General features: G+C 45.1%; 2 protein-coding genes and 1 pseudogene across 4 annotated transcripts; 2 read left to right on the forward strand and 1 right to left on the reverse strand.

The window, feature by feature from the left end:
- The first annotated feature begins 1,734 nt into the window (after positions 1 to 1,734).
- On the forward strand, positions 1,735 to 3,084 carry LOC143786219 (uncharacterized; annotated as a pseudogene).
- A 15,005-nt stretch (positions 3,085 to 18,089) lies between these two features.
- On the forward strand, positions 18,090 to 22,890 carry LOC143785851 (uncharacterized). Of its 3 annotated transcripts, none has more exons than XR_013218114.1 (6): positions 18,090 to 18,237; positions 19,049 to 19,206; positions 20,390 to 20,514; positions 20,596 to 20,730; positions 21,405 to 21,579; positions 21,981 to 22,890. XR_013218114.1 is itself a non-coding variant. In XM_077274990.1 (6 exons), the coding sequence occupies exons 5-6, from the start codon at positions 21,510 to 21,512 to the stop codon at positions 22,797 to 22,799; spliced, it is 876 nt and encodes a 291-aa protein (XP_077131105.1). In that variant the 5' UTR covers positions 18,090 to 18,237; positions 19,049 to 19,206; positions 20,390 to 20,514; positions 20,596 to 20,730; positions 21,405 to 21,509; the 3' UTR covers positions 22,800 to 22,890. The 3 variants fall into 3 exon arrangements, 2 of the variants coding, with proteins under 2 accessions (XP_077131105.1, XP_077131106.1); XM_077274990.1 differs by having other exon boundaries at positions 21,994 to 22,890; XM_077274991.1 differs by lacking the exon at positions 18,090 to 18,237 and adding an exon at positions 18,269 to 18,522 and having other exon boundaries at positions 21,994 to 22,890.
- A 1,582-nt stretch (positions 22,891 to 24,472) lies between these two features.
- Positions 24,473 to 34,294, reverse strand: LOC143786220 (uncharacterized). The gene is made up of 9 exons (XM_077275506.1): positions 34,241 to 34,294; positions 33,986 to 34,044; positions 31,265 to 31,427; positions 30,132 to 30,315; positions 29,887 to 30,042; positions 25,830 to 25,978; positions 25,294 to 25,370; positions 24,807 to 25,003; positions 24,473 to 24,573 (listed from the first exon to the last, which is right to left on the reverse strand). Exons 1-9 carry the CDS (start codon positions 34,292 to 34,294, stop codon positions 24,473 to 24,475), a joined length of 1,140 nt encoding a protein of 379 aa, XP_077131621.1.
- Between the last annotated feature and the right edge of the window lie 37,795 nt (positions 34,295 to 72,089).

A 72,089-nucleotide genomic window follows, 5' to 3' on the forward strand; every position in this document is an offset into this window, starting at 1 on the left:
AATGTCTGTTTTGGCCATTAGGGTGCCCCTTCCCAACTTCTTGACCCGCCTGATTGCCTTGTCAAAAGAGGTACAGTACATAGTACTGTACTTGGTTCCACGTTGATGTTGTCATTTACTGACCTGCCCCTTGGATATGACAAATGGTGGGTTAGTCTGAATGTATTGGGTTCATTTTTTGGCACGACTCCCAACATGGATACCACTATGTCTTCTGAGGAAAGTGTTCTGAATGGACCTGCCGCCATTCTACCTAAAGATATTTCTTTTTAAAAAATTTTTGTCACGATGTCTGGGTGTTGGTAGGCTGATTTTAGATTTTTACTCCAGCCTTTCTTGATTTTAGAAGGGCATGACATGCCTATATCTGTGTCTCCTCCTCCTTTTACGCCCCCACCTCTTATATTTTCACATGACTATATGTACTTGTGACATTTCCATGTGTTGGTTGTGTCTTCTGAGCAGGTTGTCAGCTTTTGGACATCTTTTAAGGTGTTTTCTATATGTTTTCAATGAGTTTGTATGTGTTTGTGTTTGCCTGCCATTGGTTTCAATGGGGTTCGACGGTGTTCGTCGAACGCTTGATGAACATTCATCGAAGATGCCCCAATTCGACGAACCGAACCGAACTCGAACACTAGGGGGGTGGCTCAACACTAGTCTTGACTAAAATTTGACTGTATATGTTTAACACCATTGCAGGAGGAAACCACACAAGGTCGACAGGTTTTCAGCTACTGACCCCACTAGTCTATCATCGATGACTTTTTCAAGAATGAATGCATGCATAATAAATCTTTACAGCTACATTTTTCACTAATGCAACTAAAGTAAAAAGATAGACCATGGAAGTAGTAGATATAAAATATAATTTTTTTTTAATGAAGCCTGTTTGCAAAATTGCTTTATTAATTCCGTATAGATGTATTCTAGCAATAAATAGTAGTTTAGGAGATGAATAGAGCCTTTAATTAGAATAACAGATCCCGTAATATTTAAGCATTATATTATCTGTTCAACAAGATTGACCCATAATAAACATGGAGACAAAAAGTGAGACCGAAAACTACAGGCCCTGCAACTTTCCATACATCATTGGGGAAATGTATGGTGTGAAGGAAGTTGTCCTCCATAGTCTCTGATGATAACCTTCTCACCCAGCATCCGCTTGGACTCAACAGTGATTGAAACTAATCTGGTTAGCTTCTATTATGAAGGTCAGCAACTTCCTGCACTACAGCTGCTGTCGAACTACAACTCCCAACTTACCTGGACAGCTGCATGACAGCCAGGGAATGCAGGGAGTCATCGTTTTACAATAGCTAACGTGTCAAAAGTTTCAGATTTCTTTTCAGTGATGAGGTATGTCCCAGATTAGCCTGGGGTAAAGCTGTCAATGTTGTTTAACTGGATTTATTATGGGCGTTGGATACTGTGGCACATAAAATGAGCATGCCGTTCATTTTCTCATGAAAATGGCCTAAATCCATGCGGCTCTTAAGGGAAATTACATCATAGACTTTTGCTCCGGCTCCATATGCTCTTTGGGAGGTTAACTTGGATTTTTTTGTTAGTAAATAAGGGGGTTGTCCACAACTAGACCACCATAAATAATAACGCCTGTACTCACCTACTGCACTGGAGGTGTCGTCACTCGCTGTCCCTGGAGCTCACGTGACGCTGGCACCCAATCAGCGCTGGCATTACTGGACCCGACTTCAGACAAATTTGAACATGGGAATGGCGCCAGCACAGGAGGTGAGTATAAGTGTTATTATTTTAGGAGGGCAAAGCTTGGGGTATGAGAAGAAGTTGTCCAAGTAGTGGACAACTTCTTAGAGGTAAGTAAAATTGATTTGAGTACATTTGTTTAGGTATGTATAGATACAAATTTGATTAGATTTTATTGACTACTGTTTTATTTGATACTTTTTTGTGTTACTGGGAAAAAGAAAAGCCATCTTGATTTGTTGATCACTGATACATGCTTTGTTCCCGTTCTGGATGTTTCATATAGAAATTAGCAAAGTGTGAAATAATTTATGGAACTGTTTTCTATTTTCAGTTGAAGAAAGTAGGAAAGATTCAAAAACAAATGTCCTTTTACCTCTCCGTGATGAAGTGGAAGATAAGGAATCACCGATTGACAAAAAAGGAACTGAACATGGACTGGATAGATCTTTTGCATCTTCTGAATGTGGACAATATTTTAAAAGAAGTCTCATCCTTCCAAGCACAAGTGCATTTACAAAGATATAAAGACATTCTCATGTTCAGAATGTGGGAAATGTTTTGCCTATTAATCACTTCTTGCTATACACAAGAGGGTTCACACAGGAGAGAAGCCATTTTCAGAAGGCAGGTCTTAGTATGCATCAGAGAACTCATGCAGGGGTGAAGCAGTTTTCTTGCTCACGGTATGGAAAACTGTTTACTTGTAAATCAAAATTAGTTGATCATTTAAGAACGCACACAGGGGAGAAGCCATTTTCATGCTCAGAATGTGAAAAAAGTTTCACCCGGAAATCATATTTGGATGATCATGTAAGAACTCACACAGGGGAGAAGCCATTTTCATGTTCAGTATGTGGAAAATGTTTTAGCCAGAAAACATCTCTTACTCTACATCAAAGACTTCACACTGGGGAGAAGCCATATTTATGTTCTGAATGCGGTAAAGATTTTAAACATAACCCAGGTTTAGTGGAACATCTGATAAATGAAACACCGGAGAGACCATTTCCGTGCTCAGAATGTGAGAAAAATTTTATTCAGAAATCAAGTCTTTTGGAACATGTAAAAATTCACACAGGGGAGAAACCATATACATGCACAGAATGTGATAACAGTTTTAGGCACAAATCAAGTCTTGTAAAGCATCTCAGAACTCACACAGGGGAGAAGCCATTTTCATGTCTACAATGTAAGAAATCTTTTGCTTATAGAAAAGGTTTGGTCTTACATCAGAGAACTCACACAGGGGTGAAGCCATTTTCTTGCTCAGAATGTGGAAAACGTTTTACCTACAAATGCAATCTCATTAGACATCAGAGAAGACACATGGAAGAGAAACACCTTTAATGTTTGTTAGACATGGACAAATGCTTCGCTAAAATATAGAAAACCATCACCCCATTACTTGCCAAATTCAAATTTTTACAAGAACGGATTTTTCAGAAAAGGGCGTCCCAATATTTATTTAAAAATGACAATGACATGATTTCCTATTTTGAAACCATTCATTTTACAAACACAACACAAAAAATTGGACCTAATTATTAAAATTATAAAATCTTAGTTGCTAGAAGCTAAAGATTAGGCATCCCCAAAAAAGGACATTGGTAGATAATGGGTTAACATCAAGAGATTTTTGTGATGATCTCACTTATGGCTTTTGTGTTTTAGTTTTCCTGAATTATTTACGTAATTGTTGAGCCCTGTGTACACTACTGTACTAAAGCCAAGGAAGACACAGCCGAACTGTTGGATTAATACCTTAAGTACTGTGATCGCTAGCTACCACCACGTCTTAGTGGCTTGATGTGGGAGATAGTTAAGTCTTGCCATGGCTGGCTGATGGTCTAAGAAAGGCAAAGAGTAAGGCCGTTTTCACGCATCCATGAAACATGAACTGTTCTTGCTTCTGAAGACCTCGTCTCACCCCTCAATCTGAGTGACCTGTTTTATATAGATCTATGAAGCAATTAGCTCAGGTCAGGAGACCCAGCTTTGGGTCAAATCTTTTGGATCGAATGTTTCACACATGTGTGAAACTGAACCAAAATGTTGCCTGTCAGTTTAGTAGTGACTGACAATAATACTTTGTCAGACAAGTATATCAAGGCATTTTAGAAGTGATCAAAAGGGAAATAAAGAGTTAAAGAATTAAAAAGTAGTTCACTGTAAATAAAATAAAATATATATTTATCATAGGTAGTTTTATATTTTAAGACTAAAAAAAATTATAGTATCACTGCACAGGTTATTTAAATCACACAGTAAACAACTGAAAAACCCACCTTTTGTAGTTAATCCTGTTTTTTTTCCCCTCATGTTAATATCTCCCTCAACCCCTTCCCAAAAAAATAATGTACCCAAATATGTGTGTAATAAAAATATTATAAGTTCCAAAAAAATTAAACAATGCCGCAAATAGACCAGGACAAAATGGTTGGCACCTTTTTTTAAAGTAAGAAAAACTCCCAATGGTCACTGAAATCATTTGAAACTGACAACAGTAATTTTCTATTGAATTTTAGTAAATAATAATAATTATAAATCAGACTTTGTAGCAGAATTCTGGTCCTACAGGAAAATTGGGCTGTTGACAACATTTTTCATGTTGAACTGGGGTCTCTATATAATAGTGGCTGGAGTGGAAAAAAACATTTTTTTTTGCCTCTGTTGTAAAGATATTAGCAATCAAATATTTGGCAACTAATGAGTTAACTTTAGTTAAACCAAATTTTTTTTTCAGATAGTTTTCAGTGGGGCGTTTACTTCTTTTCCCAGTATGACATTGATCAATCGTATGCAGGCATCATCACGCGTCCTGCGGTTCTATGTTACTACCTGCATATGATTGGTCAGAGTCACACAGGGAGAAGTAACTGCCCCTAGTGAAAACTGTCTGATAACACTCACTTGGATTTGGCTAAAGTTAACTCATTAGGTGCCAAATATTTCATAGCTGGTATCTTCACAACAGAGAGACTAAATAAAAATTATAAAGAAATATGCTCCGCATATTACATGGCTTGTCCAATTCAACATAAAAAACTGATGAAAGGCCTCTTTTCAAGAAAACAAAACTATTAAAAATGCCCTGGAATAAAATTATGGTTCCTCTAGAAAAGATTGAAATTAATTTTACCATGTGGAGAAGTGAAACTACAGAGCGTCCTGTAGTTATCACAAGTGTCTGCAGACTTGTAATCAGTCAGTCGCCTATTTACAGGGTAAAAAGTAGTCACTGTGCTGTTTGTTGTCATGGCGTTTACCACACAGAACATGGGGCAAAGAAAGCTAAGAAGAGAGTGGTCTCAGGAGATTAGGAGAACATTATAGACAAACAAGTCTCAGGTGAAGGCTATATGATGTCTCCTACAGCTGGATGTTCCTGTTACTACAGCTGCACATATCCAGAAGTGTAAGGTCTATGGGGCTGTAGCCGTCTTCCCTGGAGGCAGCCACACGAGGAATAAGGTCACAAATTGAAGAGATGGATAATACAAAGGGGAACCACAAAACCCAGAACTTTGAAAGAGATTAGAGGAGAACTCCAAGTCCAACAGTGTGAGGTCACACCAAGTGGCATGAAAATTCAACTCAGACGCAGTCACCATAACATTTAATTTCACCCCAATGTTTTTTTTAAATATGAGTTTGCTGTATCAAAACATTATCTCCACAAAATACAATAAATTTGGGCTAAAAAATTGTTTGTGCTCAAACCTGGTGGGGAAGGCTTTTTGGTACAATAAATAATGGCGGCTATGTATCTTCCATAGAGCCTGAGTTCACACAATTCTTTCTCAAGAGGAGGCCTGGCACCAACTGTAGTGAACTTGGACATATGGGAGTACCATTTCCATGTAACTGAACGATTGAGCGCATGTTTCTTGGACACATAAAATAAGAACCGACAATGCACTGGTGATAGAGGAAGGAGTGCGTGGAGCAGACTGGTTACGAGGAAGATGATCAAGAGGAGAGGAAGAATATGTGTGTGTGAAATGGCCAGCGCCCCCACTCCCACCTCTTTCCTACTAGGAGGTGCTCCCTGGGTCCATGTGTGACTACCACTGACAGTGTCCCTACCACTTCAACACAGATTGGCATTAAAATTGTCATGCCCATCTCCTCCATATCATTTTCTGACAATAAAGGCTGACTGACTGAACAGCAATCTAGTCTGAACTGGTGCATAACCAAAAAAGTCTTGCATAGCAAATAGATCAATGGCTGCACTCAACTGTACTTAAGCAAGGAAATGTCCAATACATGAAATGTGAATAGCTTAATGGCTTGTGAAATCTATGAAAAAACACATGAGATGCTTAGCACAAGATTTGGCCAAAAAATGTGAGCCCATCCACCAAACATCAAGGTAATCTCAGATCGGATGGGTACCTGACTTGACTGCCTAGTGTGAACACTTACCTATGGCGGGGCATTCACCATGCTGTGATTTTAACTACATCCAAACACAGTTGGTTCTGACCTTCCTATAAATGCAGGCTTTACCATGTAATTAGCCATAGGTAAGTGTTCACACTAGGCAGTCAGGTCAGGTACCCATCTGATCTGAGATTACCTTGATGTTTGGTGGATGGGCTCACATTTTTTGGCCAAATCTTGTGCTAAGCATCTCATGTGTTTTTTCATAGATTTCACAAGCCATTAAGCTATTCACATTTCATGTATCGCACATTTCCTTGCTTAAGTACAGTTGAGTGCAGCCATTGATCTATTTGCTAATAAAGGCTGACTGATCATGTCTTCCAAAATCTCAACTAGAAGAACATTTTTTTGGTGTATTATGTTCCTTAACCTCCAGGGAGCTGTTGGCGTTTGGACTTTGGGGCAGAATAGAAACAGGTGTCATTAACAGATTGGACATTTTGCTCTGCACAACATTAAACGATGTGATGGCTGAGGAGGTAAACTCAGCAGAAACGCTGACTCCAGCTGATGATGTCGCTGTCAGAGGCTACATTATCCTGCTGTGCTTAAGGTGAGCAATAGCACACATACACCATCACATCATTCACGTTCTCCTCGCTAACCTGACTGCCAGAATTTGTAAAAGAGGCCAAATGTGACTAGTGTTTGGTAATACTGAAGGTTTCTAACAGCACTGCCAGTGGTGTGAGAACATCTGCTGTCCTTGATATTGTTATTTTTTCTATCTCCCTGCCATGGCCGTTGCCTATATTTTGTTTAGGTTTAGCAAACATTTTTTTGCGAAAGTATAAGGTTTTATTTGTTTCTAAGCTTTTCGCAATTTTCATGTTTTACAATCTTATTCCCTTAAGCCATAGAGATATGTCACACAAAATAGTTAATAACTAACATTTCCCACATGTCTATTTTACATCTGCATCATTTATGAAACATATTTTTTTGCTGGGAAGTTAGAAGGCGTTGATCAGCGATTTCTCATTTTTCCATCAAAATGTACAAAAGCCCTTTTTCTTGGACCACCTCACATTTTTAATTGAATTTGAGGGGCCTATGTGACAGAAAATGCCCAAAAGTGACACCGTTCTAATAACTGCACCACTCAAAGTGCTCAAAATCATGTTCAAGAAGTTTATTAACCCTGTAGGTGCTTTACAGGAATTAAAGCAATGTAGAAGGAAAAAAATTAACATTTTATTCTTCTTTATAAAATTGTTGGTTTTGACCCAAATTACTTATTTATACAAGGGCAAAAGGAGAAAATGGACCCCAGAATTTGCCAATACCCCATATGTAGTGGAAAACTGCTGTTTGGGTGCACGGCAAAGCTTGGAACGGAAGGAGCACCGTTTAACTTTTTGAACAGAAAATTGGCTGGAATCAAGAGTGTTTTCAGAGCCCCTTATGTGCATAAACTGTGGAAACTCCCGATAAGTCAGCTTATTTTGTAAACTATACCCCTCAAGGAACATATTTAGAGGTGTGAGCACCTTGACCCCAGAGGGGCTTCATATAATTTTCTAATGTTGAGGCTCGAAATTGAAAAAAAATTAACTTATGCCATAAAAGTGTTGGTTTTGCCCCAAATTGTTCATTTTCACAAAAGTAACAGGATAAGATGGACCATACAATTTGTGGTGCAGTTTATTCTGAGCACACTGATACCCAGTATGTGTTAGAAAACTACTGTTTGGGTGCACGCCAGGTCTTGGAAGGAAGGAGCATCAACTGAATTCTGGAGCTCAATTTAGGCTGGAATAGATTGCGGATGCCATGTCACATTTGACGAGCCCCTGACAGGTTAAAACAGCAGAAACCCCACAAGTGATTCCATTTTGGAAACGAACACTCTTGAGGAATTCATCTAGGGGTGTAGTGAGCATTTTTATTCTTCAGCTGATTCACAGAATTGAATAACATTAGGCTGAGTAAATGGAAAGTTAACATTTTTTCCACTAAAATTTTCTTTTGGTACAAGTTTTTAATTTTCAAAAGGAATAATAGGAGAAAATGAATGGTGGAATTTGTTGTGTTACTCGTCCTGAGTACGCCGATACCCCATATGTGGTCAAAAACTACTTTTCCGGCACAATGCAAAGTTCAAGGGGAAGAGGCGCCATATTAGAATTAGATCTTACTAGAATGGTTTGCAGGTGCCATGTCACATTGGCAGAGCCCCTGAGGTGCTAGAACAGCAGAAACCCCAATGAAGTCATTTAAGTTTCCAAACTACACACTTGATGAATGCATCTAGGGGCGCAGTGATCATATTGACACCACATGTGCCTCACAGAATTAAAATAACTTTGGGCAGTGAAGAAAGACTAATTACATTTTTACCACTAAAATGTTGTTTCAGCCCCAAGTTTTAAATTTTTATACGGGCTAATAGTAAGAAATGAACCTGACAGTTTGTTTGACTCCACACATAAGACCTCAGGAGTGGACATGGATGTCAGACATATGTACCATCCTCCAAAACTTTGAGGACTCAACCAAGATGGTGAGCGGCGATGATACAATAATTAGCATCACCATCCCACTTCTCTCTGTTCTGAAATGCTCTCTGCTCACTATCAAAGAAGATGCGTTGCAGTCGGAGATTGATGAGATGGAGCAAGGAACCATACATGGTGAATACACACAGCCCACCCACATCTCATCTCAACGTGGATAGGGTGACAATGAGGAAGAGGAGGAGGCGGAGGAAGAACAGGAGCTACTTTCATGCAATAGATAGTACTACTAGCACAGCTGTCATACCGTCTGTTCAGCATGGATGGCCTGAGGACAGGAAGGAGGAGGACAGAATTTTCAGTCATCCTCTTGGTGAGGACACGGAAGTCTTGCCTGTTAGCAGTCTGGCACACATGGCTGAGTTTATGTTACGTTGCCATTCACGTGACCCTTGCTTTCTCAAAAGTTTGGGTAGCAGTCATTACTGGTTGGTGACACTTGTAGACCCACACTACAAAGAAAACTTTCTATCTCATATTCCAGAGTCAGACAGGTGTACTAAAATGGTGCAGGACCAGAGGGCTCTTGTTGCGGAATTATTTAAAAAATTCCCATCTGAAAACGCTGGCAGCAGACATCACAGTTCGTTGCACAACCAAGGACGACAGGCGAAAGAGACACAACTCTGATCCAGCTCAAGTTCTGGGAGTTTTCTCAGACCCCACATCGTATAGGCCCTGAGGCACGGGGTACTCTCACAAGAAGTGCAAAGTTTTGGAAGATGCTGAGGGAGTACCTTGCTGACCAAACCAAAGTCCTCCGTGATACCTCCATGCCTTATAATTATTGGGTATCCAGGCTGGACACGTGGCATGAACTGGCTATGAATGCCTTGGAGGTCCTGGCCTGCCCTGCCGCTAGCATTTTGTCAGAGTGGGTATTAAGTGCCGCTGGGGGAATTATAACTGATAAGCGCGTCCACCTGCCAACTGAAAATGCTGACAGGCTGACTCTTATAAAAATGAACAAGGGATGGATTGTGCCAGACTTCTGTACACCACTGAGCGATATCAGCCAAACATAACCTCCAATACAGTGTCTTTTTTTGTTAACGCTATTACCATGCACCTCTTTACACCCAAACATGGGTATACAGTACACTTCGTGATTTCAACTTTTTTTCTGTTGTCATTCTCCTTCTCTTCATCCTCATCACCCACCACTAGGGTTGAGCGACTTTTATTTTTATAGGATCGGGTCGGGTTTCACAAAACCCGACTTTCTCAAAAGTCGGGTCGAGTGAAATCGGCCGATCCTATAAAAATGTCGGGGTCAGCCGAAACACGAAACCCAATGCAGTGCAATGGGATACTATGGTTCCCAGAGTCTGAAGGAGAGGAAACTCTCCTTCAGGCCCTGGGATCCATATTAATGTGTAAAATAAAGAATTAAAATAAAAAATATTGATATACTCACCTCTCCGACGCAGCCTGGACCTTACCACTGGTAACCGGCAGCCTTCTTTGTTTAAAATGAGCGCGTTCAGGGCCTTAGATGACGTCACGGCTTGTGATTGGTCGCGGCCGCCCATGTAAACGCCAAGCGACCAATCACAAGCCGTGACGTAATTCTCAGGTCCTAAATTCCTAGAATTAGGAATTTAGGACCTGAAAATTATGTCACGGCTTGTGATTGGTCGCGTGGCGGTCACATGGGCGGCCGCGACCAATCACAAGCCGTGACGTCATCTAAGGCCCTGAACGCGCTCATTTTAAGCAAAGAAGGCTGCTGGTTACCAGCTGTAAGGTCCAGGCTGCGTCGGAGAGGTGAGTATATCAATATTTTTTATTTTAATTCTTTATTTTACACTTAAATGTGGATTCCGATACCGATTTCCGATATCGCAAACATATCGGAACTCGGTATCGGAGTTCCGATACCAGATTCAGAAGATCGCCGACCTCATGGCCGACCCCACACAGGGGTCGGGTCGGGTTTCATGAAACCCGACTTTGCCAAAAGTCGGCGACTTCGGAAAATGGCTGACCCGTTTCGCTCAACCCTACCCACCACCACTATATCACCATGGTGATCGTAGTCTGTGATGGAACAGCCACGTTATTGTGTTAAAGGGTGTTTTTGATGCCCATAAAAAAAATGTTTACAGTTTTTCTTTTCTTTTTTCATTGGATTGTTATGTACTTTTTTGGCTGTGCACCCGGAGTGCCCTTGCATGGATGAGTGGGTAGTTATACTGGAGCAGCTTTACAAGGCCCACCGTAAGATGATCGCATAAGGCAGCAGTGTGGGCACTATACTTTTTCTCATTGGACATTGTGTTAAAGGGTGTTTATGATGCCCGTAAAAAATATATTTACACAGCATGTTGATGTGTACCCCCCAGGGGCACATTTTTTTTTTATGAAGCCCTCCTCCACGTTTCATCCTAGGGGGATTGGGGTGCATGCAAATTTGGAGCAGGTCTGGCATTCACTGCATAGCCAAACAGTATGAGAGACCCAGTTCCTAATAATGGGAACTGTAGGGGTTTGTTACGCTGCTTCAACAATGCAATTCTCCACTTTTGGGTCTTCATCCTCAACTCTGCAATTCTCCAATGCAGGTTCTTCAGGCTTAACACTGCAATTCACTGCATAGTCAAACAGTATGGGAGTACCAGCTTCCTAATAATGGGAACTTTGGTGTCATGTGGCCATCCACTGCGTCGGTTCAAAGGGTTATTGGGGTGTAACTTTGGGGCAGGGCAGGCCTTGCATTCAATGCATAGGCGAACATTATGGGAGTAGCAAATTAAGAAAAATGGGAACTTTGGTTTCATGTGGCCTTCCAGGACGTCAGTTTTTTGGGTTATTGGGGTGCATCTAAATTTGGAGCAGGCTTTGCATTCACTTCATGGGCAAATTGTACGGGACTAGAGAAATCATAATAATGGGAACTTTGGTTTCATGTGGCCATGCACCACGTCTCTTCAAATTGTTTTGGTGGTTCGTGTAACTTTGGTGCAGGCCAGACCTTGGATTAAATGCATTGGCAAACAGAATGGGAGACCCACTTCCTAATAATGTGAACTTTGTTGGTTGTCAGCTTCAACAATGCAATTCTCCACTGCTAGTTCTTCAGCCTCAACACTGACATTCTCCAATGCAGGTTCTTCAGGCTCAACACTGCAATTCACTGCATAGGCAAACAGCATGAGAGTACCAACTTTCTAATAATGGGAACGTTGGTTTCATGGGGCCTTCCAGGACGTCTGTTTTTTGGGATACTGGGGTGCGTCCCAATTTGGAGCAGGCCTTGCATTCAATTCATGGGCAAACTCTAGGAAAGTAAAAAAATCTAATAATGGGAACTTTGGTTTCATGTGGCCATCCACCATGTCTCTTCAAACTGTTTTTGGGGTGCGATAAACTTTGGGGCAGACCAGGCCTTGCATTCAATGCATGGGCAAACAGTATGGCAGTACCAAATAAATAAGAATGGGAACTTTGGTTTCATGTGGCCTTCCAGGATGTCTGTTCAATGGGTTATTGAGGTGCGCCTAAATTTGAGTCATGCCTTGCATTCAATGCGCAGTCAATAATAGTACAGGATACACACTGTTTAATAATGGGAACAACAAAGCCCAGCCAGCTGATGGCTCTCTAAGAATAGGGAGGACACACTGCTGTCCCTTTAAGAAGATTAAAGTCCGCCTAATGGCCCTCCTCCTTTAACAGTCTCACCTTCATAACTGAAACGGGATGTGTCTGATGATGTGTCAAACACCACATGGCCAGCTAAGGTTACATAGTTACATAGTTATTAAGGTTGAATGAAGACTTTAAGTCCATCTAGTCCAACCCATAGCCTAACCTAACATGCTCTAACATGTTGATCCAGAGGAAGAATCCGCGTCTGTTATTATGCTTAAACCTTTTTTCCTCCAGACGTAGAGGATGCCCCCTTGTCCCTGTCTCAGGTCTGTGATTAAAAAGATCATCAGAAAGGTCTTTGTACTGTCCCCTCATATATTTATACATTAACATAAGATCACCCCTTAGTCTTCGTTTTTCCAAACTAAATAGCCCCAAGTGTAATAACCTATCTTGGTATTGCAGACCCCCCAGTCCTCTAATAACCGTGGTCGCTCTTCTCTGCACCCGCTCCAGTTCAGCTATGTCTTTCTTATACACCGGAGACCAGAACTGTGCACAGTATTCTAAGTGTGGTCGCACTAGTGACTTGTATAGAGGTAAAATTATGTTCTCCTCATGAGCATCTATGCCTCTTTTAATGCATCCCATTATTTTATTTGCCTTTGTAGCAGCTGCCTGACACTGGCCACTGAATATGAGTTTGTCATCCACCCATATACCCAGGTCTTTTTCATTGACTGTTTTGCCCAGAGTTTTAGAATTAAGCACATAGTTATACATCTTATTACTTCTACCCAAGTGCATGACCTTACATTTATCCCCATTAAAGCTCATTTGCCATTTATCATCCCAAGCTTCTAGTTTACATAAATCATCCTGTAATATAAAATTGTCCTCCCCTGTATTGATTACCCTGCAGAGTTTAGTGTCATCTGCGAATATTGAAATTCTACTCTGAATGCCCCCTACAAGGTCATTAATAAATATGTTAAAAAGAGGGCCCAATACTGACCCCTGTGGTACTCCACTGCTAACCGCGGCCCAGTCCGAGTGTGCTCCATTAATAACCACCCTTTGTTTCCTATCCCTGAGCCAGCTCTCAACCCACTTACACATATTTTCCCCTATCCCCATTACTCTCATTTTATGTAACAACCTTTTGTGTGGCACCGTATCAAAAGCTTTAGAAAAGTCCATATACACTACATCCACTGGGTTCCCTTGGTCCAGTCCGGAACTTACCTCTTCATAGAAGCTGATCAGATTAGTCTGACAGGAACGGTCCCTAGTAAACCCGTGCTGATACTGGGTCATGAGGCTATTCCTCTTCAGATACTCCAGTATAGCATCCCTTAGGCCATGTTCACACTTTGCGGTTTTTACCGCGGAACCGCCGCGATTTTGATGCTGCGGTTCCGCAGCAGTTTCCATAGCGTTTACATTAACATGCAAACCCTATGGAAACCGCAAACCGCAGTGCACATGCTGCAGGAAAAACCGCGCAGAAACGTAGCAGTTTACAACCCGCAGCATGTCACTTCTTTGTGCAGAATCGCTGCGATTCTGCACCCATAGGAAAGGATTGAACCGCTTACTTCCCGCATGGGGCTGTGCCCACGTTGCGGGAAGTAAGCGGATAATGTGCAGGTGGTACCCAGGGTGGAGGAGAGCAGACTCTCCTCCAGGCCCTGGGAACCATATTTGGGTGTAAAAAAAAGAATTAAAATAAAAAATAATGCTATACTCACCTCTCAGCGCTGCCCGCGGCGTCCGGTCTGGGTTGATGTGCGAACAGGACCTGCGGTGACGTCGCGGTCACATGACCATGATGACGCCGTGGTCACATGACCGTGACGTCACGAAGGGTCCTTCTCGGCACAGCATCTTTGGAAGCGGACCGCCGAGTGCAGCGCCGAGGAGATCGGGACGTCAGAGAGGGTGAGTATAGCCAATTTTTTTATTTTAACATTATACTATTGATGCTGCATATTGCTGCACATGCAGCATCAATAGTATAGGCGGAAACCCGCAGCGGAAACCGCGGAACAAACCGCGATAAATCTGCAGGGATAACCGCAGCGGGTTTGCCCTGCAGATTTATCAATTCCGCTGTGGGAGAACCCGCAGAGCACACCGCAAAGTGTGCACATAGCCTTAGAATGCGCTCCAGGATTTTACCCACAGTAGAGGTGAAGCTTACTGGCCTATAATTTCCGAGTTCAGTTTTTGTCCCCTTTTTGAATATTGGCACCGCATTTGCTATACGCCAGTCCTGTGGTATAGACCCTGTTATTGTGGAGTCTTTAAAGATTAAAAATAATGGTCTATCAATGACTGTACTTAGTTCCTGCAGTACTCAGGGGTGGATCCCATCCGGGCCCGGAGATTTGTCCATTTTAGTGATTTTTAGACGCCGCCGTACTTCCTGCTGGGTTAAGCAGGTGACATTTAATGGGGAATTTTTGTTATCACTGATCATATTGTCGCTATGGGATTTTTTTGTGTTAATACTGATGAAAAAAGTCATTTAGCATATTGGCTTTTTCCTCATCCTCATCCACCATTTCCCCCAGACTATTTTTAAGGGGGCCAACACTTTCATTTTTTAGTTTCTTACTATTTATGTAGTTAAAGAATATTTTGGGATTATTTTTACTCTCTCTGGCAATGAGTCTCTCTGTCTCAATCTTTGCTGCCTTGATTTGCTTTTTACAGAATTTATTTAATTTTCTGTATTTATTTAATGCCTCCTCACTACCTACTTCCTTTAATTCTCTAAATGCTTTCTTTTTGTCCCTTATTGCGCCCCTTACAGCTCTATTTAGCCATATTGGTTTCCTCCTATTTCTAGTATGTTTATTCCCATACGGTATATACTGTGCACAGGTCCTATCCAGGATGCTAATAAACGTCTCCCATTTTCTTTGTGTATTTTTATGTCTCAGGATTAGTGTTGAGCGATACCGTCCGATACTTGAAAGTATCGGTATCGGAAAGTATCGGCCGATACCGGCAAAGTATCGGATCTCACCTATTCCGATACCCATGCAAGTCAATGGGACACCAAGTATCGGACAGTATCCTGATGGTTCCCAGGGTCTGAAGGAGAGGAAACTCTCCTTCAGGCCCTGGGATCCATATTACTGTGTAAAATAAACAATTAAAATAAAAAATATTGATATACTCACCTGTCCGGAGGCCCCTGGACATCACCGCTGGTAACCGGCAGCCTTCTTTGCTTAAAATGAGCGCGTTCAGCACCTTCCATGACGTCACGGCTTCTGGTTGGTCGTGTGCCGCTCATGTGACCACCAGGCGACCAATCACAAGCCGTGACATCATTCTCAGGTCCTAAATTCTTAGGAATTTTTATCCATATTGTCTATGGAGACAATAACATTTCCCAGTGAATGCAAAAATGAAAAATTCATCAAAAACGCTGCGTGTGAACATAGCTCAAGTGGTGGAGGAACATTTTTGTTTTGGGTTATTTATTTTGCCTAATATACAAGTCGTTACCCTGGAAAGGATGTACCTCAACATATTTCCCAGGAAAATCCATTTTGGTTTCATTTTTGTATGTTTTAATGTGCGCCTGTAAAAGTGGCGTAATACTCTGACAACATTGTTCAGAACAGTGACCTGGGAGTCAGAAATGCTTCTAGGGGTCTTCCCCATTATGTTCCCGTGTAATTTGAGAACTGTTCCCATAGATTTCTGATTCCCGGAAAAAACCTCCGGGGGGAGGGGGGGTGTCACGGCAAAAAACCTCAGGTTTCCTAGGCTTATATTGGGCTCGTTGCTCATGTTGAGCACCCAAGCATTCCAATCTGCTCGACCCGAGCAACAAGCACCCGAGCATTTTCTGCTCGCTCATCAGTAGTCCTAATATTTCCGGTACCTGAAAAAAACGGTACCGGAGATGTCAGTGACATATACATTTATTACAGTAATGTAATGGTAAACCCACATGTAAGGGTAAACCTCAAACCCTACAGAATCCCCGAACCACACCAGGAGATAATCTGCAAGGAGGTGAAGAGAATGCTGGACCCCGGGGTGATAGAGGAATCAAGAAGTGGCTGGTCAAGTCCTCGTCCTCGTATCGAAGCCCAATGGCGAGTAGCGATTTTGTAATGACTACTGCAGGCTCAATGAGGTGTCCAGTGTTGACGCGTACCCAATGTCCGGCATGGACGAACTCAAATGGGATGTTATATACCTGGTAACGAGAATCAGGCAGTGTCTCTTGGGAGAAGCAGGAACTCCAACTGTGCGGGTCAACTGCAGGGAAAGGACTCATATGGACTGTGTTTTCTTTGTTTTACCTTTATGCCAGCAAGGCTCGGTTTATTTTGCTGAACCCACCAAGGTTTATGCTATCCACAATAAACCAGCAGGTGATCGTCTACCAGAATGTTTCCTCTGTCTACCTGGGAAAGCAGCTGAGCGTGTCAACCCCTCACAACATGTACAGAAAGCTGCACACACACTGTACTAATTGTATATGTCACTGACATCTATCTATTCTATGTGTGTTATAAATATATTTTTATATCTTTATTTTTATATAGCGCTCACATATTCCGCAGCGCTTTACAGGTTTGCACACATTATCGTCACTGTCCCTGTTACAGTCTGTTACAATCTAAATTCCCTATCAGTATGTCTTTGGAATGTGGGAGGAAACTGGAGTACCCGGAGGAAACCCATGCAAACACGGAGAGAACATACAAACTCTTTGCAGATGTTGTCCTTAGTGGGGCTTGAACCCAGGACTCCAGCGCTGCAAGGCTGCTGTGCTATCCACTGCGCCACCGCGCTGTGTGTATAACCCATATATCTGTATCTATGTGTGTAATCCATCTCTTCTAGACTGTCGGGTCCCAGTGTCATTTTAGAGTACGTGGCTGCTGAATTACCGGCTTTTCTTCTATCTATATAATATTTATACATATATCTGTGTGTGTCACTGACATCTATATATCTATGTGTATACTGTATATCTATTCTAACCTGTCACTCTATGATTTTACTGTATGCAGCACATGAATTGCCGGCTTTTTATCTATCTATCTATTTATCATCTACTTTAAAATACTTTAGTGGCAACACAATTATTACCGATCACGAATCCGAATGTGCCACATTTGTGCCGAATTTGTGTTTGTCGATCGTTTTACAAACATATTAGCACATGTCCTGTCATCACTTCTATCATGGAAATGCCCCTTTGACTAACGTTATCATCCATCCAATAGACTGTATGAGGACATGAGGTCCTGGTGATGGTCGGCCTGGAATCACATGATCACACAAATCCCAGAACACTGCCCCCTATCAGTGGAAATGTGAGAAAATCCAATAATGACACCAAATGCTTGAAGACTTTATCCTGAGCATCAGATTATATAGTTCAATGTATCTTTATAGAGAGAATGAGAAGATAAAAGAAACTGTCAGAAAAGAGTAAATGTGTTATAATGTCATATGATGAGAATTGGAAATGGGAAAAGCTCAGCCAAACCTCTGTAACCACCGGCTGTAATCTAACACCTGGAAATTGCCAGGATGTTATTTCATTCATCCCTATTTCTGCCTCCATCATTATCAGCTGCTTTATAAGAGGCCGATAGTGAGAGAAAAAGTATTGGTTATTCCGCTGCATTGTGACATCATCTCTTACCTTATATGGAAGCGGGCAGTGATGTCACACAGGTGAGTGATGATGTCACAATAGAGCGGAACCTTAAAAACCCTCGGTTCCATCTCACTGGCTCAGACTTGGTATATGTCTGTCTCCTGACAACACTGTACCTAGATCTTCTCCTTGTGAGATTAGCGCTTTACTTGCGATTTACTTGTGGAATAGCGAAACTGTATTAGAGGATACTTCTGGATTTTCCTGAAGATCACTGACTGAGGACTTCTACATCTGGAGGTAAATCTGTTTTGTGTTGTTATTTATGAAACTATTATTATTTATTGTTATAGCGCCATTTTTTCCATGGCGTTTTACATGTGAGGCGGGGTATACATAATAAAAACAAGTACAATAGTCTTGAACAATACAAGTCACAACTGGTACAGGAGGAGTGAGGACCCTGCCCGCGAGGGCTCACAATCTACAAGGGATGGGTGAGAATACAGTAGGCGAGGATAGAGCTGGTCATGCAGCGGTTTGGTCGATCGGTGGTTACTGCAGGTTGTAGGCTTGTCGGAAGAGGTGGGTCTTCAGGTTCTAACTAGAAGCTTTCTTCTCATTATTTTTTCATGTATTCTTGAATTTTGTATGAAAACACTTTTTGCGTTTGTTGCCATTTTCTGACACCCGTAGCGGTTTCTTTTTTCGTGATTTGGGGTTGGGTGAAGGATTATTTTTTGCACCCTGAGCTGTCGTTTTTACTGATACCATGATGGGGAACATGCGATGTTTTGATGAGTAACTCGTCCGGCACAAATCACGGCACAATACAACAGAAAAAACATTTTCATGAATATTTTTATTTACAATTCATGAAACAAATCCAGTCCTCAGTGGCCGGATATAAGAGTAGGAATGGCCGCGAGAAAACCAGGGAGCAAATATCAGTGTCCAGCAATTTACAGGGGGAGGAGGGGAGATTTCCTTTATTAATAAATAGTAGTAATAATAATGGCAGCCAGCGCTCTACCTGTATGGGGCAGGGCGGGCTGCACCAGGGATTATAGCACTGTGTAATATGGCTCCAATGTTATCTTCTCCCCTTCAGATCTCCCTCCTGACTCTGTCTGGTCCAGGACCACAGAGGGGACGTCAGCTCCTGGCTGTCTGGTCCAGGACCACAGAGGGGACATCAGTCACCACCTACATAAGCTGAGAAGAGAACATCAGCGTGCACAGGACCCCGCAGAGCCGGACATCTGTAGAGTGAGTATAATGGCTGCCGCCAGGGTCCATCTTCTTACACTAATTAGATAAGTGGAGGAGGCCGGACCACGGCTGTCAGCACCGACCACTGAGTTAGGCCAGAATTGCACCTGACAACCTCCCGCATTTAACCACTATCATTCGGCTACTTGTTGGCTGATTGTCGGGTGTCTGGTGCCATTAAGGCAGTTCTTACTGCTGGAAAATACTGACCAAATACTGAGCATGTGAACATGGCCTAAAGCTGAAAATTATTTGGTTTAGATCTGAAATAAAACTTGTGTCAGAGTATAATGTAGCCCCCCCCTCATAAAATATGTAGCTCCCCTCATAAAATATAATGCAGCCCCCTCATAGAGTATAATGCATCCCCTCCCATAGAGTATAATGTAGCCCCCTTAAATAAAATAATGTAGCCCCCTCGTAGAATATAATGCAGCCCTCAAATAGAATAATGCAGCCCCCTCATAGAGTAAAATGCAGCCCCTTCATAGGGTATAATGCAGTCCCCTTAAAGAATATAATGTAGCCCCCTCAAATACTATATTGCAGCCCCCCATAGAGTAAAATGCTGCCCCTTCATAGGGTATAATGCAAACTCCCATAGAATATAATGTAGCCCCCTCATATAATATAATGCAGCCCCTCCATAGAATATAATGTAGCCTCTCCATAGAATATAATACAGCCCCACAGTCCTACAGTCTTATGGCCACCAGTACTAACTGATATATATATATATATATATATATATATATATATATATATATATATCCCACAATCCTCACCTCTCCTCCTCATTCCCCCGCGGTTCCAGACTCTGCTCCAGTCTCAGCAGCTGCACTGCCATCTGCCCGGCACACAGTATGAGGTGACGTCATCACGCACCGGCTGTGGCAGAGGCAGAGGGCAATAATGGAGCAGGGAGTATCATCTGATGCCCTCTCCTCTATTATTGCACCTATGATGCCGATACAGTTGAATGCGGCACATGCTGGGGGCAGCAGCGGTGGAGCAGCAGGCGACAGGAGGAAGGAGACGACTGCTGCGGCTAAAGCCTGTGCCCGCTGCTAAAGAGAAATTAATATTCACTGCTCCCCACGCCCATGGCCAGTCCGACCTGGGCTCTACACACAGAACTGAGGAATAAAATGGTAAAACTCATCTGTTCCTTATACTACAGGTGGAATAATTCTCTACTGCTGGAAGGTTCTCAAAGTTTTACTTGTTGAGCGTTGAAAACTCCAAGTGTAAACTTTGTTCTGGATTAGGAATCTTATTTCCATCGGGAATTCACCAGATATTACTGTAAGTATTCTGAGGTCATAACAAACATTTCCTGCCTAAAAATAAAAGAATAAAATCTGACCGATCTATTGTTCCTTTTAGGGTTGATAAACGACTACAGAGCTGAAATCTTGACAAGAAGATCCCTGTCGATTACTAAGATCCCAGCTGAATTCTGTAGCACTACTAGTGACATCACATTTCTTGGATTTACAAGAAGAGTAAAGTAGTTAGAAGGTAACGATACTTTTCTGTAACATTTAAGTCTAAGTTGCAATGTGTGAACATGATGTGAGGAATAGCGCCATTTCCGGCCATTATATGGCTTGTATGGTATTTTGTATTGTTCTACAATTTTCACCCTACAGTCACTATCTCTAATTTGCATTTGTCTTTGAATCAGTGTCTCCCGCAAAAAAAGTATTTTACCTCTTACCTTAGGTAGCACAGAGCCATGGAGGAAATTATATATCAGTACTGAGCATTGTAGCTGTGAATCCAGCTCTGGTATAAGCTAATGTACCTGCTAGAATCCTGCAGGACAATGATTCTGTGCTTCCTCCTGGCAGTGCTCCTCCTCTGCCTCCTAACTTGTGAAATCTCTGTGCAGAGCAAGACGGATTACAGGAGGTTATTCAGAGTTAATGAGCTCAGGAGACGGGAAAGTGGAGGAATTGACCCATAAGAATAGATTAAAGACGATTTCTCTGATATCATATGTTACAAAGTTTCTTATAATCACTTATACTAGTGATTTATACAATTTGTTGCCGGGCAGTTCCCATGTAAACACTTTCTCGATGTTTTGCGGCTTCATCTTCTCGTCCTTCCATACTACTTATGGTCACTACTTTTTGGCTTTTGCTGTTTATTGTCCTATAACTTTTTTCCATTTGTGGATTATTCTGCAGGACTTCTCGCACACTGAGTGACTTCTGCGTGTTGCTCTGCGCTGTGAGATCTGCGACTATTGTGCGCCGGAAGAGCACGTTACTGAACACTTTTGAGGAGAAACCATGAGTTCTCGGGAATTGAGGCAGCTGATCATGGACAACATTGCATGGATGAACCGGCCAGAAAACCGAAGTAAGTGAACCTTTACAATGTAAGGGGTGTGTGTGGGGGGATTATACCGGGGTCTTTTTGTCGTCACCCCAGTAACAACAGGTTCCACTCTCTAGTTCTTTCCATAAGAGGAGTTAGAAATATTTCTGCCTGTATACTGGGGACAATGTTAGACGGGGAACTAAACTAATAACTCTGGGTATTGTAGTAGTGACGATCGGTGGGGTCCGGACCCTCAGACCAGCACACATCGCTCACAACAGGGGTCAACGTGCTTAGATTATTCTTGGGTGTGTGCAGAGCGGTGTCCCGGCCCAGTAAAAATTTATAGAGAAATAATAGAAAGATAATAGATAGATAATAGATGATAGACACATTTGTACCTGTCATTTATGATATTTTCTGTCATTATAATACATGAGTTTTTCCCTTCAGATCAGAGCCCTGTGATCGGAAGACTCAGGTCGTCTCAGACAAGAGGAGGAAGGATTGAAGATGACAGAGATTATTTACCTTCTCCAGAGAGAAGAAGAAGAGTTAGAGACCCATCCAGGCGCTCAGTACGAGAGGAGACCAGACACAGGAGCCGTTCGCCACATAGGCCGCTACCTGACCGTCCCATCTCTCCTGAGCCTTTACCACCGACCACGCGCCCTGACAATCTCAGGCCTGCGGAGGCTTTACCACCGACCACGCTCCCTGACAATCTCAGGCCTGCGGAAGCTTTACCACCGACCACGCTCCCTGACAATCTCAGGCCTGCGGAGGCTTTACCACCGACCACGCTCCCTGACCGTCACAGTTCTGCTGATGCGTCACTACCGAGCAGCAGCAATAACAGGAGTGGTGGAAATGAAGCGGCAACCACCTCCGGGGCCGATCCTCAGCCAAATTTTATTCCACCATCCGTGGGCACAGATGCTGAGAATCAGGCCGGATTAGATTCAGTTGAGGATACAACCCCACCGCAGGCTGCACCCCTGCGGAGGAGAGGACGGCGGAGAGGAATGACAAGGATACGGCAAATAGAACGCCTTCCTACCAGGAGCGCCACAGGCCAGGAGGAGATTCCTTCTTGTGCCATATGCCTAGGTGATTATGAAGTAGGTGAGCAGCTTATTGTGCTGCCCTGCCGACATCTTTTTCATCAGAGCTGCATTACACCATGGCTCCGCCAAAACCGCTACTGTCCTTACTGCCGCCAAAACTGTTTCCAACAGAACAGACAGAGAAGAGCATAAATCCCAACATGTGCTCGTGTATCCATCCCCAATATATATTTATTTCCTTTATTAATGATTTTTACTAAATAAAATGTATATGTTTTTTATACTTATGAAGTCAGCACTCCATTTTTTCAGTTTTCTATGTTACCAGGAGTTTCTTCGTGTACGGCCATATTGATACATTTATAGAGGAACAGTCACACGATGCAACTACTTTTTACCTATTTATGCATCATTTCCGGAATTTTCTAAACTACATCAGTGATATGTCCGCCACTGCATTACAGAATCCATTTAGCTCTAGTGGTCCCCATACTTGCCATTATCCGTTCTGCAATTTCTGGGGCAACACCTCTATTAAATCTGTGGACAGTTTGCTCCAATTACAAAACAAGCACTAAATCTATTGTACTACTTCTAATCTGATTTACTATGCTGCACGTGAGTGTCCATATATATGGGGCTGCATTACACTATAGAGGCTGCCTATGGGGGTGCATTATATTAGGGGCTGCATTACACTATAGAGGCTGCCTATGGGGGTGCATTATATTAGGGGCTGCATTATACTATAGAGGCTGCCTATGGGGGTGCATTATATTAGGGGCTGCATTACACTATAGAGGCTGCCTATGGGGGTGCATTATATTAGGGGCTGCATTATACTATAGAGGCTGCGTTATACTATAGAGGCTGCCTATGGGGGAGCATTATATTACATTATACTAGGGGGTGCATTATATTATAGAAGCTGCCTTTGGAGGTGCATTATATTAGGGGCTGAATTATACTATAGAGGCTGCCTGTGGCGGTGCATTATATTATAGAGGCTGCCTATGGGATGCATTATACTATAAAGGCTGCGTTTGGGGCTGCATTATACTATAAAGGCTGCCTGTGGGGGTGCATTATACTATAGAGGCTGCCTATGGGCCTACATTATACTATAGAGGCTGCCTATGGGGGGGGGCATTATATTAGGGGCTGCCTTACACTATAGAGTCTGCATTATACTATAGAGTCTGCCTATGGGGGATGCATTATACTACTGAGTCGGCCTATGGGGGTGCATTATACTATAGAGTCTGCCTATAGAGGCTGCCTATGGCGGGTGCATTATGCTATAGAGGGTGCCTATGGGGGTGCATTATATTAGGGGCTGCATTATACTATAGTCTCCTTATGGGAGGTACATTATACTATAGAGTCTGCCTACGGGGGGTGCATTATACTATGGAGTCTGACTACGGGGGGTGCATTACACTTTAGAGTCTGCCTATGGCGGGTGCATTATGCTATAGAGGCTGCCTATGAGGTTGCATTATACTATAGAAGCTGCCTATGGGGGTGAATTATATTAGGAGCTGAATTATATTATAGAATTGTTATCAATAAAAGATCCAAAAATAATTATGTGCTTAAACATTGGGCTTATTAGCCACATCAGCGCCACCAGTCCTTCCTATTTCTTATATTGTAATCAGCCCCTAATCGCCCGGACCCCCAAAGATCCCGAGATTCTCCGTCAGAACAGAGCTATGGGGGAAGCCATGAATTACGTCCTATGACTGATGTGTGAACACCCGGACAGTACGGGGGGCCGGGGAGGTGACGTGCTGTGGATGGAGACCCCTTTAGGAGCTTGTCACATTGGGGGTGTTAGAGCCCTAGGGGTCTCTGGAGACGTCCTACCTTCTTCGGGCCTCCTCCATTTTCAGTCGGCAATTAGGGGTCTCGTGTTCCTTCTTTGATGGGTGGAGTCTCGTCATGGGGGTCTCGGGACAAGATCCTGCGGGAGCAGCCAGAAAATGGAGGGTTACGGTAACGTAAATGATCGGGCAGACCCCTGTATAAAAGCCGGGAGGTGGGAGCTGTGATGGGGTCACTGCAGCGGGAAAACAGAAGTTTGCAAAAATGTCTGAATTTAAAGGGGCCGTTCCCTTCTGATCTAATGTGCCAGAAAGGTGTTGTGGGGGTCCCACTGATCCCCCAGATGTCAGTCCTCCACAGGCGGATACTTACCGGAGGACACCGGGCTGTCCCCCTGCTGGCTGCCACGGTCCCCACATGGCGGGATGGAGGGGCTCGGAACGGCAGTAATTGGAGGGCGGCGTTTTCGGGACTTGGCTGCAGACAGCAGAAGCATGCGCGCGGAGCGGCTCATGGAGGCCGGGGGAGGGGAGGCCACGCTCTGCAGCTTGTCTCGCAGCTTCTGACTCCTACAGGTACAGACACGACATGAGGGGGCAGAGGATTAAATCCCAGGACCCCCAGAAATAACAGCTCGCAGGTGGCTGAGATTAATCAGAGCTCAGACCAAAGGTGCAGTAACCGCCCTCTCCAGCAAAGCAACGAACCTGAGATCAATGAGTCCGGCTGTACAACACTGTAGAAGAGCTGCAGTGTAAAGAATGGTGGAGGGACAGAGCACCAGAAGGGACGCTGCTGACTGCACCCACAGACCGCGAGATCCCAGGAGCGGGTGAGAATGCGCCCAGCGGGTACGTACCGGGCCTCGGGGTCCTGAGCGTCCAGGGTGGGCTGCTCTCCGGAGTGTAGGGGAGAGACTGGACAGGAGCGGCCGCCCTGTAAGGGAAAAAGAGCAGTGATGGGTAACAGACGGCCTGGAGCTCGACTAACGGCAGCGCTGCCGAGAGCACAACGGAGGGTGGCCGCTGCCGAGAGCACAACGGAGGGTGGCCGCTGCCGAGAGCACAACGGAGGGGGGCCGCTGCCGAGAGCACAACGGAGGGGGGCCGCTGCCGAGAGCACAGCGGAGGGGGGCCGCCGCCGAGAGCACAACGGAGGGGGGCCGCTGCCGAGAGCACAACGGAGGGGGGCCGCTGCTGAGAGCACAACGGAGGGGGACGGAGGATCTACAGTCCCCTGCAGTGGATTCAGTCTCCTCCTACGGAGGGAGATCCATCATCCGGGGTCAGATGTGTCAGCCCCTCTGGAAACAAAAGGCATGCTGGGAGATGTAGTTCCATGATGTCATTAATGAGGGAAGTAGCCGGGTCGTCCTTCCTACACCACACGACGTACCCCAGAGCCTTCGAGCCGCTCCTCATCCTCTTCATCCGGGGTGGAGAGGACGCGGATGAACGACAGACCGAACTGCTCCTGCTTGTTGAAGGGCTGCGTGCAGGTGACACGGTCCCACTTCTCCAGGGCGGCTCCTGCGAGGAAGTCTCCTGCCGAGGGGAGTCTGCTCTACAGAAAAACCTGCAGTCCCCCCAGAGCAGCACACACTCCAGTCACCTCCGGAGCTGCATCCACAGAAATTATTCATATACTCCAGCCACCACCAGAGCTGCATCCACAGAAAATATTCATATACTCCAGTCACCAGAGCTGCATCCACAGATAATATTCATATACTCCAGCCACCTCCGGAGCTGCATCCACAGAAAATATTCATATACTCCAGCCACCTCCAGGGCTGCATCCACAGATAATATTCATATACTCCAGCCACCTCCAGAGCTGCATCCACTGAAAATATGCATATACTCCAGCCACCTCCAGAGCTGCAGTCTGTAAATTCACACATTATGCTCCACTCACATCTACAGTGGCATGTAACCGTTTATCCCCTGCTGGTCAGAATCACTGTTATTGTGAACAGTGAAGAGAGCTGAAGATGAAATGATCTGTAAAAGGCCTAAAGTTACAGATGTCGCCTCTCCTTGGTGTTTTAGGCAATAAAAATATATATTTTTTTCATCGTTTACATTTTAAAAATTACAAAAAGGAAAATGAGCAGATGAAAAAGTTTGTGCACCCTGCATGGTTAGTACAAGTATCAGCCTGTAAACGCTTTCTGTATCCAGACACGAGTCTTTCAGTTCTTGTGTGAGGGATTTTCCTCCGTTCTTCCTTGTAGAATTCCTCCAGTTCTGTGAGATTCCTGGGGCGTTTTGCTTCCTCTGCTATTTTGAGGTTTCGCCACAGATTTTCAATGATGCTGAGATCAGGGGACTGTGAGGGCCATTGTAAAACCTTCAGTTTGCCCCTTTTCAGGTCTATTGTGGATTGTGACGTGTGTTTAGGACCATTCTCCATATGTAGCAGCCATCCTCTTCCTCTTTTCACCTTCAGCTTTTTTACAGATGTTTTTTTCAAGAATTTGTTGAAATTTCATTGAATCCATTCTTCACTCTACCCTTGAAATTTTCCCCAAGCTATTGGCTGCAACACAGTGCAAAGAATGATCCTCCCCCATGCTTAATGGTTGGCGAGATGTTATTTTCCTGACATTCTGTGCCCTTTTTTCTCCACCTTTTATCATTGTGGCCACAGAGTTCTATTTTATCCTCATCGGTCCACAGGACTTGTTTCCAAAATGCATCAGGCTTGTTTAGATGTTCTTTGCAGACTTCTAAAGCTGAATTCCATTGATTGGATGCAGGAGAGGTTTTCCCCTGATGACTCTTCCATGAAGGTCATATTTGTGCAGGTGTCTCTGAACAGTAGAACAATGTACCACAACTCCAGAGTCTGCTCAATCTTTCTGAAGGTCTTTTGCAGCCAAGTGGGAGTTCTGATTTGCTTCTCTACCAATCCTATGAGCAGCTCTTGATGAAATTTTCCTTGGTCTTCCAGACCTTATCTTGACCTCCACTGTTTCTGGTAACTGCCATTTTTTAACTACATTACTAAATGAGGAAAAGGCAACATGGAAACGCTTTTCTATCTTCTTATAGCCTTCTCCTGCTTTGTGGGCTCCACCATTTTCCTTTTCAGAATGCTAGGCAGCCGCTTAGAAGAATTCAAAGCTGCTGTTTTTTGGTTAGAGGAGGCTGGGTTTTTATAAAGCTGGGAAATTTCCATCATCGGCCTTTCCTAACAATTATAGTGAAGAAGCCATAACCTTAACAGGCTAATTAAGGTCTGAAACCTGGGTCAAAGTTATCTGAGCACACATATATCCAAGGGTGCACAAACCTTGGCATCAGCCAGTTGTCCTTTAAGTAATTTTGAAAATCTAAAAGATGAAATTACTGTATATACTCGAGTATAAGCCGAGATTTTCAGCCCACTTTTTTTGGCTGAAAGTAACCCTCTCGGCTTATACTCGAGTCATACCCAAGGGTCGGCAGGGGAGGGGGAGCGGAGCTTTGTAATAATACTGCTCCTGGCACGGTCCCTGCACGTTTTTTTCCCCCCCGACAGCTTGTTTCTGTAGTGAGCGGTCACATGGTACCGCTCACTACAGTAATGAATATGGACCCGACTCCACTCCCATAGGGGTGGAGCCGCATATTCATTACTGTAATGAGGGGTACCATGTGAAAGCTCACTACAGGAAGAAGCTGCCGGGGTACAGACGTGCAGGGACCGCGCCAGGAGCAGGTGATATAACGCAGTGCGCTATATTCACCTGCTCCCCGTTCCACCGTCAGCGCCGCTGCCTCCTCTACACTGACACTCAGGTCAGAGGGTGCGGTGACGCAATTAGTGCGCGCCGCCCTCTGCCTGAACATCAGTGCACAGGATGGGGAAGACACAGCGGCGGTCGGCGGTGGAATGGGGAGCAGGTGAATATAGCAAGTGCCGAGGGCCTGAGAGGTGAGTATGCGATTTTTTTATTCTTTTAATCGCAGCAACAGCATATGGGGCAAATGTCTGTATGGAGCATCTTATGGGGCCATAATCCACATTTGTGCAGCATTGTATGGGGCATATTTTAATATGGAGCATCTTATGGGGCCATCATGAACTGTATGGAGCATTATATGGGGCTCCTGATTTAATATGGACATTCAAAAACACTTAACCTACTGATGTCTCAATTAATTTTACTTTTATTGGTATCTATTTTTATTTTTGACATTTACCAGTAGCTGCTGCATTTCACATCCCAGGCTTATACTCGAGTCAATAAGTTTTCCCAGTGTTGGCTTATACTCAAGTACATACGAGATATAGATAGATAGATAGAATTTTCCTTCTCACCCCAAATGGGGGTGGTCTTTGTTGTCCTTCCTCATTCTCGAGTCCTCCTGGGAGTTTGAGGGTTCTGCGCAGGATCTTAGCTGTTCCCAGCATTGCGCTTTTCTGGACAGAGCTCAGATGTTGCTCCTGGGATCTGTTGCAGCCATCCTTCCTCTTAGGGGTCACTGCTCCACGTGCTACGATCACCACTGGAATCACTGTTGCCTCCACACCTTCTCCAGTTCTCCTCTGAGGCCCTGGTGTTTCTCCAGCTTCTCATATTCCTTCTTTCTGATGTTGCTGCCTCATCTATTATCATTGCTGTCCTCTGCTCCTTGTCTACTATCACGTCTGGTTGGTTAGCCAACACCTGCTTATCCATCTGGATCTTTAGATCCCACAGGATTTTAGCCCCTTCATTCTCCACCATTTCTCTGGGGTCTCCCACCTGGACTTAGCCCATACGCTGTGCAGATGTTCCTGTATACAGTTCCCGCTCCTTGGTTGTGGCGTTCGGTAGACGCTGTTCCTGCATTTCGCATCCTGCCATTGTGTGTTGGACGATTTCTGAGGTTTCTTTGCATAGTCTGCACCATGGGTCTTGTCTTGTAGATTCCGGCTTCTATGGATCTGGTCCTTGGTGCTCGCTCTTTTGCCGCTATGATCAGTGCCTCTGTCTCGGAGTCCAGCTTTCTCCAGCCATTGGTAGGATTTCTCCATGTCAGCCGCCTCCATTATCTGTCGATGGTACGTCCCATGCAGCGGCTTGTCTTGCCATGGTGCTTCATGGTCCTGCTCCTTCCAGATCTGTTGCTGCCTTAGGCTCTCTCAGCATCTCATCGTTTGGAGCCATTCTCCTGCTGTATTCCTGGATACTCCTGGTTTCATCCGTGATGGTGGCTTGGATGCTTATCAGGCCTCGACCACCCTCCTTTCTGCTGGCGTACAATCTTTGGGTGTTAGACTTAGGGTGGAGACCTCCATGCATTGTGAGGAGCTCTCGTGTCTTTTGGCCAGCACTGTTCACAATAACAGTAATTTTGACCAGGGGTGCACAAACTTTTACATGTTGCTGTACTACAGTCACACCTAAAGCTGCAATAAATAAAAAATTACATTTTCTGCACCAGCCACATCTAGAGCTGTTGTCACCATTTTCCTTTACCCTCTTTGAACATCCGGACCCCTCTGTGGTTCTTCATCAGTCTGGCGTCTGCCGGTGGCATCAGCGTGGTCGTGGGGAGGAGAGTGGTGAACCCCTTATCCAGAGTCCAGATGGAACGTCCCACGTCGATCTGTAGGAAGGCCGAACCACTGTTTCCTGTTCACGGGGGCGGACACAACACATGAGAGCAGAGACACCCAGTCACACACAAGCTGGAACACCAAGATCTGCTCCAACTGCGGCACCTATATCAATGTAGCCGATGTGACAGGCTCGATCCAACTGTAACTCCACCCGGAGCTGCCGGCTGCGGTCCCGGGGACAGCTGAGCCACGCTGGGTGAGGTTGTCTATCAGGAGATTCTCCACCGGATGTTTTGGGCCTTGCAACAGGTGGAAAGAGAAGTGTGTAACCTGCACGTCGAGGCTCCTGCAATACAAATAGGAGAGCAGAACGTCGGGGCCACGTGAAGACCGAAACTGGGATCATAAACACAAAAGAAATGCTGTCACAGCAGGCAGTAAAGCGAGCGGGTAATCCGCCTGCAGTGTATGTGCCGCCATCTAGTGGCCAAAGGTAACACACACAAGAAGATGGAAATATTAGGGGGGTTTTGCTCAATTAAAAAACAAAAAAATAAATGAAGCAACAAGTGAGTTGTGTGAGCCCGAGAGACCGAGGTTTAGCCCTAAAAATAAGAATTGTAGAATAAACAAATCATGGACACGTCGGGCGCGGCCTCAGGAGCTGCAGAGGTCAGCTGTGCTACACTGCCGGCATCCGCCTGTACCAGGAGCAGCTCCCGGCCCACTGACATTAGGGCGACCACAATCCCGGCGGGGGAGACAGCGCGCCATGTTGTGCTCACAGTCACTACGGGCAGCCGTACACTGGGGGGGGGGGGAGGGCGGCGACCGCACTCTGGGGGGGGGGGGGCAGGGACCGCACTCTGGGGGGGGGGGGGCAGGGACCGCACTCTGGGGGGGGGGGCAGGGACCGCACTCTGGGGGGGGGGGGCAGGGACCGCACTCTGGGGGGGGGGGCAGGGACCGCACTCTGGGGGGGGGGGGCAGGGACCGCACTCTGGGGGGGGGCAGGGACCGCACTCTGGGGGGGGGGCAGCGACCGTGCACTCTGGGGGGGGGGGGCAGGGACCGCACTCTGGGGGGGGGCAGGGACCGCGCACTCTGGGGGGGGGGGCAGGGACCGCACTCTGGGGGGGGGGCAGGGACCGCACTCTGGGGGGGGGGCAGGGACCGCACTCTGGGGGGGGGGGGCAGGGACCGCGCACTCGGCGCCATGATGCAGAACACGGTCCGGCTGATTGTACAATGAATTGGTCTCCAGCAAAGTAACGCACAGAAAACGCCATTCACACCTCGGTATTCGGTAACAAGGTGAACCGGCCTGGGTGTACCAACATGGCAGCGTCTACACTGGAGTTGATTTCTTGAGGGGGAGGAGTGATTCCTTGGATCTTGACATCACCGGAAAGGGCGGAGCCTCCTTCAGTCCAATGAAGATCCGATAACAGGAAGCTGCTGGTGGAGAAGAAGAGAAGTGAGGAGAGGACCGAGGGGCTGCAGCACGGAGCCGTGTGAGGAGAGGACCGAGGGGCCGCAGCATGGAGCCGTGTGAGCAGAGGACCGAGGGGCCGCAGCATGGAGCCGTGTGAGGAGAGGACCGAGGAGCTGCAGCATGGAGCCATGTGAGGAGAGGACCGAGGAGCTGCAGCATGGAGCCGTGTGAGGAGAGGACCGAGGGGCTGCAGCATGGAGCAGTGTGAGGAGAGGACCGAGGGGCTGCAGCACGGAGCCGTGTGAGGAGAGGACCGAGGGGCTGCAGCATGGAGCCGTGTGAGGAGAGGACCGAGGAGCTGCAGCATGGAGCCGTGTGAGGAGAGGACCGAGGGGCTGCAGCACGGAGCCGTGTGAGGAGAGGACCGAGGGGCCGCAGCATGGAGCCGTGTGAGCAGAGGACCGAGGGGCCGCAGCATGGAGCCGTGTGAGGAGAGGACCGAGGAGCTGCAGCATGGAGCCATGTGAGGAGAGGACCGAGGAGCTGCAGCATGGAGCCGTGTGAGGAGAGGACCGAGGGGCTGCAGCATGGAGCAGTGTGAGGAGAGGACCGAGGGGCTGCAGCACGGAGCCGTGTGAGGAGAGGACCGAGGGGCTGCAGCATGGAGCCGTGTGAGGAGAGGACCGAGGAGCTGCAGCATGGAGCCGTGTGAGGAGAGGACCGAGGGGCCGCAGCATGGAGCCGTGTGAGGAGAGGACCGAGGGGCTGCAGCATGGAGCCGTGTGAGGAGAGGACCGAGGGGCTGCAGCACGGAGCCAGTGTGAGGAGAGGACCGAGGGGCTGCGGCATGGAGCCGTGTGAGGAGAGGACCGAGGGGCCGCAGCACGGAGCCAGTGTGAGGAGAGGACCGAGGGGCTGCAGCATGGAGTCGTGTGAGGAGAGGACCGAGGGGCTGCAGCATGGAGCCGTGTGAGGAGAGGACCGAGGGGCTGCGGCATGGAGCCGTGTGAGGAGAGGACCGAGGGGCCGCAGCACGGAGCCAGTGTGAGGAGAGGACCGAGGGGCTGCAGCATGGAGTCGTGTGAGGAGAGGACCGAGGGGCTGCAGCATGGAGCCGTGTGAGGAGAGGACCGAGGAGCTGCAGCATGGAGCCCTGTGAGGAGAGGACCGAGGGGCTGCAGCATGGAGTCGTGTAAAGAGAGGACCGAGGAGCTGCAGCATGGAGCCGTGTGAGGAGAGGACCTGCAGCATGGAGCCGTGTGAGGAGAGGACCGAGGGGCTGCAGCATGGAGCCGTGTGAGGAGAGGACCGAGGGGCTGCGGCATGGAGCCGTGTGAGGAGAGGACCGAGGGGCCGCAGCACGGAGCCAGTGTGAGGAGAGGACCGAGGGGCTGCAGCATGGAGTCGTGTGAGGAGAGGACCGAGGGGCTGCAGCATGGAGCCGTGTGAGGAGAGGACCGAGGAGCTGCAGCATGGAGCCCTGTGAGGAGAGGACTGAGGGGCTGCAGCATGGAGTCGTGTGAAGAGAGGACCGAGGAGCTGCAGCATGGAGCCGTGTGAGGAGAGGACCGAGGGGCTGCAGCATGGAGCCGTGTGAGGAGAGGACCGAGGGGCTGCAGCATGGAGCCCTGTGAGGAGAGGACCGAGGGGCTGCAGCATGGAGCCGTGTGAGGAGAGGACCGAGGAGCTGCAGCATGGAGCCGTGTGAGGAGAGGACCGAGGGGCCGCAGCACGGAGCCGTGTGAGGAGAGGACCGAGGGGCCGCAGCACGGAGCCGTGTGAGGAGAGGATCGAGGAGCTGCAGCATGGAGCCGTGTGAGGAGAGGACCGAGGAGCCACAGCACGGAGCCGTGTGAGGAGAGGACCGAGGGGCCGCAGCATGGAGCCGTGTGAGGAGAGGACCGAGGGGCCGCAGCATGGAGCCGTGTGAGGAGAGGACCGAGGGGCCGCAGCATGGAGCCGTGTGAGGAGAGGACCGAGGAGCCGCAGCACGGAGCCGTGTGAGGAGAGGACCGAGGGGCTGCAGCACGGAGCCGTGTGAGGAGAGGACCGAGGGGCTGCAGCATGGAGCCGTGTGAGGAGAGGACCGAGGGGCTGCAGCATGGAGCCGTGTGAGGAGAGGACCGAGGGGCTGCAGCATGGAGCCGTGTGAGGAGAGGACCGAGGGGCTGCAGCATGGAGCCGTGTGAGGAGAGGACCGAGGGGCTGCAGCATGGAGCCGAGTGAGGAGAAAACCGAAGGGCTGCACCGTGGACCCTTGTACAAGGGAATTGGGATCAGGACTCGGTGTGATGCGCTGAGGATGTAATGTGGAAAGGGGTTGGTGTCAATTGAGCAAAAGGAAGATGATGAGGGGCTGTGGGGAATGGAAGGATGATGAGGGGCCGTGTGTGGGGGGATGATGAGGGGCTGTGGGGAATGGAAGGATGATGAGGGGCCGTGTGTGGGGGATGATGAGGGGCTGTGTTGGGGATGGGAGGATGATGAGGGGTTGTGGGGGGGATCATACATACTGGTTTGCTGTAAAGTGAATGGGGTGATGTAACTCCCGTGTACACAGAATAGAAAAAAAACAGCTTACCGGAGCTCAGAAGCAGAGTCCCTGGGACCAAATGTAAATAAAATCTGAAGAAAGTCCAGCTGATAGGAAATGAAACAATTTAGTGGAAAAGAGATGAAAAATGAAAATGTGTTAATTTGCAGAGAGCATAGCAACACGAGGCCATGTGTGTCTGAAATGCGCGTTTCTATGCTGTCTCTGCAATTTAGCACGTTTTCATTTTTTATCTCTATTCCAATAAATGTAGCAATTTCCAAGAAGCTGGATTTTCTTTACATTTGTAATTCTCCTGTGTTGGGAGGTGGGGATGTCGCTCTCGTGAGGCTGCATGTTGGGGGCTGTGTTGGGGAAGCCGTCACTCCTGTGCTTTTTGTTACATATCGCTAACGTGGCTTAGGCTACTTTCACATTTCCGTCTTCTGGGCTCCGTCGCAATCCGTCGTTATGGGCAAAAAACGGATCCTGCAAATGTGCTTGCAGGATGCGTTTTTGTGCCCATAGACTTGTATTAGCAACGGATGGGCACACGTCGCATCAGTCATGCGACAGATCCGTCGTGTTTTGGCGGACGCGATGCACAAAAAAAGTTCAGTGTAACATTTTTTTGTGCGATTTGTCTGCCATTTCTGACCGCGCAAGCGTGGCTGGAACTCTGCCCCCTCCTCCCCGCTCATCACAATGGGCAGCGAATGCCCACGTTGTGCTAAATTTAGCACAACGTCCGACAGTTTGCGACGGCCCCGTACCGACGGAAGTGTGAAAGTAGCCTTAGTTGTACATATTGGTTTGTAAAGTTTATTGTTAGACTTGTATGTATAAATATATGTATATTTTTCTCCTTTTGTTAAGACTTATTTATTTGTTTTTAATAAAACTGTTTGAGAACTATGGGTTGAATTTTTATTTCTAAAGCTCGGGGTCTGTTCACACATTGCAATTTGTTGGGGAAACAATCTGCAGCAAAGTCCTCACCAGTAGACCTGCACTAAATAATTCAGATCTCACTGACAATTTATTTCCGGTCCTCAGCAGCATTTAGCATATTCTGACTAGAAGAGGCAATTTTTACCCCCACATTTGGGAGGAAAATTGGGGTGTGTTTTATAGTCTGAATATAGCTTGTGGGGGGGGGGGGCACAGTTGTGGAGCAGGGTCACAGGGGCAGGGTCACCGCTGCAGGAAACCAGTAGCAGAAGTGGAGTGAGGCTGAAGGACCTCAGCCAAGATCCCAATCTGTGCACGCAGCCGTTTTCCTGAAGCCCGACCATTTCTTCCAGCCCAGGACTTGCAGCGCTGGGACGCCCTCTCCTCCCACCCAGGGCCTGCACCACCGCCGCCGGTTTTATGCAGCACGGACCCTGCCTCCTGTCACCCCAATCCACTGCTCCCTATGTTGGCTATTGTCAATACGGACTGTAATATCCAAATGTTATCAATTTTTTTTTTCCTCACCAAAATTTGGGGTGCTTCTTACAGTTCAAAAATACAGTAAAAAAAACCCATGAAGATCGCTTATGTATCCAATTTCTTAGTTCCTAGCGATGTTTCTCGGTGTACGTCGGCCTCCTGTGGCCACTTACCATTCTCTGTCACCCATACAGCCTGGTCCGTTTTAGGTCCTATAGGACAACACTATATAATGGATGTTTATAAAAGGGCCATCAGTCTCTGAGGGTCTGACTGCGGGTGCCCCCACTGCTCCATAGCACAGACTCTGGCAGAGGTCACATTACATATGTTACAGAGGGGTAAAAATACTCCCCTTAATAATTTTGAAGAGTATTTTTAGCCAAGAAGGACATAATTTGCAGTAACACAAATCTATGTACATAGTGTTAGGTGCTGGGATTCTTCCTCTGCACAGGATAGATCCCAGGCCTTGTCTTCCTCTGTGGTCTCCCATTCAGTTCCAACTGCAGTGGATGCTGCTCAGCAAAGACGTCGGTCTTGCTCAGACTCAGTCTGTGAGCATGGTTACTGCTGACTCTCTAGGGTCAGCTATGGTAACCAATAATAGACTGCAGCGAGAAATCACTCCTGGGACTAAGTCCAAGATTCGCTCTTCTGGGCATGCCCGTGAGGCGACTCCTCATTGGTGGTCGGCTGTCACATGCTCAGGTCCTGGTCTAGCTCTGGATTGTCCTGTGAGCAAGGTCCTCTCTGATTAAATCTATAAAAAAATATTTGGCGCGCCTCTCGGTGCGCTAAGATCATTTATGTTCTGTGAGAGTGTGGAACCTAACGGTAGTGTGACTTGTTTGCATGTGCACAGGGCAGGCCTAGAGCCTTTAGAATTCCGGCACCTCCGGAGAGGAGATTTTTTTGTGTGAGTTCAGTGCTGGCGTTTAGCCTTTAGAAGTCCAGCTTCTCTGGAGAGGAGTTCCATGTGTGCACGTGCTGTGTCTGAGTCCACTACCAGTTCCCTTGCCTCAGTGAGATAGGAAGCTCCTGTGAAGTCAATGGGGTTCACGTTTAGCGTCTAATCACAGCTCTGCTGCAGAGCATCTTTCCATTGCTGTGTGCGATTGGCACAGCCACATGCTACTCTACTGAGTGACATTAACTCAGTGCGAGTCTGTTACGCTCGCTGCTAGTCCCGCCATTGTCCTCTGAGCTCCATCTGCACGGTGGACCGCGGGTGGCGAACGCACTTTATTATTATAATTTATTTAGTGTGTTCCGCCCACCCTAACACATAGTACACATCAGACCTGGGCATAGTGCAGCACTCTGGAGCTCCGGCCCTCTGGCTGTTCCTGTCTGGCACGTGGACTGAGAAAATTGCGGCCCACGGGCTGCACCATTTCTCAGCGACCAAGCTTGCTCCAGAAATTCTAGGCTATAGATTTTGCAGGACTACTTTGCAAGTGGCATTTGCGGGTGACATTTGCAAGCCCCTAAGGTGCCAACAGCAGAAACAAACAAAAGGGACCCAATTTTAACTATTTCGCCCCAAAGCCTGCTTTTACCTCCCTGACCAGGCTAATTTTTACAATTCTGACCACTGTCACTTTAGGTCATGACGCTGGAACGTTTAAATGGATCCCACTGATTCTGAGATTCTTTTCTCGTGACATATTGTACTTCATGATAGTGGTAACATTTCTCTGATATGACTTGCCTTTATTTGAGAAAATTTAGCAGTTTTCAAATTTTTAAGTTTTATGTCCTTAAACCCTTTACCCCCAAGGGTGGTTTGCACGTTAATGACCGGGCCAATTTTTACAATTCTGACCACTGTCCCTTTATGAGGTTATAACCCTGGAACGCTTCAACGGATCCCAGTGATTCTGCCATTGTTTTCTCGTGACATATTTTACTTCATGATAGTGGTAACATTTCTTTGATATTACCTGCGTTTATTTGTGAAAAAAATGGAAATTTGGCGAATATTTCGCAATTTTCCAACTTTTAATTTTTATGCAATTAAATTACAGAGATGTCACACAAAATACTTAAGTAACATTTCCCACATTTCTACATCAGCACAATTTTGGAACCAAAATTTTTTTTTTTGTTAGGGAGTTATAAGGGTTAAAAGTTGACCAGCAATTTCTCATTTTTACAACACCATTTTTTTTTTACGGACCACGTTTCATTTGAAGTCATTTTTAGGGGTCTATGTGATAGAAAATAACCAAGTGTGACACCATTCTAAAATCTGAACCCCTCAAGGTGCTCAAAACTACATTCAAGAAGATTATTAACCCTTCAGGTGTTTCACAGGAATTTATGGAATGTTTAAATAAAAATGAACATTGAACTTTTTTTCACAAAAAATTAATTTCAGCTCCAATTTGTTTTATTTTACCAAGGGTAACAGGAGAAAATGGACCCCAAAAGTTGTTGTACAATTTGTCCTGAGTACGCCGATAACCCATATGTAGGGGTAAACCACTGTTTGGGAGCATGGCAGAGCTCGGAAGCGAAGGGGCACCATTTGACTTTTTAATGCAAAATTGACTGGAATTGAGATGGGACGCCATGTTGCGTTTGGAGAGCCCCTGATGTGCCTAAACATTGACACCCCCCACAAGTGACACCATTTTGGAAAGTAGACCCCCTAAGGAACTTATCTAGATGTGTGGTGAGCACTTTGACCCATTAAGTGATTCACAGAAGTTTACAATGCAGAGCCGTAAAAATAAAAAAATCATGTTTTTTCACAAAAATGATCTTTTCGCCCCCAATTTTTTACTTACCCAGGGGTAAGAGAAGAAATTGGACCTCAAAAGTTGTACAATTTGTCCTGAGCACGCTGATACCCCATATGTGGGGGTAAACCACTGTTCGGGTGCAAGGGAGAGCTCGGAAGGGAAGGAGCGCCATTTGACTTTTCAGTGCAAAATTGACTGGAATTGAGATGGGACGCCATGTTGCGTTTGGAGAGCCACTGATGTGCCTAAACATTGAAACCTCCCACAAGTGACACCATTTTGGAAAGTAGACCCCCTAAGGAACTTATCTGGATGTGTGGTGAGCACTTTGACCCACCATGTGCTTCACAGAAGTTTATAATGTAGAGCTGTAAAAATTAAAATAAGTTTTCCCACAAAAATTATTTTTTAGCCCCCAGTTTTGTATGTTCCCAAGGGTAACAGTTGAAATTGGACCCCAAAATTTGTTGTCCAATTTGTTCTGAGTATGCTGATACACCCAATATGTGAGGGGGGGACCACCGTTTGGGCGCATGGCAGAGCTCGAAAGGGAAGGAGCGCCATTTGGAATGCAGACTTAGATGGATTGGTCTGCAGGCGTCACGTTGCATTTGCAGAGCCCCTGATATAACTTAACAGTAGAAACCCCCCACAAGTGACCCCATATTGGAAACTAGACCCCCAAGGAACTTATCTAGATGTGTTGTGAGAACTTTGAACCCCCAAGTGTTTCACTACAGTTTATAACGCAGAGCCGTGAAAATAAAAAATATTTTTTTTTTCCTCAAATTATTTTTTGGCCCCCAGTTTTGTAGTTTCCCAAGGGTAACAGGAGAAATTGGACCCCAAAAGTTGTCCAATGTGTCCTGAGTACACTGATACCCCATATGTTGGGGTAAACCCCTGTTTGGGCACACGAGAGAGCTCGGAAGGGAAGGAGCACTGTTATACTTTTTCAACGCAGAATTGGCTGGAATTGAGATCGGACGCCATGTCGCATTTGGAGAGCCCCTGATGTGCCTGAACAGTGGAAACTCCCCAATTCTACCTGAAACCCTAATCCAAACACACCCCTAACCCTAATCCCAACGGTAACCCTAACCACACCCCTAACCCTGACACACCCCTAACTCTAATCCCAACCGTAAACGTAATCCTAACCCTAACTTTAGCCCCAACCCTAACCCTAACTTTAGCCCCAACCCTAACTGTAGCCCCAACCCTAACTCTAGCCCTAACCCTAATGGGAAAATAAATACATTTTTTTCATTTTTCCCTAACTAAGGGGGTGATGAAGGGGGGTTTGATTTACTTTTATAGCGTTTTTTTTTTAGCAGATTTTTATGATTGACAGCCGTCGCACACTAAAAGACGCTTTTTATTGAAAAAAATATTTTTTGCGTTACCACATTTTGAGAGCTATAATTTTTCCATATTTTGGTCCACAGAGTCATGTGAGGTCTTGTTTTTTGTGGGACGAGTTGATGTTTTTATTGGTAACATTTTTGGGCATGTGACATTTTTTGATCGCTTTTTATTCCAATTTTTGTGAGGCAGATTTACCAAAAAACGGCTATTCATGAATTTATTTATTTTTTTTTCTTTTGGGGGGGGGCGTTTATACCGTTCCGCGTTTGGTAAAATTGATAAAGCAGTTTTATTCTTCAGGTCAGTACGATTACAGCGATATCTCATTTATATCATTTTTTTATGTTTTGGCGTTTTTTTACGATGAAAACTATTTTATAGAAAAAATAATTATTTTTGCATCGCTTCATTCTTTGGACTATAACTTTTTTACTTTTTCACTGATGATGCTGTATGGCGGCTCATTTTTTGCAGGACAAGATGACGTTTTCAGCGGTACCATGGTTATTTATATCCGTCTTTTTGATCGCGTGCTATTCCACTTGTTCGGCGGTATGATAATAAAGCGGGTTAACTAGTGGGACAGTTTTATAGGTGGGGTCGTTATGGGCGATACGAAATATGTGTACTTTTATTGTTTGTTTTTTTTATTTAGATAAAGGAATGTATTTATTGGAACAATATTTTTTTTATTATTTATTTAGGAATTATTTTTTTTTTCACGTGTAATTTTTTTTTTTTTTTACTTTGCCCCAGGGGGGGGACATCACTGTAAAGTGTCAGATCGCTGATCTGACACTTTGCTGTGCACTGTGTCAGATCAGCGATCTGACATGCACAGCAGGGAGGCTTCCCGGCGCCTGCTCTGAGGAGGCGCTGTGAAGCCACCTCCCTTCAGGACCCGGATGCAGCCCCGCGGCCATTTTGGATCCGGGCCTGCAGGGAGGAGGAGGTAAGAGACCCTTGCAGCAACGTGATCACATCGCGTTGCTCCGAGGGTCTCAGGGAAGCACGTAGGGAGCCCCCTCCCTGCGCGATGCTTCCCTATACCGCCGGAACACTGCGATCATGTTTGATCGCAGTGTGCCGGGGGTTAATGTGCCGGGGGCAGTCCGTGACCGCTCCTGGCACATAGTGCCGGATGTCAGCTGCTATAGTCAGCTGACACTCGGCCGTGCTCCCCCCGGGAACGCGGCCGATCGCTCTGGACGTACTATTCCGTCCTTGGGAAGTAGGGTCCACCCCACATGGGCGGAATAGTACGTCCAATGGTAGAAAGGGGTTAAGGCCGGGAGTACACATACGCGAGATATGTCCGACTCTCGCAGGTGAAAACCCAGCTCTGGCGCAGGCACTCCGTAGCGGAGCATGCAGCTCCATGTTTTGCTGTGCGGCTGCATGCTCCGCTCCGGAGTGCCAGCGCCAGAGCTGGATTTTCAACTGCGAGACTCAGACTTAGCTCGCGTATGTGTGATCCCAGCCTAAATCAGAGTCATAATGCACAAAATAGTTAATAAATAACATTTTCCACATGCCTACTTTACATCAGCACAATTTTTGAAACATTGTTTTGTTAGGAAGTTAAAAGGGTTAACAGTTGACCAGCGATTTTTCATTTTTACAACAATATTTGCAAATCCATTATTTTTAGGGACCACCTCACATTTGAAGTGACTTTGAGGGGCCTATGTGACAGAAAATACCAAAAAGTGACACCATTCTAACCACTACACCCATCACGGCAGTCAAAACCACATTCAAGAAGTTTATTAACCCTTCAGGTGCTTCACAGGAATTTTTGGATTGTGGAAGGAAAATATAAACATTTAATTTTATTTCACAAAAATCTACCTAATTTTTTTACTTTCGCAAGTTAAACAAGAGAAAATGGACCATATAATTTGTTGTGCAATTTGTCCTGAGCATGCCGATACCCATATGTGGGGGAAATCTACTGTTTGGGCGCACAGCAGAGCTTGGAAGGGAAGGAGCGCCGTTTCACTTTTTGAATGTAAAATTTGCTGGCATAATTTGCAGACACCATGTCACGTTTGGAGAGCCACTAATATGCTTAACCCCTTCACCCCTGGAGCTTTTTTCATTTTCGTTTTTCGCTCCCCTCCTTCCCAGAGCCATAACTTTTTTATTTTTCTGTCAATATGGCCATGTGAGGGCTTATTTTTATCTTTTGAACGATACCATTGGTTTTACCATGCCGTGTAATAGAAAACTGGAAAAAAATTCCAAGTGCGATGAAATTGCAAAAAAAGTGCAATCTCACACTTGTATTTTGTTTGGCTTTTTTGCTAGGTTCACCAAATGCTAAAACTAATGTGCCATTATGATTCTCCAGGTCATTACGAGTTCATAGACACCAAACATGTCTAGGTTCTCTTTTATCTAAGTGGTTAAAAAAAATTGCGCCATTTTCCGATACTCGTAGCGTTTCCAATTTTTGTGACCTGGGGTCGGGTGAGGGCTTATTTTTTGCGTGCCGAACTGGCGTTTTTAGTAATACCATTTTGGTGCAGATGCGTTCTTTTGATCGCCCGTTATTGCATTTTAATTCAATGTTGCAACAACCAAAATAATTTAATTTTGGCGTTTTGATTTTTTTACTCGCTACGCCATTTAGCGATCAGGTTAATCCTATGTTTTTATTGATAGATCGGGCGATTTTAAACGTGGCAATACCAGATATGTGTATGTTTGATTTTTTTTTTTTATTTTATTTTGATTGAGGCGAAATGGGGGTGATTTGAACTTTTATATATTTTTTATTTTTTTAATATTTTTAAACACTTTTTTTTAAAATTTTGGCATGCTTCAATAGCCTCCATAGGAGCCTAGAAGCATGCACTACACGATCGCCTCTGCTACATAGAGGTGAAGCACAGATCACCTCTATGTAGCAGAAATGCAGGGTTGCTTTGAACGCCGACCACAGGGTGGCACTCAAAGCAATCTGCCTTCAACAACCATAGAGGTCTCAAGGAGACTTCTCGTTGTTATAGCAATGCAGCGATGACCTCCGATTATGTGACGGGGGTCAGCGCTGCGACTATTTCCAGCCGCGCGGCCGGGAGCGCTAGTGAAATGCCGCTGTCAGCATTTGACGGCGGCATTTAACTAGTTAATGAGCGCGGGCGGATCGCGATTCCGCTCGCGCTCATTGCGCGCACATGTCAGCTGTACAAAACAGCTGACATGTCGCGGCTTTGAGGTGGGCTCCCCACCGGAGCCCACCTCAAAGCGGGGGTTCTGCCAGCTGACGTACTATTCCGTCAGCTGGCAGAAAGGGGTTAAACAGTGGAAATCACCAACAAGTGACACTATTTTGGAAACTAGACCCCTTAGGGAACTTATCTAGACGTGTATTGAGAACCTTGAACCCACAGGTGCTTCACAGAAGTTTGTAACGTAGAGCCGTGAAAATAAAAAAAATCACATTTTTCCCAGATAAATCTTTTTTACCCAACTGTTTTGGTGCACGGCAGGGCTTGGAAGGGAAGGAGCCATGTGACTTTTTGAGTGTAAAATTGTCTGGAATAATTAGACACCATGTCGCGTTTGGAGAGCACCTGATGTGCGTAAACAGTGGAAACCTCCCAGAAGTGACTTCATTTTGGAAACTAGACCCCTTTGGGAACTGATGTAGATGTATATTGAACACCTTGAACCCCCAGGTGCTTCACAGAAGTTTATAATGTTAAGCCGAGAAAATGAAAAAAAATCAAATTTTTCCCACAAAAATCTTTTTGACCTCCAAATTTTGAATTTTCTCAAGGGTAACAGGAGAAAATGGACCACAAAATTTGTTGTGCAACTTCTCCTGAGTTTACCGATATCCCATATGTCCTCAAAAACTACTTTTGAGCCACAGTTCACAGCTCAGAAGGAAAGAAATGCTATATTATAGTGCAGATTTTGCTGCACTTGTTTGAGGGTGACATGTTACATTGGCAGAGCCCCTGTGGTGCCAACACGGCAGACCTCTCAATGAATTCATCTAGGGGCGCAGTGATCACATTGACACCACAGGTGTGTCACAGACTTTTATACCATTGTTTAGTGAAGAAAAAATCATTTACATCTTTACCAAGATTGTGTGTTTGCCCCAAGTTTTACATTTTCATCCTGGGAAATGGGTAAAAATGGCCCCAAAATTTGTCCCACAATTTCTACTGAACATGGTAATACCCCATATGTGGCTGCACAATACTACTTAGCCATACGGAGAGACTCGGGAGGGACAGAGCGCTATTTGCCTCCTGGAACTCCTACAATAGTTTGCGGATTCCATATACAGAGCCCCTTAGTGATAGAAAAGCAGAATCCCTCCTCAAGTGACCCCATTTTGAAAATTATAACCCATTGGGAATTTATCTACAGATATAGTGATGATTTTCATTTCATGGGTGTTTTCCAGAAAGAAGCAGCAGTGGATGTTGCTGAGTGAAAATTGCAAACTGCCGATGTAGTGACCAATATAATCCCCCAAAAGAAAGACTGCAATAAAAGACAATATTTAAAAAATTTTTTTACTTCATTGAAAATAATACCAAATATTAAAAAATTATTAATATTATTATACAGCTGATCATAGGAGCACATAGAATAATATTGCAAAGCAAGCACAACAATTAATAATACATATACCAATACACCATGCGAAAAGATGTGTATAAAGAATGTGGATAATACTCAGAAAACAATGTGAAAAAAAACAAAATATCATACACTATAAATTATATTTATATTTTAATGTCTAGTGTATAAACCTGAATAAGTGACAAACCAAACCACACTACGTAAATAATAATAATTGATGAATGTTGTCAAAAAAGTGCAACACTGCTAATACTAAAGGTTGTAATGGGTGTGTCCCAATAAAAAAGTGCAACAGTGCTAATACTAAAGGTCGTAATGGGTGTGTCCTAAAAAAAGTGCAACAGTGCTAATACTAAAGGTCGTAATGGGTGTGTCCTAATAAAAAAGTGCAACAATGCTAATACTAAAGGTTGTAATGGGTGTGTCCCAATAAAAAAGTGCAACAGTGCTAATACTAAAGGTCGTAATGGGTGTGTCCCAATAAAAAAGTGCAACAATGCTAATACTAAAGGTCGTAATGGATGTGTCCCAATATAAAAGTGCAATGGTGCTGATACTAAAGGTAATGGGTGTGTCCTAATAAAAAAGTGCAACAGTGCTAATACTAAAGGTCGTAATGGGTGTGTCCCAAATAAAAAAGTGCAATGGTGCTAATACTAAAGGTCGTAATGGGTGTGTCCCAAATAAAAAAGTGCAACGGTGCTAATACTAAAGGTCGTAATGGGTGTGTCCCAATAAAAAAGTGCAATGGTGCTAATACTAAAGGTCGTAATGGGTGTGTCCCAATAAAAAAGTGCAACAATGCTAATACTAAAGGTCGTAATGGATGTGTCCCAATATAAAAGTGCAATGGTGCTAATACTAAAGGTCGTAATGGGTGTGTCCCAATAAAAAAGTGCAATGGTGCTGATACTAAAGGTCGTAATGGGTGTGTCCCAATAAAAAAGTGCAATGGTGCTAATACTAAAGGTCGTAATGGATGTGTCCCAATATAAAAGTGCAATGGTGCTAATACTAAAGGTCGTAATGGGTGTGTCCCAATAAAAAAGTGCAATGGTGCTGATACTAAAGGTCGTAATGGGTGTGTCCCAATAAAAAAGTGCAACAATGCTAATACTAAAGGTTGTAATGGGTGTGTCCCAATAAAAAAGTGCAACAGTGCTAATACTAAAGGTCGTAATGGGTGTGTCCCAATAAAAAAGTGCAACAATGCTAATACTAAAGGTCGTAATGGATGTGTCCCAATATAAAAGTGCAATGGTGCTGATACTAAAGGTAATGGGTGTGTCCTAATAAAAAAGTGCAACAGTGCTAATACTAAAGGTCGTAATGGGTGTGTCCCAAATAAAAAAGTGCAATGGTGCTAATACTAAAGGTCGTAATGGGTGTGTCCCAAATAAAAAAGTGCAACGGTGCTAATACTAAAGGTCGTAATGGGTGTGTCCCAATAAAAAAGTGCAATGGTGCTGATACTAAAGGTCGTAATGGGTGTGTCCCAATAAAAAAGTGCAATGGTGCTAATACTAAAGGTCGTAATGGATGTGTCCCAATATAAAAGTGCAATGGTGCTAATACTAAAGGTCGTAATGGGTGTGTCCCAATAAAAAAGTGCAATGGTGCTGATACTAAAGGTCGTAATGGGTGTGTCCCAATAAAAAAGTGCAATGGTGCTAATACTAAAGGTCGTAATGGGTGTGTCCTAATAAAAAAGTGCAACAGTGCTAATACTAAAGGTCGTAATGGGTGTGTCCTAATAAAAAAGTGCAACAGTGCTAATACTAAAGGTCGTAATGGGTGTGTCCCAATATAAAAGTGCACTGGTGCTAATACTAAAGATTATACTGAGTATATCCCAGATAAGAATCGCTTTACAAAGGCAGTAATCTAGAACACTACCATGCAAGAAGTAATGTAAAGTGCTGCAGTGCCAAGAGAATAAATACACATTTCGATAGCAGGTGAATGTACAAATAAATGAAGGGCTCCTCATACCGATCGTGCTCCTGGTCACCGCGTGTTTCAGCACTTGCCTTCTTCCGGGGGCGTATACAAAGTAACAGGGAGGCATGCAGATTTATACAGCAGTGGGCCAATCAGAACTAAGTAATGCACGCAGAGCGATGTAAGAGAACCACCAATCACATGCACCCGGCGTCACCCTGACAACACACAACAAGGCCCGTAACCCCGCCCACATGAATCATGTGAACGGCCGAGAGTGCGTCGCCAAGGAGATAGACGCCAGAGTGAATGCAAACAGCGACAGGGAAAGCCGCGCAAGCGCACCACCACCTGCATGAAACTTAGGTATAACACACATAAAAGACGCATAGAATAAACTGAGAATCAATGCGCCGCCACCTGCATAGAATTGGAATATAACTCAGATGGCGCCAGATCAATGAATAGAGCAATTTATATGAATCTGTTATAAGAATAAATAAACAATTGGACAAAAATAAGATAAATAATAATAAATAAATAATAAACAAATATGTAAAAATGGAAAATAAAAAATTACGAAAAATAAAAATATATAAATAATGAATGAAAAATAGTAATGATAATTATGAATTATGGTAATTAATAATATATGAATAGATATATTAAATAATAAATAGTAAATAAATAATAGATAATACAAAAAATAATACTGAAATGAAGAAAAGTAAATAAATAAATAAAAAAAAAAATATATATAAAAATAATAAATAAATGAAAAAATAAATAATAATAAATTATTATAAATTACCAGTAATCACAATTACATCCAGGAATTATACAAATACTTCTTATTTCATATGTGTCAAAGTATATCAAAAAGTGTCCATCAAAGTAAAATCCATCAAAATAAATCCATTCAACACAATAAAAAAGAGCAAAGAATCCGCACCACTGCAGTAAAGGTTCACTGCATCTCACACTCAAACCAGCCACGTGCCGTAAACGCCCCAAGAGGATCGGGTGCTCAATCTGAAAAAAGTGTGCAAAAAAATTCCAATGAAATAAGAAAACTGAGAGCACTCACCGTCCTAAAAATCAGTCCTTTATTGAAACGGAAGACTCTTCAGCAGGGGAGAATGTGAATAGTGACAGACGACGGCCGTTTCGCGCTACTGCGCTTCCACAGGTCCTACCTGATTTTTAGGATGGTGAGTGCTCTGTTTTCTTATTTCATTGAAATCCATTCAACAGATCCATCCATTGATATTCAGAATCTTCTTAGTATTCTTTCAACTGAAGTTGGTCCCAGAGTGAAGAATACAACAGCCCAATATGCTAAAAAATAAATAAAATAAATCAATATGTGATATATTATAAAATCTAAAATATGCATACATCATAACAATAAAAAACTATTTTTTTACATTTGATGATCAGAGAAATGGTGAATAACTTAAAGTCTCATTGAGACCCAGAGGTTGCAGTGTATGGAGAGTCCAAATCCACCTAGTTTCTTTTGAGCGAGTCTGCAGCTAATATTGCCACCATGTAGATCTGTAATAATTCTATCAATACCAATTACCCGGGGGCCAGTTGTATCACAGTCATGATAGATCTTAAAATGTCAGGTTCTGTTTTATTTTTCTTATGTCTTTAATGTGGGATTCTTGCAGGAAAGTTCTGGTGAAACGACAAAGGGATTTGTAAAACCCACGTCAGTGTCAGTGACCGGTAAGATCGGCGTATAAATCTTATTTCACTCATTGGAGGGTCACAAAAATGACTTCTTTGCAACCATTTTTATTAACGTTCCTTCTCTTTTCCAAGAATATTTAGGTGAAGGGCCTTGTAGAGGGGTGTGATCTGTAAAACCGGGTGTGGCATGAAAAAGGGTTTATATCATGGGACCTTTCCGTGTGTTAAAAAAAGCGTTCGCCAATCTTAAGTTCGACACGAACGTAGCACATTCAGATTCGTGTTCAATTTTCCAAGAATTTTACCTCAAAGTTGGCAAAATTCGGCCACGGATCGGTAAAATGATCGCACTTCTACTAATGCTTTTGATTTCACTTGTCTAGGATAGTGATGAAGATAAGTGGGGGGACAGGGAGATGTGTTTTATGAGGGGAAGGAGTGTATCTAAGTCAGAGGAGCTGCTGAGTGTAATTTTTTTTAAATAACTTAATATGTGTACACTCCGGCAGTCAAAGGGCCCAGAAACCATCCACAATGTCATGACACGAGGGCTTCTGTGATTAGAAACCGAAGTCACGTTTCCCTCCATATACAAAGCTGACATGTTGTTTTGCCGGGGCCATTTTCTTAGTGTAACAGCGAAGAGAGGCCGCTCTTGCTGCTGCGGAAAGTGAACTTGCCATTAAGTTAGACAGGATCATCTCCTGCTTGAAATCGATCTTCCAGCATCTAACTAGTTTTTGCTAATAGTTTTGTGGAGGCAGGAGTCCACATTTCGTATGTAAAATTGTTTGGGCAAAAACTGTGTTGTAGTCAGTAATCAGGAGTCCCCATTGGCTAATCAAAATTGTTAGGCCTAATATTGGGGTTCAGCAAGGAGGCCCTATTTGCTAATCAAAATCGTTAGGGCTAATAGTATTGTTCAATCACAGTATCTAAGAAAATAAATAGTGATTGTTCATTTAGTGACAGGTGACTGACGGATGTGAGCCTAAGGTTGCTAAACAGCAGGGTACTAGAGGGGAAGGCTACATACAAAATGAGTGGGAAAAAGCGCGGTCCTGATGGAAGGGGAATGGGCTTGGTATTCGACGTGTACGTGGGTTAGGTGTTATTGTTAATGAAAGCTCAACTGAACAAACACTGTCTCGTCCTATCCAAAGACAACTGACAATATCTGTTACCTGAAGGTCTACTTGAGTCCCTTTCCAGTGGATTGCAAGCGCTGCATCAATTCGCCTCTCCTCCTCTTCCTCCACCTTAGCATCACACACAGTACAATCCTCATAGATTGCACCCAAATCACCCTTGTTTCACAAAATTCCAATCACCCCATTGACTGTGGGGAACCACAGATGGGCCGTACTGAAGAGCTGTCACACATTTTATTCCTTAAGCATCACAGATCTGCTCCATAGATTCACAGAATCCAGAGGAGGAAAGCCTCTGCACCAATGCTCTGCTCACAATATTTTCCTGTTGGATCCGGGACAGACAAACTAGAGTCCGAGCAGAATCCAGACTTTTCTCTTTAGATCAGAGCCACGTGGTTGGAAGACTCAGGTTTTCTCAGATAGGAGGAGGAAGGAGAGAAATGGTGAGGAGGCGGCTTACAGAAATATGACAGAGATTCTGTACCTCCTCCAGAGAGAAGAAGAGCTAGAGATCCATCCAGGAGTTCGGTACCAAAGGAGACCAGATACAGGAGCCGTTCACCACATAAGCCGCTTTCTGACCATCCTAGCTCTGCTGAGTCTTCACAACCGAGCATGTTTCCTGACCGCCCTAGCTCTGCTGAGTCTTCACAACAGAGCATGCTCACTGACCATCCTAGCTCTGCTGAGTCTTCACAACCGAGCATGCTCACTGACCATCCTAGCTCTGCTGAGTCTTCACAACCGAGCATGCTCACTGACCGTCCCAGCTCTGCTGAGTCTTCACAACCGAGCATGCTCACTGACCGTCCCAGCTCTGCTGAGTCTTCACAACCGAGCATGCTCACTGACCATCCTAGCTCTGCTGAGTCTTCACAACCGAGCATGCTCACTGACCGTCCTAGCTCTGCTGAGTCTTCACAACCGAGCATGCTCACTGACCGTCCTAGCTCTGCTGAGTCTTCACAACCGAGCATGCTCACTGACCGTCCCAGCTCTTCTGAGGCTTCTAGATAATAGATAGATAATATAGATAGATAATAGATAGATTATAGATAGATAATAGATAGATACATTTCTACCTGTCATTTATGACATTTTCTGACATTCTAATACAACTTTTCTCTTTAGATCAGAGCCCTGTGGTCGGATAACTCAGGTCTTCCCAGACAGGAGGAGGAGGGATGGAAATAGAGAGGAGGCGGCTTACAGAAGATGACAGAAATTTTGTACCTTCTCCAGAGAGAAGAAGAGCTAGAGATCCATCCAGGAGCTCAGGTTGCACTCTTGCAGAAAAGAAAATGGCAGAGAGGAATGAGAAGGATATGGCAAATCCAACGCCTTCCTACCAGGAGCGCCACAGGCCAGGAGGAGATTCCTTCTTGTGTCATCTGTGATAGATAGATAATAGATAGATAATAATTAATAGATATATAGATAGATACTAGATAATAGATAGATAATAGATAAAAGATAGATAATATAGATAGATTTATAGATAGATACATATATACTAGATAGATAGATAATAGATAATAGATTGATAGTTAGATAATAGATAGGTAATAGATGGTAGACAGATAATAGATAGATAGATAATAGATTATAGATAATAGATAGATAGATAGATAGATAGATAGATAGATAGATAGATAGATAGATAGATAGATAGATAGATTTCTACCTGTCATTTATGACATTTTCTGTGGCTCCGCGAAAATCGCATCTGTCCTCTCTGCCGCCAAAACTGTTTCCAACACAACAGACAGAGAAGAGCCTAAATCCCAACATGTGCTCGTGTCCATCCCCATCTTGTAAAGAGGACACTAACAACTATTATTCCTTTTCTTACAACATAAAAACCTTCTGTAAATCAAACCTTCTACTCACTGATCTGGGAACTGATATGGCAGCCATCCAACTCCTGGCGGACATACCTGCCTTGGAAGCGGCTCCAGCACCAATCCGCTATGTACCGTAAGGCTACGAAGGAGACCTTGGGTACCTACACAGGGCTCTGACCACCACCCAGCATTAACATGGCCTACTACACCTGAGCGCGAACCTTAGGAACCGAAAACTTCCTCTGATATCAGATCCAGAATATGAAGTGTGAGAAAAGGAAATCAGATGAATCTGATTGGAACGTATAAATAAAAAACGATTAAGAAATATATGAGAATTCCATTATTTATTGGTGTCGTAGGATTGAGGACTGAGGTTGAATGGCACAAAATGAGAGGCATCAGCACTATGCCAGCGGGATGGAGGTAATGACTGACGACTTGTAGCTTCGTTTATAAATACATAATTGGGGTTATGGCCTCATACACATTAGATAAAAGTCATCCAAACCCGGCTCTGTCATAGAGAACACAGGAATGTTCCTGTATATGGGTCAGGGATCGGATCCATCGTGAATCCAGCAGCTATATAATGTGTAAGGCCAAGTTCAGCAGCGCAGCTACCAGGGGGCAGAGGGGGCCATCGCCCCAGGTCCCACGCTCTGAGGGGGCCCACCCGGAACTACACTACTGGAACTGTATCGGTGTGCACATCGCGCCGATACAGTTACATTCTGCAGCAGTGCAGGGAGAATTGATCTCACTGCTCTGCCGCCCGGCCACAATGGGGCCCCTGAGCAGGTGGGGGGCCCTGTGCCAGCAGTGGGCCCCCCGCACATCATCGCAGGGCCAGCTGTATCAGCTGGATGCCGATACAGCTGACCGCAGTAATAAGAGAGGGAGCTTTACGCTCCCTCTCCCATTATCCCTCTGTCAGCATCTAATGTCACTGACCCCGACATTGACAGTGGTTGCAATGATGCCAGTACTCGGCGCCTGCAGTCAAAAATGAGCGGGAGCAGCGCAGGAACCAGGAGGAAGAGAGGTGAGTATTTTGTTTATGGGGCTACATTACACTACAGAGGGTGGCTATGGGGGTGTATTATACTACAGAGGGTGGATAAGGGGGTGCATTATATTATAGAGGATGCCTATGGGGGTGCATGACACTATAGAGGCTGCCTATGGGGGAGCATTATGCTACAGAGGCTGCCTATGGGGGTACATTATGCTATAGAGGCTGCCTATGGGGGTGCATTACATTATAGAGTCTGCCTATAGGGGTGCATTAGATTATAGAGGATGCCTCTGGGGAGTACATTACACTTCAGAGGCTGCCTATGGGGGTGCATTATGCTATAGAGGCTGCCTATGGGGGTGCACAGGAATGAACGTATGTGGCAGCTGTGACCCAGAGTCAGGCTACGGCTCAGAATCAACTCCAGAGATTAGAGGATAAGTCTCAGACAGAACTGCCAGAACAGGAGGACCATACTGTGGTCCCAGAACCTCCTCACATGGCAGACCCAACAAGGTCCCTGATAACCGACACTGAAGACTCAGCTTCAGACCAGGGCCTGGCAGTCACACTAGGCCAGAGCCTGCAAACTGACAGTCAGAGCCTCCAGTAGGCCCTGAGGACACATGTCAGTCTGCAGAAGCTCTGATGTCTTGCAGACCGACCCCCTACTGCTTCTGACAAAGAGAGAGTATACTGGGACCAGGGCAGACTGTATAAAGAGACACTCCCCACGGATACTACAGAATCTTGGGACTGTGAAAAGCGACTGGTCGTTCCTTATCTATTCAGAGAACAGAATTGCTCATAAAATTCCTCTGGCCGGACACTTTGTAATACAAAAGGTTAAAGCTCAACTGACACAAGACTAAAGCCCCCGTCTCACTAAGCGAGATCGCTAGCGAGATCGCTGCTGAGTCACAAGTTTTGTGACGCAACAGCGACCTCAGTAGCGATCTTGCTATGTGTGACACGCAGCAGCGACCAGGCCCCTGCTGTGAGATCGCTGGTCGTGTCGGAATGGCCTGGACCTTTTTTTGATCGTTGAGGTCCCGCTGGGTAGCACACATCGCTGTGTTTGACACCTTACCAACGACCTCGTTGACGACTCAGACACTGAATCGTCATAATAGCTCCCATGTGACATCGTTGTACAGGTCGCTACAGGTCGCTGGTGAGATGTCAAACAGTGAGATCGCAGCAGCGATCGTTGGGAAGATCTCACTGTTTGACATCTCACCAGCGACCACATAGTGACGCAGCAACGATCCCTGACAGGTCGTATCATTGTCGGGATCGCTTTAGCGTCGCTAAGTGAGACGGGGCCTTAAAGCTCAACTGACACATAACTTCTATTGTCCCAAGATGGGTACAGATATTGCCAATTACTGTCGGTCATATGTAGTTTGTCAGAGAGTTGGAAAGTTCGGGAATATACAGAAAGCTCCATTGATACCACTGCCAGTGATAGATGAGCCTTTCCAGCGAGTGGCTGTGGATATCATAGGGCCACTTGCCATCCCTAGCAGCTCTGGCAAAATGTTCATTATCACAGTGGTGGACTATGCTACACGATACCTGGAAGCTGTGGCACTGTCCTCCATCCGAGCAGACAAAGTGGTGGATGTTTTACTGACTGTTTTCTCTTGTGTGGGGTTCCCCAAGGAAATGTCAACCGATCAGGGAACCCAATTCATGTGCAGTCTGATGGATAGCCTCTACGAGAAAACACAAGTGCAGCATTTTGTGGCCAGCGCATATCATCCCCAAACCAACGGACTCTGCGAGCTTTTTAATGGAACATTAAAACAAATGCTGAAAATGCTGGTGGAGACTGAAGGGAGAGAAAGGGAGCGGTACCTCCCCATCTGCTTTTTATGTACAGAGAGGTACCCCAGGGGTCTACAGGATTTCCCCCCTTTGAACTGGTTTATGGGAGGGTAAGGGGGCCACTTGATTTGTTTAAGGACTGTTGGGAGGGTGACCCCAAAACTACAGGAGTCTCAGTGGTTGAATATATACTGCGACTCAGAGAAAGAATGCAAAAACTGAGCAACCTAGCCCATGAGGACGTGACCCAGGCCCAAATCAACCAGAAGGTCTGGTATGACCGCAATGCCAGACTGAGGGCCTACGAGGAGGGGCAGAAGGTTTGGGTATTGGTCCCTATGTTGTGTTCGTGACACCACCTGTGGTATTCGGTCAGTAGGGACCGACACTGCTTAAATGGGTCCTCTGGGGTGATGTTATGGCAGCAAAGATGGGGTAACTTCCCACAGGTGAAGTAGGTCCCCAGGGCTCCCGGTGTATAGATGGAACATGGTGAGAGGTGCAATAAAGAACGAGGACACAGGTTTGCAGTCTCTTTACCTGGTTTACTGAAGCTTCAGGCAACCGCAGTCCAGGGCACCAGATCACAGGTACAGGCAGGGTCCGGCCAGCTTGGAAGGGAATCCAGAGTCCCCTTTACCTGGTGGAGATAAAAGCCTTCTTCAAAGCGTGGTGGTGTTGTAGTCCCTTACTGCCTATGGCTTCTGATAAGGTCCTCGCAGTTCCTCTCTGTCCCCCATGAAGGTTAGGACACAAACCCGTATGACAGGTGGCTCGAGCCTATTTACAGGGTCTCTATCATGACCCGGGCTCTATATGCCACTGTGCCTCCTGAGTATAATGGTAAATTAAAGTCCAGCTGTCCTGCCAGTTTCCGCTATGCCTCTTAGAGACTGACACAGCCTCGGTCTACCAGCTACCAGAATTCTACGCTCAGCCAGGGAGGTAGCCAAATCACTACTCTGCTCCACTGGTATCAATCTCCTGTGCTTTACTCTCCGACACACTTTCTACAAGCTGTCCTTTCCTTCTCTGTTCTCTTTTTCCAGGAGCTGTAGCGACTCTGGCTACACGGACCCTTCAGTCTTGCTGACACTTACTGTCCGACTGCTCTCTTCCTGTCCTCCTGACAGACTGTTCTCTAACTTCCCCTCCAGCCAGAATATATCAGGGAAGTTCCCCTCAATCCATGTTCATAGCTCCTCCATCTGGCCTGGAGTACGAACATGTTGTGTGTGATTACCTGACAAAAGAGATCTTTCATCGCTTCCAAGCGTGACATCACTCTCCCCGTGAGGAAAGCAATGCCACTGTGACGACCAGGACCATGGGGTGTCACATACACTGTACATAAGTGGCTAAATGATGTTAATTATGTGGTGACCCTAGATGAACATGCAAAGCGTCAGAAAGTATTTCATGTAAATATGTTGAAGGCTCATCATGACAGGGAGACCTGTGTCTTACCTGTCTGTAGCCAGGCTGAAGAATGGGAGGCTGATCTGTTACTAGATCTGGGGGCTGGGACTTAGCACATGGAGTCCCTGGAGTCAGCAGAGTTTAACCCTGAGCTATCCCACAGTCAGAGGTCTGAGCTGATGGGGGTGCTTAGTGAGTTCCCAGAAGTCTTCAAAGGGGAGCCTGGGAGGATGCACTTAGCAACTCACCATGTGGACACTGGTACTAATCCCCCAGTACAGCAGTCTGCATACCCGGTGTCAGCAGAGGTGAAGGCACACATGAGGGAACAGGTAGAGGAGATGCTAAACCTTGAGGTAATACAAAAATCCCAGAGTGCCTGGGCCTCGCCTGTGGTCCTTGTCCCGAAAAAGGACCGTACTACCCGGTTCTGTGTAGAATACAGGAAATTAAATCTATTGACTACATGTGAGGTTTACCCCATGTTGAGGATAGACGAGCTGTTAGAGCAGCTAGCTAAGGCATCGTACCTCACCATCATGGACCTAAGTAGGGGATATTGGCAGATACTTCTGACCAGAGAAGCTCAGGAGAGGCCTGCCTTTATAACGCCATTCGGGCTGTTTGAGTTTCTGGTGATGCCATTTGGTATGAAAAATGCCCCTGCCACCTTCCAGAGGTTGCTTAATCACTTACTGGAACTGGAAGGATTTGAGGGCTTTGCCGTTGCTAATCTCGATGATATAGCCATTTTTTTAGTAATTCTTGGGAGGAACACCTCGTACATCTTTCCCAGGTGTTGCAAAGGATTAACGCAGCTGTTAAGCCACGGAAGTGTCAGGTAGCCAGGTTCCTCGGACATCGGGTGGGGGGAGGGCTGCTAAAACCTGATCCAGGGAAGGTAGAAGCCATTACAGCCTGGACCACCCCACGAACCGAGAAGCAGATACTGTCCTTCCTGGGTATGGCTGGCTACTATAAGAGGTTTGTACCAAGCTACAGTGCAAGCAAGGTGAGGAGCACCCAATTCTCTACCTAAGCAGGAAACTCCTGCCAAGAGAAATGGCTTATGCCACCATTGAAAAGGAATGTTTACCAATTGTGTGGGCTCTGCTGAAACTGCAACCATACCTCAAATTCACTGTGATAACATCATAACCTATGGAGTTGGCTCAAAAGAGTAGTTGGGGACAATGGGAAATTGCTTAGATGGAGCCTAATATTCCAGCAATATGATTTTACCATCCAACATAAGAAAGGGATCGATCACGGCAATGCTGATGTCTTATCTCACCAAGGTGGGGGGGGGAACCAGATATGCTCTCGGGAGCTGACCTGTAAGTCAACTCCATGCATGTTCATAAAGAGGGAGGTGTAGTGAAATATGTATATGTGTGGCTGGCAGTTAATTAACATCTGTCTTGAAGATTGCAGGTCTCACCAAGGTGATAATATATGCTATCCTGAGAAAAGGCAGTTTTCTGTTCTCAGACCACAGAGGGCCTTCTTGGGAAGACACAGAATTGGAAACATTTAACACCTCTGATGCCTCAAAGGCAGATGCCAAATGGGACCTAGTGCAGCATGACAATTTCTATTTACTATGAGAAAGAATGGTACACAAAGAGTGTTCAGAGGAAAATAATGTATTCATTAGAAAATAGCCAGTATCCAGCCAAAAACCAAATATTAGAATAGTGACCTGGGAGGCTGGTCTAGAAATCTGACATCCAAGTTAACTCTATAAATTAGGCCTGTACATAGAAAGATGTTCACAGTGAGGGACAGCCAAGCTGGTGTGATCCGTTCCATATTTCACCTCCCTCAGGGGCAGAATACCAGACTGCAAAGTTCCATATTTCTGTAAGTTCTCCTTTTTAATTTAAAACTGTTTTTGCATATTTGTATTTCACTTTTAATTTCCATATTTTTGTATCTTTTATTGTAAGCACTGTACCTTTCCTATTAAAGCTTAAAACTATAATAAGTCTGAACCTTGTATGCTCTAAATAATCCATAGCCTTAGAGTGTGTGATCCTTATAATTGGCAGACAGCAGAAGTATTTCTGAGACTCATGGCCCATGTGTTTGGTGAGTGGTGGCAGCGTGTATGAGCAGCGTGTGTGGACTGTCGTGGTGTGAATTGTGCTCACATTGCAGCATGGGACAGAAGTTGAATGCTGGACTGAGACAGAGTAGATAGATTAACCCTTGCAGGCGCAACCTCAAGTCACATGCTGAGAAGTGGGTACGTGACAATTTCTCATGTGGAATATTGGAATATAAGGATGCTGTATCAAGGGTGACCTTTTTATTTCAATATAAGTGTCCACAACTTCTTAGCAGGTGCCATTCTGTTCACATATAATCATTAAAGGGGTTGTCCACTACTAGGACAACCCCTTCTTGTTCAAAAATGTTTGGCCCCCCCTGGGACCAGGAGCCGAGCAGACGTGCCTTGGATGTGCTCCTCGGTCCCCTTCAGAATTTAAGGTTGAATTCTACTTTTTCACCCAGCGGAACCCGGACTAAAAGGCCCACAATATCCCACACACATCCGGGCTGACACACCTGCCGGTGCTCGCTACCGACGTGAGCCAGAACGCTTCCACCGCGAGCCGCCATCACTGCCCGTTGTCTGGAGCACGGAGGCAGAAGCGCACTGCTCCGGTGACAGAGGAGCAGCGGTGAGGGGGCCGGCGTGAGGCAGCACGCCTGGAATCACGGCGCTGCCCAGAGAGGATCCGGTGAGTGTGGAGCCGTTGGAACGGGTGGACAGCAGCCACCAGAAGACGCGGCGGCCATCTTTAACACCGGAGTACTGCTCTAAAGGGTAGGCAGACTGTGGCTCCGGTCACCAACGGGGAGACCCCGCTTCAGCCCCCCCGGTGGTCACTCACCTGCCGGTTCGGTACCCGTGGTGGGGCATCCGGTTGCGGCGCCTGCAGGTCCCTGGAGGCGCCATACACGCTCTCCTCCCTGATCTCCTCTTTTGGCGCCAATAGCCGCCATCTTGCGGGGTGGCAAAAACTCAGCCTGAGACCCAGTTCACCCATTTAGGACAGCGCTATAATGCGCATTGTGCTGGACATCTAAAGGTCCTTAGGACGGGGGGCGAGGCCTGACTACACTACGGTCTGGTCGCACTAGTTAGGAGCTCCTGCACTGACTTGCTTATTACATTAAATCACCTGGAGCGACATATTGCGGTTACCAAGACAACACTAATCAGGCAGAGAAGTGTTTCTCTTTTAACCCTTAATACCGCTCAAGCTGTCTCTTCTACTGACAAACTTCTCCTTTGGCAGAACTTAAAAAGGGGAAAATAGTGTTTAAACTTTCTTGTTATAATAACTATGGAAGGTGCTCTGCAGTTTCTTTCCTCTCATTAATGTCCCTACGGCGACACCTAGTTTCCATTCCTAAAAATTTGTGCTAATCTCAAACATATGTGCACATCAAAGTGGAGTTAAGCTCCTCCATGAAAATTTTGTGGTGCTTTGATCATTAGATTGTCCTGCCATAGTGTTCTGTGCAGCGGTCCCTGGCCAGAACAGTAGTGAACCTCTGCCCATACAACACTTTCACGGACCCAACAACCCTAGCCCTGACGGCTCTCCAGACATTATTGACACTTCGTTATCAGGCGACATGGACTGTGGTGCTCTAATTTTAGGCCTCTCTGAGGCCACTCTAATGGCCTGAACTCAGCTCCCCCCTAATCCCAGTAAGGGACAACGCACAGTATGCATCATCCTTGACTCTACTTCTTCAAGCTGGTCGTATAAAACCGTGGTTCTCCATCCACTCCAACTGCTCCCATGACTAAGCTGCGCAAAAATAATCCTAGGTATGCTAGCAATAGATTCCAGGCGCTGACCGATCTGGAGGATAATATGCCTTCAGGACCTCTTTCCCAGTCCGAATCCTCCAACTCCTCCATAATAGACGGAGCAGAGTCCGAAACAATCCCAGCCTCTACCACCAGGACTCCGAGTACCCCAGCTCCGGATCATAATGCTCTACTCTCTCAATTTCAATCTATTTTACATACAGAACTATCCAAAATGTCTGACAAACTGACTAAAGATTTAACAAAGGAAATTAGGGAGCTGGGATCTCGTACCTCAGACTTGGAGGACAAAATGGATTTGTCTCTCGCCACCATTGCTACCCATGAAAAAGACATAGAGGCGCTTCACGAGGAGATTTATACCCTCAATAATAAGCTCGAGGACTTCGAGAATCGTGCTCGTAGAGGCAATATTAGAATTAGAGGCCTGCCAGAAACCATCACAGATCTTCAATCTGCAGCTACAGCCCTGTTCCAGGAACTCCTACCGGGCATTTCCATTGAACGCCTTGAGATGGACCGTATTCACAGAGCCTTAACCAGGAAAAACCCTAAAGGCCCCCCGAGGGACATAATTTTAAAGCTACATTATTATAAAACTAAAGATCAACTTCTCCAGGCCGCTAGAAATTCTACTTCTTTGGTTTTCCAGGGGCATTCCTACGAACTGTTCCCAGACTTGGCCCCCACTACTATCGCGAAAAGACGGGCAATGAGACCATATTTGGAAGTTTTACGTTCCAAAAACATTAAGTATCGCTGGGGATTCCCCTTTAAGCTGATGTTCCCCCACGGGGAGATGGTCCATACTGTCCTTTCCCCGGAAGGAGCAAGCCGCTGCCTCGCCAAGTTGCAGCTCATGAATCCCCCCTCACCTGCCTCAATGCCATCTGCGTCAATGCCACGGTCGGGGGACAGACGACCTGAACCGCAGGTCTCATCGGACCCCCCTTGAGATCCAGCATTTACCATAGCTCTACATGGAGCTTGGATATACACCTAGTCAATTCACATCTGCAGCCTTGGAACCGTCTAATATCAATATTCCTTTTTTCCCTTTCATTTTCTTGGCTGTTTTATAGCAGACAGAAAGTCGGTGTTAATAATGTTGAAGCATCTTAGTGTCTCTTCATTTTATAGTTTAAGATTGTTTTACAGTTTTCATTTAGGACTCTTCGGTTTTAGGCCCTCACTGGACGCCTACATGGAATTCGGTTCCGAAATGTTATTTCACCAGCTTTGAATGCCTGAGAGGGTCCCTTTTTCTTGCAATGCTTCGTTATATTATCTGTATTATATTTGTATTTTCAGGTTATCGATACTGACCTCACACTATGTATTGTTTTGGTGAGCTGTTGCGGCTGTAGGGTCTCCCTTCATAACCACCCCTATAGGTCTGGCATAGTTGACAACACACATGTCCTGATATACTGCTAGGCCTTATTGGTGTTTCACATACCCAGCTTTCCCCCACCTACCCCCCCCTTCCTATACATCTAATTATTAGGTTTACTCTAAATTGCGTTGTCCCTGAACTGTCCCTATGCCCCTACAGTGTCCTTATACACTGCCGCTCAGCACGTTGTGCTTAGCCAATGTTATGGTTTCTCTTGTTACCCTTATATCCCTGTTGTACCCAACTCTCCTTACTTGTGATGTCCCGACTACTCAATCCTCCTCCCCCATCTTACACCCGAGTAAAAGCAATCTACCTCGCCAGAGTCGGGAGGACTTCCTCACTTCCAACCCAAAAATACGAGTGATAGCTAACATAGGCGATCCCCATATCTCTTTACCATGCCGCTAACGATCATTTCACATAACGTACGAGGTTTGAACTCTCCACACAAACGTACCAAGGCCTTTCGCTATTATAGGTCTCAAAGGGCTGACGTGGTTTGTCTCCAAGAGACACACTTTTCGGCCAGTTCTTATCCAAAGTTCTTGTCCGCTTCCTACCCATTATATTATTTAGCCACCGCCCCTAATAAAACTAAAGGTGTGGCCATCTGTTTTAAGAGGTCCGTTCCCTTCGTCTTTAAATCCTCAGTAGCTGATAAAGAGGGGCGTTACTTGATAGTTACAGGCAATATTTCAGACGAACTGGTCACCATCGTCTCATACTATGCCCCTAACACCCATCAAACCGCCTTTTTCTCAAAATTATGCGAATTAATCACCGAACATGCCCAGGGAGCCACGATACTTTGCGGTGACTCTAACTGTATACTCAAACCCCATTTAGATAGGTCAACTACTGCACAATCTCTTCCTATCCCATCGCCACTTCCGTCGACGGACTCGTCCTCCCTTAATAAATTCCTTTCCCAATACCAGTGGGTAGACCTGTGGAGGGACTTGCACCCCTCTCAAAGGGATTATACATATTTTTCCTCGCGACACCTAGTCCACACTAGAATAGATCACATATTTGCCCATCCATCCTTCATTCCTAACATCTCTAACATTTCCATCCTTTCCACCCCATGGTCTGACCACTCCCCAATCTTGCTCATATGCTCCGCGCTGCACCCTAAACCATATTCATTTAATTGGACCCTGAATGATTCTCTGCTCTCCTACCCTGAGATCGCTTTAAAATTAAAAAGCCACTTAGAAGAATATTTTTCTCTCAATCTTCAGTCAGCCTCTTCTCTGATTTTTTTGTGGGAAGCGCACAAGGCAGTATTGAGAGGCCTGTGTATTCAAATAGCCTCCCGTAGGAAGAAAGAACGACTTGCGAGAGAGGCTGAATTGGAAGATAGGGTATCAGTGCTTGAGACTCAACTGAAAAATGCACCATCCCCGGATGTATACAGAAATCTCACTCACGCCCGAACTGAGCTTGACCTCTGTCTATCTGAAAACGCTGACCGAGCCTTACGCTGGTCCCAACAACGGTTTTATGCCCTCAATAATAAAAATAATTCTAACCTAGCGCGACGGCTAAAATGTTTACCTCAACCCCGCCCCCCAGTAAGACTACGTACTCCTTCAGGAATCACGTCCAACCCACTGAAGATCACTCAATTGTTCCAGCAGAAATTAATACAACTATATAGTGCCACTTCAACCGTCGATTCCAGTGAGCTGGATGCCTTCTTGGATTCTGTCCCGCTCCCGGCGCTGGGACCAGGTCTGATTGACCTGTTAAACCAACCTATTTCTTCCAACGACATAGAGCTAGCAATTCAACAATTGAAAGTCAATAAAAAACCCGGCCCAGACTGTTTTACAGCCCTATACTATAAAAAATATGCCCCACTCTTGATACCCCATCTTACTAATTACTTTAATTCCTTGAGAGACGGAAATAAACCCGGAGAAGCATCGTTGATAGCAGCTGTGTCTATGATACCTAAGCCTAATTCTGATCAGTTAGCATGGTCCAACTACAGACCAATATCTCTAATTAACATAGACCTTAAAATATTAGCTAAAATTTTATCTCAACGGTTAAACTCGGGGCTGGGGACCATAATACATAGAGATCAGGTGGGTTTTGTTCCCAATAGACAAGCATCAGATAACATAAGACGAGTCTCTCACCTGCTGCATCATTGTAGACAGCGCAATTTACCAAGCATGTTATTATCGCTTGATATTAAAAAAGCCTTTGACTCCGTTTCTTGGCCTTATCTGTTTGCGGTCTTGCGGAAGTGGGGTTTCCCTCCTTGCTTTCTTACAATGATTCAGGCTCTTTATAGCTCCCCTTCTGCATATGTTAGATACAATGGCTTCTCCTCCCCACGCTTCCCTATTCAAAGAGGCACTCGCCAAGGATGTCCCTTATCACCCATATTATTTCTTTTAGCCTTTGAACCCTTGGCGATACACATTCGGCTCAACACATCCATCCAGGGAGCTACTATAGCTTCAGTTCCTCATAAACTCTTCCTTTTTGCTGACGACATGCTGCTCCTCTTAACATCACCTCGCTCATCCCTCCCAGCTCTACTGCAAACTCTTAACAACTTTGAGCGCATTTCGGGTTTACAAATTAACCCCTCTAAGTCCTACGCTATGAATATCAATCTCCCCTCCTCTGTCACCACATTGTTAAAACAAGAATTCCCGTTTCAGTGGACCTCTAACCATTTGGACTACTTAGGAGTGAAACTCACTTCGGAATACGGTTCGCTATATGCGACCAACTACCCTCATATGCTCCGTAAAATCCGCCTAATACTCCAGTCATGGGGTAAACTTCATCTTTCTTGGCTCGGCAGAATACGCGCACTAAAGATGACTATTCTCCCTAAACTACTTTATCTATTCCGGGTCCTCCCGGTCTCGGTCCCCACACAATATCTGAAAATAGCCCAACGAGCAATTAATTCTTTTGTTTGGAAGGGGGGTCTCCCTAGGGTTAATAGAGCCACCCTTTACCGCCATCGTCTAAAAGGGGGACTGGGGGTCCCAAACCTCTCGAAATACTATCAAGCAGCTCAAATAGGTCAACTGACGTACCATGCCTACTCTGAACCCCCCCTGTGGCTAGCTCTAGAGGCCTCGGAACTTCACTCAAGTACCCTCGACACGATACTCTGGACTCTCCCAGTTAACCGGAGAGAAAATACTAACCCCATCATGGTTCATTCCCTTAGAATCTGGGATTCAATAAAATACTCCTCGCACTTAATTTCACCATTTTTGCCCTTGGCCCCCCTTTGGGGTAATGCCCAGTTCCCTCCGGGAATGGATTCCCTTAGGGACTTCCGATTATGGGTAGCTGCGGGAATAACGAGAGTTCATCACCTCTTCAACGTGGATGGAATTGTCCCATTTTCTGTATTGAGTGAGAAATACAATCTCCCATCGAGAGAAATATTCCGATACCTGCAACTTTAAAATTTTGTTCAATCCTTACTAAGAACCTCAGCCCCCCCTTATTCTTTCACCCCCTTTGAACAGAGATGCCGCCAAAACCCACATGCCCCAGGAATCATATCCCTTCTTTATTCACATATTAATTCCCCATCCCAGAGGAGGTCCTTGGGTTATACCGTTCGCTGGGAGTCTGACATAGGTTCAACGCTGACAGACTCGGAGTGGACCCAAATCTGGTCTTCCTCCACTGGGGGTTTGCTCAATACCCTCATGTTGGAGACTAACTACAAAGTATTAACCAGATGGTACCTGACCCCTGCCAGAGTAGCAAAGGCTGTGGCTAACTATTCCCCAAATTGCTTTCGGAAATGCAACTCCATAGGAGATATGCTTCATATCTGGTGGCTATGCCCAATATATACTATAGTAGAACACGGCACTCTGGGTATCTGAGAGGTGCTCAAGTCAGGTATCCAACCCGTAATCAATCAGCAATAATATACTTGGCACTCAGGAGAACTTTGTAGTGAAGTCAAAACATCATTTATTCAGTGCATCCAGTTCAACATGAACGTTTTCGGTCCAAACATAGGACCTTCATCAGACAGGATTTTTGAATACTGTAATGTACATATACAAAAAATACAAAAAGATATTTTTTAGAGACAAAATTCATGATGCACTTTGAGCATACAATGTATTATATTCAAAGATATGTAATACAGAAAACCAAATATCATTAGTAAGGTGATCAGACAACAATAGTGACGGACTTTGGTGAATCCTGACTTGGAGCGTGAGATGTGAGCTTCTTATCGAAGAAACAGAGAGCTGTGAATGTGTTGGTAAGAGGATTACGATAAGGTGACCATGCTGGGTCTGGACAAGGGCCTGCCAGAATGGGGAGATAATGGTGAAATTGCCCCTGAATCATGCAGGGTGAGCTGCCTAAAATACAAGAATACATACACGTAAAACATGTGACAACATATGAGGATACAAAAGGGTATACCAAAACAACGGGCTGCCGTATATGAGAGTAAGTACTAGAGTATATAGCGTGTGTGACCACCGGAGCTGTGTATGAAACCCCTATGGATCAAAATGGCTACCAAACTTTATGATGACATGCTGAGGGTAGGTGTAAGCAGTCCCCCCACTAGGAGTAATACTATTATATACCTGGAATACACAGTATGTCTGTATGGGCCCACGGATGGTGCCAGAGTCAGACAGAATCCAGGAGGTGTGGTACCGCCTACGGAGAAGGACATATTGTGGCAAGTGTGAGTACATGCCCATAGGTACTATAGAGGACCTCATGGTAAATGTAGGGCAGAGGGACACATTACCTTGTACAGTATGTGCGAATGCGCTGCCAAAGGGCGAGATGCTCGCTGGTGCAGGGAGCGCTGCAAGAAATGAAGGTAGTGCCAAATAAATAAATAAATAGTTTGGGCACGAGAGGTAAAGGCAGAAAAATTGCCAATAGGCACTATAGAGGAACCATGGTACATCCTGGGCAGAGGGACACAATACCTGGTGTAATAAACGGAGCTGCGCTGCAGATAGGCGAGGTACTCGCTGTTGAGGAAAGCGCTGTAGGGAATAAAGGAGGTGCCAATAAGATGTAAAATCCGGGCATGGGGAATAAGGACAGGAGTGTGACAGAGCGCCGCTGTACCTGGTGCTGCAGAGGAGAAAGGCGCCGTGCAGAGAGTCCTCCCGGAGATGCTGGCACTCCAGCGTTACTTCCGGGTTTATGTGTGCGCCGTCAGGGGGTCAGCTGACCCGCTGCGTCATCGGCGTCACATGACGGTGCCGGCCGCGCATGCGCAGGATCGGGGGGAGCGCTGGGCAGATTTACAGGCCAACTGGCGCCTGTATATGACATATAAAGTGTACTAATGCACCGCACAGCTAGAATGTCAAAGCCACAATCGGGGAGATTTAGTGGGCACTGCAGCATATGAATGAAAAATGAGGAATAAAAATGAGGAATAAAAACCGCAGGGTGGCTATATGTGGGAGTTACATGTACACATAAGGGGTAAATGAGTAAAACCCCGGGGGATTCCCAATGGTGGTCACACAACTGTAATATAGAGACAAAGCTAATACTCTATATTAGAATGGCATGGTGTGGAAATACTATACCATGTGAAGGATAGTCGGTGCTCAGTGCATAGTAGTGCAGCTAGCGATTCTGTGAGGATATAAAAGGAGAAGAAGAAGTTAATATAACTTACAAAGCATAACAGGAATCATAATGCAATATTCACAGTCATTTTACAAAAAAGCTGAGACGTCGTAGTCCCTATTCAATCCCTTTGGTTCTAAAGTCTGTAACGTGTAAATCCAAAAAGCTTCCCTTCTCTGGAGCATTTTGGTACGGTTCTGACCTCTCCTAGGGGTATCAACTTGCTCCAGAACCTGGAACCGGAGCTGGGCGATACTGTGATTTTGTTCAGAAAAGTGATGTGGGAGGGGGAGGTGTGTCTTTTTACATCGGATCGTGGACTTATGTTGGGCCACTCTATCCCTCACCATTTGAGTAGTCTCCCCCACATAGGCTAAACCACACGGGCACTTTATAAGATATACCACAAACGTGGATTCGCAGGTATAAAATCCTTTTATGGGAATTGCCTTGCCCGTTTGTGGGTGAAAAACAGAGGAGCCCCTCTGTATGTTGCTACACTGAAGACAATTCAAGCAGGGGAATGTCCCCTGTCTTTGAGTTTGCCCAATAGTTCGAAGGTTCTGGACCAGAGTTTATTTCTTGATTCTCTCAGTTACGAATATTAACCTTAAGAAAAACCCCTGGGAAGCTCTATTAAATAAGCGTATTTCTAATATTCCTAGATATTCCCGGGCCCTTATCACATTTATATTTTTAGCAGCTAAACAAACTATATCCTCGGCATGGAAAAAAACAGGCTTGGATTTATCGGGAGTTAAATCTCGCCTATCCTGGTATATGGTTAATGAAAAATTAACTGCTATACTAACTGACAGAGTCGACAGATTTGAACTTATTTGGCTCCCCTGGGCAGAATACGCAAGCCACACCCCTTTTGCGGATCCGGTATCCCGATTGTCTAACCTTAATCCTCAGGCGCCTGACTAAACTACCCAAACGGATACAGACTTACTATAATCCCTTCTCGGGTTCCCCTCTCCCTTCCCCCCCCCCCAAACCCTTGTCCCACTTTCTATGTTTGTCTTTGTTTTTGCTGTTACACTCGTCCTTCATTATGACTTCTGTTAAGTTTATTGCTGGTAACTGGAACATAAATGAAAGACTGTCATACTGTCTATGATGCAATGTACTATTGGATAACGTTAAAGTACCTTCCTTTCCTGTACCACCTTTTTTTCGCAAACTTCAATAAAAATTTATTGTTAAAAAAAAATGTTTGGCCCCCATAAAACAACGCTTATACTCCCCACCAATGCCGGCTCCATTCCCATGGTGTTAGCACTCGCTCTCTGCAGGACTCTCCTCCAAGTCAAAACTTTCCTCCACCGCTCTACTGCTTATGTTATATACCTTATAGAGTGCACATGTGGGTTGCTCCATTCAGCAACTATGAACTAAAATACAATTACACAAAGCATATCGTCTCTAGGCATACTCTACAGACACAAAAAAGCAACTTCTCTGTGTTTACTATCACGCCAATAAAACACAGCCACATGTTCACCATTAATCTTCAACAAAAGAAAAACTGAAATATCCCATGGTCATAAGTATTCAGACGGTTTGCTCAGACACTCATATTTAAGTCCCATGCTGTCCATTTCCTTGTGATCGTCCTTGAGATGGACCCACTCCTTCATTAGAGACCAGCTGTGTTTAACTAAACTGATAGGACTTGATTAAGGGTATCCTCTCCATCTCAAGCACTCCTCTACGATCCACAGTCATATACAGCTTGATCAAGGAGCTGGTCCTCCATATTATTCACACTTTGGTTTTTCTCTTATTTGTTACAGCAGCACATTAAGTCATTCATTCCTACTCATATCGTTCCCGTCACATGGCAGCACGGAGTAGCCTCTCATTGTCTAAACTCTATTACACATGCTTTGGCATCAGGTCGCCTAGGATAACGAGCCTCTCATGTCTCGTCCTATCGTTCCCTTCACCACTGGTCTTAAGCTAAGTTCTGGGCAGACGGGAGGTGGGTTGGCGACTCGCCCTTAAAATCAGTTAATGCACAAGACTGCCTCTTTATAGGAAACCTCATGTTTCCTAAGCTGGGTCATTGAATCATCCTGGTTAGTGTTCCACCTCCATGGTGACACGTTTCACACATTTAAGCACTTTGCAATATGTTTTTTCGATCTACAATTGTATAGTTTTATTGTATATTTTAGTATAAATGTTAATGGGATATTTTGGTTGATACTGGTGCTCTTTTTGTAAGTATATAAAGCATTTAATGCATTGCATCCATTGATACCTTGTCAGTAAAGTAAAAAGAGACAATGTCCAATTCCGGTGGAAAAAACTGCAAGGTTTTATTTACTCTGCCGTAGATGTGATGTTTCGACCAGCAACAATGAAGCATGAAACAGACATAAGGCTGGTCAAAATGTTGCATCTATGGCAGAATAAATGTAACCTTGAAGTTTTTTTTCACCTGAATTGGATACTGTCTCGTTCTTCTATTGAATTTTTTCCTAGTGGACGCCTTGGAATTTTTTTGATGGTGCGTCCTTTCTGTGCCTATGTGTCCTTTGTAATTGTCCAATATTTGAGTGCTACAAGCCACCTTCTTTTTTATTACTGTCAATAAGGAAATCTTTCCCAACTTTTTGCATTATTATATTGTCAACTATTCCGATTATAGTTGTGAGGGTATTCCTTGTGGTGGGGTTCCCATCCATATCCTTCCTACATCTTTGAAGAAAACATTCCCGACGTCATTACTGCACCTTCATCAGGCTGGCAGGAAGGGCTTATCCATCTACAGGCATCAGAGGAGCCAGGGTGTGCAAAGAAAACATTCCCTACACCATCATGCTGGCAGGAAGGGCTAATCCATCCACAGGCATCAGAGGAGCCAGGGTGTGCCAAGAAAACATTCCCGACACCATCAGGCTGGCAGGAAGGGCTTATCCACAGGTATCAGAGGAGCTAGGGTGTGCCAAGAAGACATTCCTTACACTCAAGCTCAAACTTTACCAGCTTGCACTGTTGACGCCTGAACAAAGGTTCATAGCTTTACGCTGCTTGCTACTGATGCTTTCCCATCAGTAGAGTGCATCAGAACTCAATCTGACCAGGTGATGTTTTTCCACTGCTCGGTAACACAGTATTTGAAGTCCTTTTTTAGAGATGAGCGGTGTTCGAGTCGAACTGTTTTCCAATTTCAAATTTGAGCTGTTTTGGGCGGTGTTCGAGTCGTTCGTCGAACTCGAACAATTTGCTTAAAATTCGGCTGTTCGAGTTTCTGTTCGATAACTGTTTGTTCACCAAAAGCCTAACTTGATTTTCACATTAAAACTGTTTATCAATGTTAATAGACTGTTTCAGTGTATAGTGGGCGGGGGATAGATCTGGGCTGAAATAATGCTGATCTCCTTTTTTTTTTCTTTCCCGCATTTACAGAGGGGCGGTGCAGTCTCTCAGCCTATCAGCAGTGCGCACACACACAGCAATGTGTATGTGATGCACACAAGCAAGGGCATGTGTCATTGGCTGTGTATGTCACATTTCCTTGCCCTATAAGAACCAGCCATTTTTCCCGTCGCCACCATTTCCTCACTGCTGCAGCTTAGTGTTAGACGGCTCCGGTGCTGCTGTGGGCGCTATTCAGTCAAAGAGTCATTTTTGGGAACGAATTTTCTGAAAGATAGGTTTAGGGAGTCGGGAGTCAGGACTAGTTGTAATATCAGCCCTTTTCAGGGTAGGTTACTGCAGTTCATAGCACTTTTTGCCAGGCAGGTCTGTGCCAGTGTTGTGCAAGTGTTAGTCACAGCATTTGGTGTAATCTAGCTCAGCCAATCCTTTTGGGCTAGTAGCATTGTCTGATAGTCATCTGAGTAGCCCGCCTGTGAAGCTAGCTACACCACCTGTGTATCTCAATTTTTACTGCATCTAACCCAGTAAATCGTTTTGGGCCTAGGAGCAGTGTCTGCATGTCAGCAGAGTAGCCCACCCATGAAGCAAGCTACACCAACTGTGTATCTAATTACTAAGTTTTAACTGCATCTAGCCCAGGAAATCCTTTTGGGCCTAGTTGCATTTTGTGCTACTCAGCAGAGCACCCCACCCATGAAGCAAGCTACACCGCCTGTTTATCTAAGTACTAATTTTTAACTGCATCTAGCCCAGGCAATACTTTGGGCCTAGTAGCAGTTTCTGCTACTCAGCAGAGCACCCTACCCATGAAGCAAGCTACACCGCCTTCTTCCTTTCTCAATCTAACCTCTCGGCTCTGGGGTGTCCACTCTCCTTCCAGCTCTCTCCTTCTCACAGGTGGACTACCGCGTGTATTCACACTGTGGTGAATCTTTTGGGCCCAGGCATAAAAAGTCGTCGAGGTAATGGATAATATGTGCCGCCTTACAAACATCCATGATGACACATTCGAGGAAGCAACTAAACGCCTCAAATAGTGAGCAGGATATGGAGCACCCCATGGGCAAACAGCGATCTATGTAGTATGCTCCTTCACAGAAGCAGCCCAATGGGAGGACACTATTCGGAGGCACTGGTAGTAACCGGAATGCCCCCTCAATGTCTGTTTTGGCCATTAGGGTGCCCCTTCCCAACTTCTTGACCCGCCTGATTGCCTTGTCAAAAGAGGTACAGTACATAGTACTGTACTTGGTTCCACGTTGATGTTGTCATTTACTGACCTGCCCCTTGGATATGACAAATGGTGGGTTAGTCTGAATGTATTGGGTTCATTTTTTGGCACGACTCCCAACATGGATACCACTATGTCTTCTGAGGAAAGTGTTCTGAATGGACCTGCCGCCATTCTACCTAAAGATATTTCTTTTTAAAAAAATTTTGTCACGATGTCTGGGTGTTGGTAGGCTGATTTTAGATTTTTACTCCAGCCTTTCTTGATTTTAGAAGGGCATGACATGCCTATATCTGTGTCTCCTCCTCCTTTTACGCCCCCACCTCTTATATTTTCACATGACTATATGTACTTGTGACATTTCCATGTGTTGGTTGTGTCTTCTGAGCAGGTTGTCAGCTTTTGGACATCTTTTAAGGTGTTTTCTATATGTTTTCAATGAGTTTGTATGTGTTTGTGTTTGCCTGCCATTGGTTTCAATGGGGTTCGACGGTGTTCGTCGAACGCTTGATGAACATTCATCGAAGATGCCCCAATTCGACGAACCGAACCGAACTCGAACACTAGGGGAGTGGCTCAACACTAGTCTTGACTAAAATTTGACTGTATATGTTTAACACCATTGCAGGAGGAAACCACACAAGGTCGACAGGTTTTCAGCTACTGACCCCACTAGTCTATCATCGATGACTTTTTCAAGAATGAATGCATGCATAATAAATCTTTACAGCTACATTTTTCACTAATGCAACTAAAGTAAAAAGATAGACCATGGAAGTAGTAGATATAAAATATAATTTTTTTTTAATGAAGCCTGTTTGCAAAATTGCTTTATTAATTCCGTATAGATGTATTCTAGCAATAAATAGTAGTTTAGGAGATGAATAGAGCCTTTAATTAGAATAACAGATCCCGTAATATTTAAGCATTATATTATCTGTTCAACAAGATTGACCCATAATAAACATGGAGACAAAAAGTGAGACCGAAAACTACAGGCCCTGCAACTTTCCATACATCATTGGGGAAATGTATGGTGTGAAGGAAGTTGTCCTCCATAGTCTCTGATGATAACCTTCTCACCCAGCATCCGCTTGGACTCAACAGTGATTGAAACTAATCTGGTTAGCTTCTATTATGAAGGTCAGCAACTTCCTGCACTACAGCTGCTGTCGAACTACAACTCCCAACTTACCTGGACAGCTGCATGACAGCCAGGGAATGCAGGGAGTCATCGTTTTACAATAGCTAACGTGTCAAAAGTTTCAGATTTCTTTTCAGTGATGAGGTATGTCCCAGATTAGCCTGGGGTAAAGCTGTCAATGTTGTTTAACTGGATTTATTATGGGCGTTGGATACTGTGGCACATAAAATGAGCATGCCGTTCATTTTCTCATGAAAATGGCCTAAATCCATGCGGCTCTTAAGGGAAATTACATCATAGACTTTTGCTCCGGCTCCATATGCTCTTTGGGAGGTTAACTTGGATTTTTTTGTTAGTAAATAAGGGGGTTGTCCACAACTAGACCACCATAAATAATAACGCCTGTACTCACCTACTGCACTGGAGGTGTCGTC

This window comes from Ranitomeya variabilis, chromosome 7 (genome assembly GCF_051348905.1).
Source record: "Ranitomeya variabilis isolate aRanVar5 chromosome 7, aRanVar5.hap1, whole genome shotgun sequence".
Lineage (NCBI taxonomy): Eukaryota > Metazoa > Chordata > Amphibia > Anura > Dendrobatidae > Ranitomeya > Ranitomeya variabilis.

Excerpts from the sequence above, each read along its gene's own strand:
- LOC143786220 (XM_077275506.1), bottom strand. The coding sequence starts at position 34,294 with ATGCAGCCTCACGAGAGCGACATCCCCACCTCCCAACACAGGAGAATT. Across the intron at positions 31,428-33,985 it reads GACTCTGCTTCTGAGCTCCG|CAGCTTCCTGTTATCGGATC; the intron begins GTAAGCTGTTTT and ends CTTCTCCACCAG. Across the intron at positions 25,371-25,829 it reads AGCGGCTCGAAGGCTCTGGG|GGCGGCCGCTCCTGTCCAGT; the intron begins GTACGTCGTGTG and ends TTTCCCTTACAG.
- LOC143785851 (XM_077274990.1), top strand. The coding sequence starts at position 21,510 with ATGAGTTCTCGGGAATTGAGGCAGCTGATCATGGACAACATTGCATGG. Across the intron at positions 21,580-21,993 it reads GAACCGGCCAGAAAACCGAA|ATCAGAGCCCTGTGATCGGA; the intron begins GTAAGTGAACCT and ends TTTTCCCTTCAG.